Source organism: Periplaneta americana, chromosome 1 (assembly GCF_040183065.1).
Source record: "Periplaneta americana isolate PAMFEO1 chromosome 1, P.americana_PAMFEO1_priV1, whole genome shotgun sequence".
Lineage (NCBI taxonomy): Eukaryota > Metazoa > Arthropoda > Insecta > Blattodea > Blattidae > Periplaneta > Periplaneta americana.
Window position 1 is genome coordinate 52,054,022 of NC_091117.1, and position 60,948 is coordinate 52,114,969.

The 60,948-nt window shown below is 35.0% G+C and overlaps 2 protein-coding genes and 1 long non-coding RNA gene across 5 annotated transcripts in view; 1 reads left to right on the forward strand and 2 right to left on the reverse strand.

Annotated features, from left to right (window-relative positions):
• The window catches only part of LOC138695327 (proteasome subunit beta type-3-like), an 8,687-nt gene extending 2,179 nt beyond the window's left edge, over nucleotides 1-6,508 (forward strand). Inside the window, exons 2-5 of the mRNA XM_069819752.1 lie at nucleotides 2,712-2,828; nucleotides 3,053-3,228; nucleotides 4,597-4,869; nucleotides 6,390-6,508. Of these exons, the coding sequence (XP_069675853.1) occupies nucleotides 2,712-2,828; nucleotides 3,053-3,228; nucleotides 4,597-4,869; nucleotides 6,390-6,438 (615 nt within the window). The 3' untranslated portion in view covers nucleotides 6,439-6,508. The remainder of the gene's footprint in view (nucleotides 1-2,711; nucleotides 2,829-3,052; nucleotides 3,229-4,596; nucleotides 4,870-6,389) is intronic.
• Nucleotides 6,499-10,236, reverse strand: LOC138695338 (uncharacterized). Of its 2 annotated transcripts, XR_011331139.1 has the most exons (4): nucleotides 9,736-10,236; nucleotides 8,251-8,490; nucleotides 7,138-7,284; nucleotides 6,499-6,805 (listed from the first exon to the last, which is right to left on the reverse strand). It is a non-coding gene; the product is annotated as an uncharacterized lncRNA (long non-coding RNA). The 2 variants fall into 2 exon arrangements; XR_011331137.1 differs by having other exon boundaries at nucleotides 8,251-10,236.
• Nucleotides 10,237-15,170: 4,934 nt separating this feature from the next.
• LOC138695348 (polypeptide N-acetylgalactosaminyltransferase 1-like) lies at nucleotides 15,171-60,078 on the reverse strand. Of its 2 annotated transcripts, XM_069819778.1 has the most exons (12): nucleotides 59,720-60,078; nucleotides 59,330-59,611; nucleotides 58,980-59,146; nucleotides 56,259-56,433; nucleotides 51,668-51,791; nucleotides 46,252-46,343; nucleotides 44,935-45,052; nucleotides 44,256-44,441; nucleotides 37,238-37,372; nucleotides 37,042-37,146; nucleotides 33,313-33,453; nucleotides 15,171-33,210 (listed from the first exon to the last, which is right to left on the reverse strand). In XM_069819778.1, exons 1-12 carry the CDS (start codon nucleotides 59,758-59,760, stop codon nucleotides 33,076-33,078), a joined length of 1,701 nt encoding a protein of 566 aa, XP_069675879.1. In that variant the 5' UTR covers nucleotides 59,761-60,078; the 3' UTR covers nucleotides 15,171-33,075. The 2 variants fall into 2 exon arrangements, with proteins under 2 accessions (XP_069675879.1, XP_069675872.1); XM_069819771.1 differs by having other exon boundaries at nucleotides 59,330-60,077.
• Nucleotides 60,079-60,948: the final 870 nt, after the last annotated feature.

The window sequence follows — 60,948 nt, forward strand, 5'->3', positions numbered from 1 at the left end:
GGCCTTAACTACACCAGATTAAATCAATAAATGAATAAAAATAAATTAAAAAGATTTGAACGTAAGGCACAGGATGAAATGTTTTCTTTTTAGTGCCTGATCTACAGCTGTTTTAAATTGAGTTAAGGTGTTCATTAATTCATGTAAGTGACATTATGTAAAGATTCATCTTTATATACGACGAAAGCTTAGTAAAGACAATTCGTTTTGGTTGTCTATAGCTGAGTTTCCGAGATTTCCGGAAAGTAAAGAACCAGTTTAATTAAAAATAGAAGCAAAAAGGAAAACCTGAGCAACGCTCTATGCTTTCAGCTAGTTTTATATCAAATCTATGCCTGAACCTATAGCCTACTTATGAAGTTTAGCTGATGTATTTTGTTAAATTGAGGCTATCACGTGCAAAATTCGCGTTATCCAAAATTAAAAAAAAAAAAAAAAAAAAAAAGAATTACATATGGGATGTTGTACTTCTTGCAGCTCTCTATGTACTAATTAGTCGGTTTGTGCAAATCTTGTCTAATTCCTCTTCCATAGAGCTCAGAAAACTACTATCAAATGCAAAACTGTCCATTTCCATAACGGTTTTTCTGTTTTCTGACAAATCACTTTACCTGGATAAGGCGAGTTTTGCATTTAATAACCTCATTTATTACGAAAAACACCCGGTCCCTTGGCTTTTATACAGGGTGTTTCAAAAATACGGGGCATAATTTCAGGTATATATTTCCCACATGTAAACAATCAAAATAGTTCATTACAACATGTGTCCGGAAATGCTTTATTTCCGAGTTATGGCCTTCACAACATTGAAATTCACCGCAACGTTTTTCTTTCCGCAGGTCGTTGCCGTCAAAGGAGACATTAAGGGGGCACTCTGACAGTTCATTCCGAGGCGAAGGTTACATTCAGTGTTGTGTAGGCGTTAGACTGTGCGACATGTATTCAAATCAAGAGCTGGCAGAGATACACTTCATGTACGGTAAGGCGGACTGCAATGCTGCGCTGGCTCGTCGTTTGTACCAGGAGAGGTACCCACAGCGACAATGTCCAGATCGGAAGACATTTGTACGTCTCCATTACCGTCTGTGCGAGTATGGAAAATTTAACTCTCCTGGTTTGGGAAGGGGACGACCAAGATCTACAACTCCAGAAGTACAGGAGGAGATTCTGGAGGCTGTGAACATGACTCCTGTCAGCACACAAAGGGTAGCGTTGCAAGTCAATGTTCCTCATACGACTGTCTGGAGACTGTTCAAAGAGTATCAATTGTATCCTTATCATTTGCAACATTTACAGGCCCTGTCACCAGCAGATTACCCTTCCCGAGTTAGGTTCTGTCAGTGGTTGTTGCAGCAGTGTGGTGTAAATCCGAACTTTCCTGCCTTTGTATTATTTACAGATGAAGCACAGTTCACACGAGATGGCATAACAAATTTCCACAATCAGCATGTATGGGCGTATGAAAACCCACGAGCAACTGTTCCATCTCATCACCAGGTGCGGTTCTCCCTCAACATGTGGGCTGGTATCATTGGTGATCGATTAGTTGGACCCCATGTACTTGTAAACAGACTGACGGGGCAGGCGTACACAAACTTCCTGGAAAACACCATACCTCATGTTTTAGAAGACACTCCACTGATCAATCGTCAACACATTCACTTCTTGCATGATGGCGCTCCTGCATACTTCAGTCGTACGGCTTGCCGGTACTTGGATCGAAGGTTTCCTGATCGATGGATAGGTAGAGGTGGCCCAATTGCTTGGCCTCTACGCTCACCTGATCTGAACCCTCTCGATTTCTACTTGTGGGGCCATTTAAAATCATTGGTTTATTCGTCTCTGGTGCCTGATTTGGAATCCCTTCGGAATCGAATTGTGGCATGTTCTGAGGACATACGCAATACTCCTGGAGTTTGGGATCGTGTTCGCAGGTCAATGAGACATCGATGTGAGGTCTGTATTCAAGCAGGAGGTGGACATTTTGAACATCTTCTGTAATGACAACGACCTGCGGAAAGAAAAACGTTCCGGTGAATTTCAATGTTGTGAAGGTCATAACTCGGAAATGAAGCATTTCCGGACACATGTTGTAATGAACTATTTTGATTGTCTACATGTGGGAAATACATACCTGAAGTTATGCCCCGTATTTTTTAAACACCCTGTATAGCACACGACACTGAAACTTCCAACTTGAATTTTTCTAAATTCTCTAGTGCGGGAATCTGTAACAGGTTAGGTTAGAGATTAGCTTAGTTTAGCCTTTCGTATGCCTTGCATTTTATAAGAATCTGTTGGTAGATCAGGTTAGTTTAGGCTTTTTGTATGCCTCGCATGTACTAAGCGAAGTGAAATGTGCATTTTGCGTTGATTTTGAAGTATTCTACAGCTTCACTTCACGTGTTAAATAATCGCTTTTCCGTTATCTACACCGATCAATTCTTTCCAATTGTTATCTATTTTCTAATGTTTTCAAGTCAACTGACGTCCCTCTGAAAGTTAGGTCACTTTTACACTTTTTTTGTAAAAAAAAAAACCTTCATTGTAGTGTGCTATAGAAAACTCACTCCCTTTTTCAGAGACGGCACAGTATCGATATATCAAATACACCAAAATGCCATTACTTATATAATATTCTTAAAATGTAATGTCTCAGACTACTGTTTGATTTGTTGGCATTATTTATAGAGGGATTTATGCCTTTTCAGTCTTTTATGATTTATAATGGAGGTGCCCTTGTGGCAATGAAAGGAAAAAAGTGTGTGGCCATTGCTGCTGACAAGAGATTTGGTATCCAGAATCAGACTTTGGCATTTGATTTTCAGGTATGTTTATGTATGTATGATTGCAATCAATCGTGGAGTATTAGTCCATAGACATGACAAAATGAATCTGTAATCTGTATTGTAGCCTACTCATTTGCTTGCCATGAAAATGTGTGAATAAATTGTCCTAACATCTTTACGAAATATTATATGCACTTTTAGTGGTTTGAGCAGAGCTGTTTCATGGTCCATTTCTGTAATATACTTTATCTTCCTGCTTGCAGAAAATATTTGAAATGGGACCATATCTATTTATCGCCCTGCCAGGTCTAGCAACTGATACACAAACTGTCCATCAAAGGCTGAAGTTCCGATTGAACCTTTATGAACTCAACGAAAATCGTCGCATCCATCCTAAGACATTTGCGGGTATGGTGTCCAATCTGTTGTATGAGAGAAGGTAACAATCGCATTTTGCGGTATCCATTTACCTTAGGGTCTAATGTGTTCACAGATTTGGAAAACGCCTTCTCCATTGGTTATCAGTTAACTCTTTCTTGCATAAAAGTGCTCAGATTGAGTGGCGTGGACTGCTGAACACATTGGTGATCAGATGTACGATATTTGCAACACTGACATTGCGAAGAGAGGAAGAAAAGTTTACGTTTACGAAAAACTTAAAGTCGGCAAACACTGACTTATTGAAGAATCTAAGCAAATCTAATCTAGTAAAAGTATGACCATAAAATGAAGCGTGCATTTCCATAACGTTGTAAATGCCGAAACCGGGAGAATCTATTTTTTTCCCATATATCAGCCCTGTTTGACAATATTACGAAAGGTTATGAAGAAAGTGCTGCCCCAAGTAATAAAGTAATGCACTTTCAGGTTGTGCAAGTCACAACGTTGTATGCACTGTATAAAACTATTTTTGTTCCTAAACTTTACAAAATGGTACTTACAACGTTCTGGAAATGCACGCTTCAAATATTGTAATACTTTTCGATCTTATGATGCTGGAAGGCGCAAGTTGTTACTTCATAACTGTGGAAACTGAAATCTTAAACTAAAATTTATGTTGCAATATATTCGTGATTAGTCATAATTGAACCAACAAATCAATAAAACTTAAGTTAATGCTTTTGGAAGATATTAAATTGTTTGATATTGCAATATTTATCGTAGTATTTTGTATGTACAGTAGTGGCAAAAAAAAATCTGGATCGACCCTTGTAGCCGATTTCAGTCATAGATTCAAATTTTGCTAGTCACAAAACACATCCATCTTGTATAATTAATTGTAACAATGAAATTTATTGCATTTGTTCGATTCTTACTGTCTTTTGTTTCCTTCAGTGCCACAAACTTACAGGCGAAAAAAACTTTGAGAGTTTTATTTTCATTTGGCATCAATATTACATTTTTACCTCTATTCGGCAAGGATAACTGCGTATTTTTACATTAAATAGCAGTACATATGTCTGGCTTCACTATCCATATTGAAATTACCACAGTTTGACACAATACACAGCACAGGATTCTTTTGTATCAGCTACAAGGGTCGGTCCGGTTTTTTTGCCACTACTGTACTTGCAGAAATTTTATAAGATTTTGGCTCCTGCTTTTAGGAAATACTTAATTTAACAGCGTTTTGAATTACAAAGAGGATAAATATGTAGAATTAATTAGTAACTTAAGAGAGTTGTTCAATTTCTGTATTTATTTTGCAACTTGAAATTTATGACTGTCACTCTCTTTATTCCAAATGAAAAATTAAAAGAGCAGAACTCTGAAGCTTGGTAAACAAGAAAAAATCTTTGTGTTGTAGGTTTGGACCCTACTTTGTGAAACCTGTGATTGCGGGATTGGATCCCAAAACATTTGAACCCTATGTCTGCAATATGGATCTTATTGGCTCCCCTAATGAGCCAGAAGATTTCGTTGTTGGAGGCACTTGCAGTGAACAGCTATATGGGATGTGCGAAGTTCTCTGGAAGCCAGACCTGGAGCCTGATGACTTATTCGAGACTATCTCACAGGCTCTGGTTAATGCTGTTGACAGCGATGCCGTCTCTGGATGGGGAGCTGTTGTCCATGTTATGTAAGTATAGTTAATTCTAGTTTCTCCACACTTAATGCAGAAGTTAGCCAAGAAGATTTGCAGACAGGGTTAGAATACTTATCCTTAAAGATAAATTGTGGTGAGCAATTTTTGGGTTTTTCAGTATGAATTTTTTTTTTAATCCAATGGTGGGTACCTGACTTAACTTTATTCACCTAAGCATCTCTATTTATGAACGACGCACTGAAGCTGTAGTTTCGACGTAGAATACATCTTTCCCCCCATACTAAATATGGGCAGCCGTTACAGGATCCATGGTGAAACAAAAAATGACAGAATTTCAAATGTTTACTGTAACAAGACCATGAGCCACAGCCGAATGCTAATGTTTTTAGTAGTTAGGTCATGAACCATTGTAACTTGTGGTCCACATCTGTGGAGTAACGGTTAGCGCGTCTGGCCGCGAAACCAAGTGATCCGGGTTCGAATCCCAGTCGGGGCAAGTTACATGGTTGAGGTTTTTTCCAGCATTTTTACCTCAACCCAATTTGAGCAAATGCTGGGTAACTTTCGGTGCTGGACCCCGGCATTATCACCTTCATCTCATTCAGACATTAAATAACCTAAGATATTGATAAAGTGTCGTAAAAAATAACCTTGTGTCATGGATGTAGCACCACCCAGGGGACAAAATCCGGCAAAAAACCAACTCCCTTTGCTACAGGCATGAGGGCATCAAAGTTGCATATAAATTTAATAATGCTGCTAAATTTGCATGGTCTCTCTCAGTAATATCTCGGCACTGAGAACAGCTGCAGACATATGTGACCAATCGTTTGATTTGTAATTGTGTTTCTTCATAAGATGCTTTGTAAGGAAGCGTCTTATCTGATAAGATGCTGCCTCGTACAATACTGGACACATATCAACAGCAATATCAAATATAGTTCAGGTTGGGATACAGGAACAAGAATTAAGAAAAATGACAGGTTATGCCAATGCAGCATCATTGAAGCCCTATCTGCAGATAAGTAAACAACATCATTCATCGTTTGTAGAGAAATAACGAAATCCTACCCATCCCACTGCTACTCCCTCTACTTCCAGCTCAGTCCAGTCCACTTCAGTGTCAATCACAGAAAATCAAGAAATGCCAACAAAATTTAACTTTGAAAATTGCGTTTTCAATAACTGTAACTCCAAGCAAAAATAAATATCTGTAAAAACCTTTCGTGTTTTTATTCTGTTAACGAAACATTTCAGCTTATCTTACTTTTGAGGTTAAGTATTGTTGTTTTGTATTATTGCTTTGAGTAGTTAGCAATAGTACTGAACTTAGTATGCCGTGATAGTAGGCGTCTGACTTCCCAATATAAGCAACTGAAGTCAGTAACTGCCAGTAGCACCACCCTGGGGACAAAATCCGGCAAAAAACCAGTGTTGAAATGATAATCTAAGCTCCACTATGCTTTAAAGTCCAAAACATACTCATACAATACAGCATTCATCGAATTTTCTGAAATTACTCTAAAATATGTCTAATTTCTTTGTTTTTACAGTGAGAAGGATAAGATCACCACCAGATCTATAAAGACAAGGATGGATTGAACAAGAACCTCAGAAATAGGACATTTTTCTTTCCAAATTTGTCTACACCTATGAACAATGTATGTTAAAGTGGTTTAATAATTTCAATAAAGTATTCTCTTTGTGGTTTCAATGATTAAATATACAAACTATATTTTAGTCCTTTATGCAAATATTTTCTCTTCTCGACGTTTCTTTGTCACAACAGTGCCAGGTTTGTGTTGGGCATCTGGATGATTCAGAAGTTCAGGTGGACATGTTGACACTGGACTGGATAAGATTGTATGCTTCAAATCGTAGAAAAGTTCAGAATCGTCTTTGGTGCAGAATGAAATGGCCATACCATGCTTGCCAGCACGACCTGTTCGTCCAATACGATGAGTATATTCTAAAAAGAAACAATTTTATAGAAGGTTACTACGACTATACATATGTTGAACTTAACTACAATATACACAATGTAAAGATTTTCTATTCATAAAGTAAGTAAACTATTACTCTATAGTTTTGTGGAAAAGGCCACTGTAATATCCTCGGGACACGATACGTTTCAGTCAACATACACAAAGTTTGCTTACACAATCATAAAATCGTAGAATACATCTGTTTCACTTCTTTCAAGAAAAAAGGCTAGGATATAAAAGAATAAATAAAATGGCTATGTTAACAAGATCTGTTAAATGAAATAGTAAAGACGTGAAAATAAGCTATAAAATGTACCTTCTATGCTCTTTGCCATGTCATAGTTGACCATGGACACATCCTTGATGTCAATACCTCGTCCAGCAACGTTAATGGCCACGAGGATGTCTTTGGTGCCCGACTTGAGACTTGCAAGAGCATATTCACGCTAACACAAAACAGTGGCTGTAAACAAGACTTCCAGTCTTTAAGGAGTAAGACAAGATAATGGCATTTGGAGCTGAAATCCTGTATCAAGCAAAATTTGTCTGAAAAATACACTTTTGGAACAAGTAAATGAATTCGTTTGCCTTGGATATAAATTAACATTTGTTGAAATTGATATATACCAGAAAAAATTCTCAAGTTTACAAAATTAATGTGAATTTATTAGGATAATGAATCCCACCGCAGTACAAAGAAATACTAGCATACACCTTTACAAGATCTTGGCAAAACCTGAACTCTGCTATGGTACTGAGGCATGGACAATTGGAAATAAGGTAAAATTACTAGTATTATTCCAAATTTTCGATAATGTCAAAAACTAAATAAGTAAGCAAATCTTTGAGTATTATAGATATATTAATTTGTTCTACAGAATTTATCTGTAATATTTCTCCTAAAATATTAACTAAAAATCTTTGAGTGCTAAAATGAATTGGCAATTCCCAATTCAACTAGGATCCATTTTCGTAACAAAAGGTGATGAATTCCCAGAATAATTTTATATCACAAGAGTAGTAACGTGACTTCAGAAATTGCTCTCTCAAAGTAATTGTGTTTATTTGACAATACTTATGTGCGAGTGTTTTTATACTCTGAAATCAATCAAATCGAAAATGGGAAGTAATTTTGAATTTCAAACATAAATACCATATTCTATAATATGATTGAAAATTAACTTTGGGAAGTTATTTATTTATTTATTTTTTTGTTTTCAGAAAAAATAGTTTCAATCATTGCAACAGTGAAAAGTATCATATCAGTTATTTTCTGACATTATAAATGTACATTCGAAATATTATTATATCATCTTCATAAGGGCGTAATAAATTGAACAAATTTCAATGGTACATGTGTCTTTAAAAGGATTAGATTAAATTCAGTACAAACGCATAGTAATTATTTCGTTTATAACTGTAAACTTACACCAAGTTTTTCCAATCCTCTTGCCAGTACATCTGCGCCTTTCTTCTGGTTAACGAAGATGATAATCGGAGGTGTAACACCACGTCCAAGGATCTCGAGGAGTTTGCGTCTCTTGTCAGCTTCAGAAAGAATGTATACAATCTGTTCCACTCTCTCTGTTAGCTTGCCAACAGAATCAATATATACTACAGCTGGGCGCCGCAATTATGTTCGAGGCATAGTGGCTGTAAACATCACCGTCTGCAAAGGAATTATCATGCTATTGTGTAACATTGAAGTTACTGCTATTTATATACGAGGGGGATCCAGGAAATAACGACCGTTCGCGCATACCCGCTGCGCAGCTGACTCTCCTTCCTTGTTTGAAGGTCAACTGGCTTCCTTAACATGTGTTCTCATAATGTTGTGAGTACTGGTTGCAACAAGTCGCCATTGTGCATTTTGTGTTATTTCAAAATGAACGACGTGATTGATAATCCCGCCGACTGTGAAGTGAGGAGTGTGATTCAATTTTTGAATGCCCGACATTTGAAACCTGCAGAAATTTACCGGCAATTGAAAGAAGTGTATGGTGATACTGTAATGAATGAAAGAAATGTGAGAAAATGGTGCGAAATGTTCAACAATGGGCGAACAAATGTCCACGATGAAACTCGACCCGGACGCCCATCACTCATCACAGAAGACCTGAAGACTAAAGTGAACGACAGAATCTTGCAAGACAGGCGCACATCACTCGACGAATTGCATATTGCCTTTCCTGACATTTCTCGTTCTTTGCTTGGTGAAACTGTGTCGCAACATCTTGGCTACCACAAAATCTGTGCACGATGGGTTCCACGGCAACTGAGTGACCAACACAAAACTCAGAGAATGGCCTCAGCATTGACATTCTTGATGCGATATCACACAGATGGAGACGCCTTTCTTGATCAAATTGTGACTGGTGATGAGACCTGGGTGTCTCACAACACCCCAGAGACCAAGCGCCAATCACGTCAGTGGCATCATCCCTCATCACCCAAGAAACCGAGAAAATTCAAACAGACTCTCTCAACACAAAAAGTCATGGCTACTGTCTTTTGGGATCGTTTTGGAAGTGACGAAGAGTTGAAGAAGACAGTGAACACCTGGCTTAATGAACTGGCGGCAGAGGAGTATAACACGGGAATTCTAAAGCTAGTGAACAGATACGACAAATGTTTAAATGTAGGTGGTGATTATGTAGAGAAGTAAAGGAAGCTTCAGTTATGTAACAGACTTTGTTTTTTCAAATAAATATATTTTTTTTAATTATTACAATAAAACGGTCGATATTTCCTGGATCCCCCTCGTATCTTTGCAAAATCTCTTATACAGATTAAATAAATTCCAAAACGCTATCATATTGTCAGATCCAAGGGCAGCCATACAGGATATAATTTCACAACAGTATACAAAAGGGACTAAAATTCAAGATTTTAAGAAAGTGCTCTATTCCGTAACTGTTGTTGTTGTTGTCGTCTAGTGCCTTGCATCTGGCAATGAAGCCATTAGCAGTCGTGCTTTCCAATACTTTTGAACTGTAGTTTCTTCTGATCTTAATGCTTCACAGGTCTTCAAGTGATCTTCATTCATTTCTGTGGCTTTCATGTAACTGTTTTCTTAACGGGCACCAGTTTTTACAATGTGGCAGTTACATCACCCGACTTAAACCCCCATTATGCAAGGGGGACCACACCTGTTGGTCAACGGGTCCCTCGGACCTAGCTGGGAGGACTAACTAGATGTTATTTAGATCCACCGACCTCTCCCTCATGTGCCGCTGAGGGACGCTGTTGTGCTGTGATAGGCCAGCACATATGTAAATGGCATTTCCTCCATCTTAGATGAAACAGTTATACCGCTGTGACTCGGTCCCCAGATCCTTATCTGTTAAAAGCAGGGTGTACCACGGGCAGGTTGAGGTTGGGAATTGGGTAGGAGAGGCTATAAGAGGCGCATCACTACCCCTTACACCCCTCTATTCCGTAACTAAATTATAGAAAAAAAATTAGTTTACAATGGATTCCTCCCCATTATGATATAAAAGGAACTGAAAGGCAGACTTTTTGGCTAAGAAGGGCACTGAAATTTTACAACCATCTAATAACAGCTTTCCATTTGCAAAGCAAAGTCAAAAGACAAAGCAATAGCATTTGTGGAGGTGTATCAAATTCTACAATTTGGATTCCTCGTTAGAGGTCTTTCCTTCTCCACTCTGTCCTAGAGTAGTGATCGACAGATTTTTGTCATCACACTTCTCTAGCTGAAGAGGCGAATTGAAGCCGAAACAGAGAAAGACGCAAAACAACAATTAGAGTTTACACTCTTAAAATTACAAGTTTGTGTTTTCACGAGTCTTTTCCAAAGGTTTGATCCTTTGACCGCTTTTGGTATTATCCTTTTGCAGTCTTTGGATCTTCCAAAGGTTTTGACTGGTGATACACAAAATGGGACGATATTCTTTACCCCAGTTTGAGAAGTGTGATGACAAAAATCTATCGATCACTACTCTAGGACAGAGTGGAGAAGGAAAGACCTCTAACGAGGAATCCAAATTGTAGAACAGCTTTCCATTTTATTCTGTAAACAATCAAAAGTAAATTCAGATTTACAACAAAATTCGACTGGAGCAAAAGATAAAACCTGGGAAATTTTATTAACTAACCCCGACATAATTGCCAAACGCCATATAAATCTGCTGTTTCGTGTTCAAGTTGATAACAGGTCACAATTGTTTAGCAAGCCACCTATACAGGATAGGAATTTTCCTTAAATTCGTCTGTGTATTGTGTGATAAATAAAGAGATGAACATGGAACACCTCAAAAGATGCACAGCATTGCTATGAGATGATGGTATCATATACAGTAAAATTAATTAAGTAGAAAACGGCAAATGACTTGATTTTCAAGTGCCTATACATTGGAACAACACCACCATATTTTAGTTTTAAACATTAACATTCCTATCAAGAAAACTCTTTTTCTTCCACATTATAATTTCCAGTCACACATATTGATTTTTACCTTCACCAAATTTTTCACCATCTGCTGAACTTTGACTCAATGACATACATATCCTACAACTAAGAGAAAAATTGAAAAACGTGTCATGTTCGGGATGTCCCTTTTGCTTCTACCTCCATCTCAGCTCTGCTCTGTTTATGTATAGGAATAACGATCTTGAGCCACTGATTTACCGGAAACTGTCATCCTCCTTTTCATTCATAGCACAGTCTACTATATACAGTCACGAAGCTTGAGTTTTGAGGGTGCTAGAAACAATAGACTGTGACGGTACTATTTTGCATTGCCTGTAATGAGGCGATATTAGCAATCCTAGTGGTGAGCAACTATCTAATGTTTGCATATTTACTACGTATTGAGCTTCGCAACTAGACTGTGTACATAGTGTTCTGCCCGAGGGCAGGTCTTTTACTGCAAAACCAGCATTCTCCAGTCTTTCCTATTTTCTGCCTTCCTCTTTGTCTCCTCATATGATTCATATGTCTGATATCTTCTTCTGCCACGAACTCTTCTCCTGTTTTCCATTCCTTCCAGTGCATCCTTCAGTAAGCAGTTTCTTCTCAACTAGTGACCCAGCCAATTCCTTTGCCTCTTCCTAATAGTTTCAGCATCATTCTTTCTTACTCTGTCTGTCCATTTCACACGCTCTATTCTTCTCCATATCCACATTTCAAATGCTTCTATTCACTTCGTCGTAATGCCCATATTTTTTTGCCCCATACAATGCTACACTCCACGCAAAGCACATCACTAGTCTTTTCCTTAGTTCTTTCTCCAGAGGTCTGCAGAAGATGCTCCTTTTTCTATTAAAAGCTTCCTTGGTCATTGCTATTCTCCTTTTGACTTCTTGGCAGCAGCCTGTTACTGCTTATAGTACAACTCAAGTATTTGAAGCTGTCCACTTGCTCTACGGCCTCATTTAGAATTCGCAAATTTATCTTCTTTACTTTTCTTCCTATGATCATGCTCTTTGTCTTACTGGCATTATCTTCATTTCATACTGCTCACAGCTGTCAGTTAGCTCCTGTAGCATATCCTTTAGTATCATTTCCTCTTCTGCCAACACCTTATCATCAGCAAATCTTACACACTTTATTCTTGTTCCTCGTACTGTCACTCCTCCCATGCTCTGAAAACAGTTCTTCACTAAATCCTCCAAGTGGATGTTGAACAGGGTAGGTGATAAAGGACATCCTTGTCGTACTCATCTCCCTACTTCATTTCTTCTCCTATCCTGACTTTGACATGTTTCATATAAAGGTTATTGAACAGCTTCCTCTCTTTCCAATCCACGCCAATTTTCTTTAGGATCCCCATCAGTTTATTCCAATCCACGCCAATTTTCTTTAGGTTTCCCATCAGTTTATTCCAATCCACTCTATCAAATGCCTTTTCTAGGCCCACAAATACTATATACTCTTATTTATTCTTCTCTAGGTATCTTCCACCTATTGTTCGTAGCAGTCCATTTGCATCTCTCGCACCTTTTCACTTCGTGAAACCAAATTGCTCTTCTTCCAATTGTTCTCTCATCTTAGAATGTAAACGTCGATTCAGTATTTGCAGAAAAATCTTAACGTCTTTGACTCTCTTCAACCAATTAGTTACTTACTGCTTCAACAATGTAGAATAGGTACTTGTATTCGAGACTATTGTTATAAATCCGTTACAATAACACTCGCCTATTCCATATCAGGCCAGTTATATAAACAGTACTGACATGAGGTGACTGAATAGTGCGTAAATGCAAATAAATTGATATGTAAACTGGTTTATACCAGCAGTAGGCCTGCATAGAAGTATGTGGAGCAAGAAATGTATTAATTAAATTAACAAAATAAGAAGTTCGCCACTGTGAAGTTACAGTATGCCTCGATTGTGAAACAAGCGGCACAAATTCGAATCCTGGTTGAGTTTTTTCCGTGGTTTTCCTTCAAACAATTGAAGCAGAATTGCTGGTTAACTTTCGGCATTGGACGTTGGACACATTTCGCCATCATTTCTTCACATATCATCAGCGCCAATTTCCTTGAAATATTGGGGGGGGGGGGGACGCAAAAGTCTGAGAGTTCACCCACGGTGGAGTATGTTAGCATATCTGGCCATGAAATGAACAGTCCTGGGTTCAAATCCTGGTGGGGGGAAAAACAAGTTCTTTTTCTCTTGTACAGAGGAGGTACCTGAAGGCTTACATTGCAGCTTGAGGCTTATTGTGCTTACCACGCCTATTCTGTGAATGATTCGGTAGCCAACAGCCCCACTCGTGTACAAGTATAGCACACCATACCTTCAGATCTGTCTTCGCACAGTTGACTAAACAACAACCATCATGAACTTAACCCATTAACATTTAGGAACTCTAATATGAAGCCATATGAAAAGGATGTATATTTTTTACATTTAAAAAAATATAAAACATAATTGAACGTGTCGGGATTCGAACCATCGATCCCGTATGCGACACAAATGGTTTATCCACTTGACCACCTCGCTTGCCTTCAAGCATTAGAGGATTTCATAATATGGTAGAATGCCCCCGGCTCTTCTGCATATTTCAGGTTTGTTTTTTGTTTTTTTCTAAAAAAAAAACTCACAGCATTTTACGTAGGGTTACCATCCGTCTGGCAAAAGGAGGACATGTCCTCTTTTTTTAATCATTTTATCCTGTCCAACAGGCATTAAAAAAAATGGAAATGTCCAGCATTTCGCATTTCAACTGGAATTAATATGAATGTTGCATAACGTGCGATATTATGCACAGAATATCTAAACAAATGGTGAAAACCTGTGAAAGAATTTAACTGCTTTCAATAGTTAAAGCTGGAGCACATAAAAAAAAACATAAAATATGATGACCTATTGACATGCATTGAATTCTTACACTTTAAAAATGTCACTACTCATGATTCTAAGCTGTTTTATCAATTTTATTCTTCAATGTACACCTCAAAATCTGTGCTTCAGTGGCTGGTCATGATAATATCTTTGAAAAATATTGGAGTGCAAGAGGTCAAATGACTTTATTGTCAAACTCCTGGCATTAGAAAACAACAACATTCTTCAATGTACAAAGATATGCCAATTAAGCTAATTTGGACAAAGATTTAAGTTTATCTAAACAATGGTGCAAATTCTTCAATTCCACTAGTTCTGCGAGCACTGAAACTTTCTCAGAACTCTTAAAAATATGTCAAATCTATTTCTCTATACCAAGTCACAATGGAAGTGCTGAGACAGTATTTTCCCTAATATCTGCTCAATGGACAAAAGAACGAAATCGGATGCTAACGGAGACAGTCAGAGGTATCATCGTGGTGAAATATAATTTGAACGACATGTCCTGTGAACAGTTCCATAGTTATTTGGTACAAAATATAAGTTTGTCTCTATAGGCTCTTGTGCACAAAGTGGGCTCCACCGATAAGTAGGGTACAGATGTAGTACTGATCCAGCAACTAGTGAGAAAACTAAGGTGAGCCATTGTCTTTATCTTTAATTTTGTTCATACCAATTTTTAAAAAGTCCTCCTTTTTTCAGCAATGTCCTCTTATTTTAGATTCCATGTCCTCCTATAGAATCTCTTCTCATGGTAACCCTAATTTGATGTCCGTATATTTGTATACATATTTAAAATATAGTAACTCCCCCCATGTTTTAACATCTTCTCAGCATAGATATGTAGCTAAGATTTAAACAGAAAAGAGAAACGAATGTCTCTTCATGGTATGAACCAGGCTTTTGGCCCGGAGCATGTGCAGTGTGGCATTCTTTGACTCAGAAAATACTCCAGCTGCTCAACATTTCTGTCCCTCACTGTACATAAAAGCTACGGTTGAATGACTGCAGTACATGAAAATAGAGTAAGAACAACTTTATAAAATGGAATATTTAAAAATCAGTTTAATTTTCCAACAGTTTGTTACAAAATTGTACTTTTCACAAGTAATATTACTGATCACAGTTCATTACCAGTTACTGATGGTTTCTTCACACACAGTTGTTCACAATCCAGCAATTCCACCGTAACATGAATAAATGTAGACTTATGGAAGAGAATAGGAAGGGAGGAAGGACATATATAAAGCTATTCGTGACTGTGAAAATACCTAACGAAGTAAGGGGTATGTACTGGCTTTCTGAAAACCTGCACACACAAGTCATGCCGCATGGCTGCATAAAGCACATCCTTTTATTTAATTCTAAATGCTTATGTATTTGGAATGATACATGTGCCTAAGTTTAGAAAATGAAAGCAATCTGCTACAACAGTAAAAACTGTAATGGATTTAAAGAGAAAAGTTCAAGATAACATTGGACTATTGTTGAAGTTGGACGTTATGAACAATTAAATATATTTATAAAATCAGAATTAACAAGTGGCAGTTCATCATATAATTTATAACTGGGTGCAGTTAACTTATATCTATGAATATTACATTTTGAAAACAGCCTTCAAATCATGCAACATAGATTTAAACACAACAGAAAGAAATAAGTAATGAAATATAAGGAAAGAGCTTCTTTTTTTACAATGAAATTGCAAAACATAACCATGTACATGATTAGCTGTTATGTTGCATGCCAATCAGAGCTTAATTCTATGCTAGATGCGTGAAAATTCCAATCTTTAGCAGAGTGGTAGAACAACTGACACATTTTGCTGGACTGAATGGTAATGAATGTTCTGTTGAACGAATTGCTGCCAGAAACCACCTCTGGTATCAACACTAATATTTCTTTTCACTGCGCCTCCCCATTCAAACCTAAATATTTCGATGCTAAGTGCAATGCTTTTATCTATGCTGGGTTTTATCTTTATACAGGTAAGATGTATAAACATTTATCTCGACTATGCATTCAAATTTTTGTCGTGAGATACATTATGCAGACTAAGAAAGAGTAACTACAGTAGAGCATCAATTATCTGAATACCGATCAACCGAAAGTGTTCCCGTTGGCAAATTCAAATTTGGGCGAGATTTGGCGGCAAAAAAGCGAGTCACCTCTGAAGGGAAAACAAAAAAAATAAAAATGGACTTCTTTTTCTAAACTGTTGACTAACTTTAATGACCATTTTGAACTGTCAAACTAGGCTAGTCAGTTCTCTATTTTATTTTTGTAAGACATGTGATACAAAATGTAATATATGTACAGTTTTGTGTTTAATATCAGTGTATCTTGTTTCATACTGCTTCTATGACACCAGTACAATTTGTTTTCGGAATTGATCGGTTATCCGAACACCCCCTGTCCCCAATTGTTTCGGATAATCGATGCTCTACTGTAATTTTTTATTCATTTTATCTTGAATGAAAGTGACTTTATGATAATTTTTTACATTTGTTCTTAGTTTTCTCTTGTAATATAATTTACATACGTTTTAAATTTATGTCTCTTATAAGTTGCAAATTCAAAGAGTGGGACAAAAAATTCAAAGCTGGTTTTAAAATTCAAACAAGAAAAAAGACCATTTGGAAGACCATGAATGTGTTAAAATGCAGTAAATTAGACAAGACAAAGATAATAAAGGAGGAAATTGGGAAGTAAATGGGAAGATAGCTTTAGAAAGTGTTTTGTTTGACGATGATGATAATACATGACAATCTTAAAATATAGTACCAAGTTATTCAGCAGTATACCAAATATTTTTATACAATACTTATGATTAACCATATTCATTAGTTTATGTTAATAATGCAGCCTTTTTATCAATCATACGTTGCATTAATGATTCAGTAGTATGGGATGATTTATAGTGTAAGACACTCAACAACCATTATGCATAATCATGTGTGTCACTTCAAAAACAGCTTAAAGGTAAAAGGTAAAAGTATCCCCGTAACATGCCATGAAGGCACTTGGGGGGCATGGAGGTAGAGCACCATGCTTTCCATGACCTCGGCACTAGAATGAGGTGGTGTGGTCGGCACCACACTCTGACCGCCTTTTACCCCCTCAAAAACAGCTTAGTAACCAAAACTAGAGACTGTTATCCTTGCAAAGGCATCAATGAGCAAGTTGCATCAGTGGATAATATAACATTGCCCCTGACATCTACAAATAAAATTATACATATATTTTCCAACTCTTACAGTAAGAAAGTTTATTAAAAGCATCGATAAACAACTATATTTTGATTGTCAATTGTGTGATCTCATCAGTAAAAGGTACTGCATGATATATTGAATTACTTAAAATATTAATATATTGTATAACTTCACTTTGAGCAAATAACAATATTTATAAGACAAACAAATCACTAACCACTGCTGGGAAAAAAAGATGTGTACTAAAACTTTTAACCAGAGAGCTTAACTTAAAGAATAAATTCTTTTACATGAATTAATAACAGAAAGTGTCCACGAAGTCACCATACCTCTGATTACAATCCACCAATTTTCATCAAATGTGTACATAATACCTTTAGATATGTTCTCTGTAATAAAAATACATTGTCCATATACAGGAAATTAAGAAGTACAGAAAGCAGGGAGGTAAACCTCAGACATTTTCTGAACATAGGCATTAGAAGAAAGCGATGTGATCTGCATTATCTTCTGGCTGCCTTTTGGAAGTTACAGTGTAATAAATAATCCTGCCTCCACCTGGGATCAATCTCTATAATAACTCAACTCAATACATCTAATATAGTGCTGCAGAGAAAATTTGGGTCTTCCTATCCTCTTATACGAAGGTTTAATATAGCAATTTGTATCAGTATCATTAAAGTAATCCACAAATTTCTGTATGTCGAGGATAATATCACGAGTTACTGGTAAGTGCTATCTTAGTATTGATGGTGGTTATACTTATACTAAATTCATAATTCTGATATGGAGAAATTAAATATAAAATCAGAGGTACAGCAACTTCTCAATACTTTGTATATATATATATTTACTTTATATACGAGAGTATGAGAAAGTATTGCAGTTACATAATTCTAAAACATTAAATTTTTGTAATGAAAAATTTAGTTTTTTTTTTTTTTTCCTGACCAAAACTGAATGATTTCTGTGAAGTTATTTGTTTCCAAATTTTCTTACCTCAAAAACTTACAAATATTTTCTTGTTTGTTTTATAAGACTGTTAATATAACCCTCTCTGCACTTTATTTTATGGATGAATGTTTACAAAAACTATATAAACTTTTAATACATTAATAACAATACTTTCTCATGTTATAGCCATTTTAATTACTCATCTCATTTCTCCAAATATGTCTTAAAAAATAATAAAAATTTGGAGCTTAATATATACAACGCTCTATAAAAATGATTTGTCACAGGATACATTACTGTGGACGTAATATTTTTCAAATACTATAATAATACACAATGGCATTCGGAAGACATGTTCCAAATAATTTACCTTGTACGCCTTGTAACTAAGGTTTCGTTTTTTTTTATGAATTTGTCATGACATCAAGAGTTTCGTTAAACATTATTACAAGCCTAAAAGTATCTTTCCTAGTGCATTTTCTTACGTAATCAACATTTAAATTAAGCTGCCTTTTCACCACAATGTTTATATACATTTTGAAACTAACTTTTAGTATATTTTCTTCAAACAAAAGAATAAACACATGCTACATCCAAAGATTATATTTCAAGTTATGTTTTGATATTAAAATTGTACAAGTATATAAAATTTTAGAACCACAGTTTCCTTCTGTCTTAGCAATCCAGCTCCACAATTCTAATGAAGCAATAAAAATTATGAGAAAATTTTATTAATAACAAATGAGACAACTTTAACCTCAAAACTTTTGTGTTCAAGTACCAAGATCTAAACACTGACCTAACGAATGTAGGTGATTAACATAATGCAACATCTACAGAAAGCTATTCCCACTGAACATGTAAACGCTATATACATATACATATTATATCATTATGTTGTGAAAGTCCTAGTCAATTTAAATTTGATAGAACACGATAACATCAACTTAGTTTTGTAGTATCAAATTTTATTCCTTTTTATAGTTTCTGTGATGGACATTCAGTGTTGTGAATAATATCATTATTACGTGACAAAAAGGGATTGTTAGACTAGTATGAAATACAAGTTTAGGAACTAGCAAAGATGTCAGCTCACTACAGATTATCATGTTCAATAATATTCTCGTTGTTAGATATTGTTTTAGATCTCGCAGTGGGCAAAGATTTATCTTACACGATCTCACCAGAGCAAGAAATTTGAGTGGTTATAAATTATTAGTTAAAATCCTGCCATAAAGTAGACATTCCAACAAAAGCATGGAATAGTGCAACTGTTCTGTCATATTAAAAATATTCATTGAACTTTCTTCATTTGTTAACTCATTAAAAATGGCTGGAAAACATTTCTAGCATACGTTTCTGTTCTTATTCGCCATAATAAATACTGCTTATTGTACAGCATTCTTTTAGTGTAGCTGTAAACAGACCAATGGCGAAAGTTCACAGAAGTTTCTTGATCCATATAGAAGTGAAATGGAATAAGAAGCATTTTTTCAAGCACTAATTATGCAACAAATTCCCTTTAAAATCACTGAATGACACCTCGCAAGAGAGATGAGGGTTGTCTGTATTTTTTCAATATCATTTAATGTGTTTCATAGCTTCTAAGGAGGAACGACTCTTAGTCTGTGAAAAATATAATCTGGAGTCAAGGCTATGATTATGTATATGTAGAACAGATACGTAATTTTTTCACAGCCATTAAATTTTTAACAAATTTTAACTTGTGTTTAATTTTGTATAATGAAAAATGCTTGTGTCATTATTACACTTACACAAATTATATATAGATAGTCAACAATTATTTGTATATGAAGAGTACAGGGAAAAAACATGATAAGTCACATTTTACTGTTTTTACAGGAGAGCAAGTTAAAACTTTCAAGACTCATTCTATTGTTTTCAGGTTGTCATTCTTCAAATTTCTTTGGACTAATGAGGTTGTTATTCTGTACAGTTAAACTACAAAAATCTACACTACCTGAGCTCTATTACACGACATTTAAAATAAAAAAATAGATAATTTTGGACTTACCAAGTTTCTTCCCTGTGCTCTTCATACGATAGGTAAGACATTTTTCATAACAGAAAAATCAATGGCAACAATCAAATATATTGAAATATATGTAACTTTAAGTTCAAGGAGAGGGTTCAAACCCAGTAACCTCCTTCCCCCTTGCATATGCCTCTGAATTTCAACAAGACAGAAAATAGATTGACCACGAACTAATGGATGATGAGTACTGGGTGTTCAGTTCAAAATGTGTCTTGGATCGCTGTATGCCGTCATGTGGCTAGCTGATGAGCCTAGAGAATTCAATCTTCCTACACTTCCTCAGCTCAGGTGTATAACCTAAGAGGCAGAGAAGTTGGCTAGCAAGTACGGCGTTCATTCTGAAGAGTGCGTACCGATACGTACGGTAACGCCGGTAGTGGCAGGAATGTGAACTGTTTGGAAATACGTACTGTCGGGATATGGGGAGAGGGTTAAGACGATTACTTACGTATTTGTTGACATTAACTTCGACGGTCAACATGGACACGGAGCATTTGATTTGTGTTGTGGAATGTTACCGTAAGCAACCGATGATAACAAATACCCTGCGTACGACTTGCCGGCGCAAAATACAGTTCGAAAGAGGTTATGGTAGCACACAGACCGTACAGACCGCCACTGTTGCTACGACGTTCAAGTTATACTGTACACGTTCTCAAGTTCAGATTGAAGAACGCCTTAAATAATAGGCAACTTCTCTAACATATGAGCTGAAACTCGCTTCAAATCGGTGACCCAACAACAGTGACGTCATGACACACTTTGAAATGAACACCCAGTATTATTTTATAGGCTGTGAAGGAAAAAGAATTATCAAATAACCAGTGAAGAGATCGTGCAGAATTGTACTTCACTATTAGAAGGAACTGCCTTCAGTAGGATAGTTGGCAGTGAGGGCAGAGGTGAAATTTTACATCTAACTGTAAAGCAATGTGAAAGATTGCTAATTTGGATCTTGAATGTAAATTAATTACTGGTACTTGTAAAAACTGATTGCATTTACTATGAATTACGAATAATATGTATGCAAATGAATCTTCACTTAATGTTTAAAAAATTCATAGTTTTCATTACGTTATCAAACTACACACACTGACCAAAACTTAACCTTTACTTAACACACACTCTTGTCACTAACCTACAATTAAGAACAGGAACATAAATTCCTCTTTTATAATATTTTATAGTCTTCATATATAAATTTACGCTTATATCCAGTGCTAACAATTTTTACAAGGAGTGAAAAATGTAATATGCACTGAACATCATTCGATGATTTCAGCAAAAATGGACATGATTTATATAAAAAAAAAATATGTAACTTTCTTTACTTCATATGTGATGTAGAAAAAATCTTACATTTTGGCAAATCTATACACAATAAGAACAATGCCCAACATATAGAAAACATCGTATTTTCTCAAATTGCACATCCATCAATTATACAGGATAACATGGTCCACATCACAAAACTGTTCGTTACGTTTATAATAATCCAAAACAATATGAAGTGAGACATAAAAATGTTTAATTATTTTGCAAAAGTAAAGTGAACAATGTTAGGTTTTATTTTGTAATACTGATGATATCATGTGCATATGATACTGAACTATGATTTAAGTTTGTCAGAGTGCTCGAAAAGGCGAGAAATTTTTAGGTTTTTTTGTACCATGTTTCAGAGCAACATATCGGATCTTAATCAATGAAGCCTAAGAAAGAACTCATTTATTGGTTCTGTTACTAGGCTCTATTTTGCAGGACTAGAGCCAATGAACAGCAGACCAGACCGACAATTTATTGCCCTTCCTTGTCTTCACTGATGATGAAATCAATACGTAATTCCAAAAGATTGGATGTTTCTCCAAAAACCCATAAAAAATTCGCATTATGTGTGAGACTGTTGTATTGCATAAGGTCCTGTCTCCAATACCAAAATAAGGTACAGTATGGCATTGTATGTATGAAGTATGACCAAAAGAAACCAGTGCTAAACTGGAGAATTAGCACAATAGATTTGAACAGTGCCATTACGGTTATGACCAAATTTCACTAAATACACAATGTTGCCAACATAAGAACCTAACTTTGGTCTGTAGTGTCATTAGAAGGAGAAATTTGTTTCTTTTTCTTTCTACCTCCTTCGCTCTGAACATTACTGAGAGAGAGCACCACTGTCACTCTCATCTATTTCAATGATTTTTCCCTGTACCACCAATTTGTTTGGACATTTCTACAGAGAAGATTAAGACAGATCTTACAAGCGATCTCCAGTTACTAACAGTATGGTCATCAAAATTGTTAGTCCATTTTATCTCTCTCGCATTTTCTTTTGTTTCATTATGGCTGAATGGATTTATCTCTCCAGTATCGATGTTTCTAGTCGGTCCTGACCTTTATGACAGTTTTTGTTTCGTACTATTGATAAACAATAATATAATTAAAGCAGGGAATAATTTCATGACCCCTAAAAGTTTTTTTCGTAAAAGGCTAGGTATTTTCTCTAGGCCACAAATAAAACTTCAACGCGGTCATAATTATGTACTTAACTCTTTGGCGAACATTAACCAGAAATTTACTTTCCGTTATTTAAATGATATTCCGTGAAACACACCTTTTTTTCCCTTTATTTCATTGTTATCTTACTACATATGCATTTTCTTTCAGTTCATTCAAAACATCGTCGTTGTACTACATAAACCTTGCACTTGACTAATGGAGTGATTTATTTAATAATATAGTCGCGAATTTTACTACCACCCTTTCAATTGTCTTTTGTTTGACATGGCTCGGTACGGCCCGGTGACTAGTGGCAAGCGAGTACGTCAATTATCGATATTGCTCTACCGTGCATATTATCCAGTTGTTCTGAAACTAGTCTTCTCTGTCTCAAAATGTGAAGTATGATCATGTGGTACATCGTCTGATAAGTCATCTTGCATACAGCAATCGAGAACAGTGCCTAACCATGACTAACAGCATTCTAAATTTGTCTAAAGGTGATTAGAGAGCTGTTATTCGATTCCTAACAGCAGAAGGCTCTAGGCCACCAGCTTAGAGCCCCAATTTGTCACTATGTAGATTTCATTTGAGTACATCTAAAATTAAATTCATTTAGTCCATCTCGTAACAGACTTTGAAATGGATTCATACTCTCAGATAGATAGATAGATAGATAGATAGATTCGTTCTATAATATTCTTACATTTGCTTTATAGCATAAAATAAAGAACAGAAGAGTTCTACACTAGGCTTAAAACTTCTATTCACTTCAAACTCAATTATTTCCTTTCAAATGGAGTTTGTAGCTCGATGCAGGATATTTCAGAGTCTAAATCTGTTTCAAAATCAATTACGATTCGAAGTGGACTTAACAGATTCTGCTTTAGATGTATCTCCTCATTTGTTCAGACCCTTAAAGAAAGCTTTCAAGAGGCATAGATTCTACAAAGATGATGAAGTAAAGCCACAGTGTTGACATTATTTAAAGAGCTGCCAAGGTATTTTTTTCGCTAATACGTCCCCACACAACAGGATGACTGTGTGAATGCCTATGGAGGCGTCTTCTAAGTAAACCTACTGCATTCATGTGTCCAACTGATAGTATCTGATGCCACCCTACACAATGGAACGCCTAGGTAGACTACTTCTAAGGAAACCTACTTTATTCATGTATCCTTAAACAATTATATATTTCCATATGCATCATACCTTTTATGTACCTTAATAAATTTAGAAATCGACTCGAACCGGTTTCATTTGATCACACCTCATACATTGAAGAATTAAAGAATCCTGTACATCATTTCATAAAATATGGAGTACTGTAAAACGGGGTGACTTGATACACCTGGGAGGACTTGATACGTTTCGTAAGTTCATGTTTTGGAACCGAAACATCAACCTACAAAACGTATCAAGTCACCCCGTTTTACGGTACAGAGTGTAAAACAAAATGGAGACAGTACTCACTTGTGTACACATGACCACGTTAACAAAAAATTGCCTAAAATATGCAAACTAACCAAGAAGGGATGATAGGCTAAAGAGAAAGCGTGCCCAGTGTCATTTTATTCTTAAAGAGTTACTGAGATTAGTGTACAGTCTGTGCAGTCAATTTGCTTACAGTCTATGATTCTCGTGGAAGATTAAGTGATAACATTACATAGTACAAGAACTTAGTATTAGTTGTAGTAGTAATAATAGTAATTAGTAATATTACTGTGGAAGAATATGTTCGGAATTACAGGATGTGTTTGTACAACTGACACGCTATTTTATGGCTGACTATACAGTCACTTCCTCAGCAGCTTTGTTCAAGCTCTCTACCATCCCTCATGTGATGTAATGTTAAAGTGGCCAAGCAGTAAGATGAGTGAGGGACATTATAGACGTAAAATTAAAATTCAATGACCAGTATCAGTGCTTTTGTAGTAAATATCTTAACACTATTGAAAATATGACATTACAAAAAAATAACTGAAAAATATAGTGTATTCAACACAAGTACTGATCAAATCTATATTTCAAGATGCTTTTCTAGTTCTACAGTGTGTTTCAGTGGGATTTCTCACTTTTTAATTACCTACAAGATTGGAGAAAGCTGGGTTTGCTGTGGAAGACCTGCCCTCGGAGAGAACACTAAATGAATGAATGAACTTTGCGTCCATAGGTGACTCTTAACCTATAAATACTGTACACTGAAATGATACACGAAATCAGGAGTTTCAATGGATACTGATAGGTGGCACACTGCCCTCGATACATCCTTATAATGTTAATTGCTGTCACATAACCACTCACCTCTCAGACTATGTAAATTCTCAAATCACAAAGATATGGGTGTCAGAAAATCCTCATGCCAGTACCATGGGACATAACTTCATCCAGAATAAGTTGGAGTGTGGTGTGCAATATCCGGTCACAGGATCACTGGACCAATTTTCTTTAAAGAAACTGTAAATAGGCCTACTGATGTGTAAAGAACATTTTCACGGACTTCATGAAGCAGCTAAACGACATCAAAATTATGCAGAGATATTTTCAACAGAATGGCGCCACATGCCACGCCTCTAATAAATCCATGGCACACATCAGCAACTTTTTCAAGGACTGTTTTATCTCTAGAGGTTTGTGGCCTCCAAGGTCACCAGACTTGACGTCAGCATATTATTTTTTGTGGGGCCATCTTAAGGAAAGAATCTACCGAAACAGATCATGACCCATCCAGGATGTACGGACAAACATCGCAGCAGAAATAGACAACACCAACACAGACATGTTGTGGAATGTATCTGACATGGTGAAACGGACAATGTGTCTCTATGAGGAGGGGGACACTTCCAGCACATCTTGTTGTATCTAAATTATTTTCCCAGAGATAACCTCTCATTTACACTTGGTTATGTTAATGTTTTGTTATTTAGTCAAATAATAGACCTATTTAAAAAGTGGAATATCCCATTGAAACACTGTAGGCCTATCTCAGTGTAAGTCTTAAAAAAAAAAAAAAAAAAAAAAAACAAGAGACAGAAGTTGACAGTTTCTATATAACTATACTAAAAGAAAATTACAAACATAAGTCGTGCTGCAATCAGAATGCAAGTGCAAACATTTCTGTTTGTACATATAAAACAGTATTTTCGTCATTGTAACATTTATCAATCATATACATAGGTTGGATAAAAAGTAATGGCAACACTGTTGTCACGTGACGATGGTGCGTTCGAGAGTTGCCAGCTGTATGGACATGAACAAGGACTGTTAGATGAGTTAGTGCAGCCAGCGGCGACAGTACTCTGTCAATTTACTGCAGTATGTAGAACGTTGACTTTCATAGGAATAATGCGAGCGCCCTAACACCACGTTTACAAAACTAGAGCAACGTTCCTGGATCAAAATTGAAGTGACACGAGGTCGTAGTGCACAAGAATGTTTTCAGGGACTGTGTGAAGCATATGCCGATGCAGCGTTGCCATATCGCACAGTGGCACGCTGGGTTAAAGCATTCCGGGAAGGCAGGGATGTGAAAGTGATGTTCATTGTGGCATATGACATTGATGGGGTAATACTGCACCACGCTGTACCTCCAAGGCAGACGGAAAACGCGGACTACTGGAACATCCACCGTACTCACCTGATATATCCATGCGATTACGATCTTTTCACCAAAGTGAAAGAACCACTGCAAGGGACGCGGTACAATACCAGAGATGAACTTATCCGTGCTTTAGGGCGGTCAATACGGAACATCAATAAAGATGGACACGCTGATGGTGTACGACGCCTCCCAAACATTTGGCAAAAGGTAATAAATAAGGGGGGGCGACTATATAGAAGGTACGTAAATGTTGTACCCCGTGAATAAAGCCATGTCAGAAATATCGAACTGTTGCCATTACTTTTTATCCAACCTTAGTAACTGCTGATAGTATTTGACTGTGATGTGATGAGTATGAAGAGAGTGACAGCATCAAAGGAGAGACGTAATCAAGCTCTTACTTTGTTTCCTGTACTTTGATTCCAAGTTAAGAGTTTAGAAAGACATAACTTGCTTCAAAAATATTCATTGCTTATTATAACTATGAATTACATCACACAATAGAAACATATTGGCACACTTACGTCACACTAAGAAAATTTTTGGCTTGCACACTGCGAAATGCTGACTGTTGTAGCATAACAAGGATAATAAATCTTATGAAAAATGGATTTCTTTATGTTACTTGAAAAGTTTCGTCATTATAGCTCATGGAAGTACACTTTTTTCATAATTATGTACTAACATATGAGATAAACTTCTATTTCGCTGCTAACATATAAAAATAACGTGATTGTCAGATTGTGTACTGATAATCAGTAAACATTCTTTCAAGATCCACTAATGGTATACTACTGTATGTTTACTGGCATCTTTTAGTGACAAATATGTTTGTCTAGTTATTTGAAATTATAATTAATTTGAAATCATCTTCTGCAATTCAGTGATGTTTGAAATTGTTTGAAAGTTAAATAGGCCTAGAGAAGAATTATGAAAATGTTGTAAATGAGCTTTCTTTTACTAATGATAAATTTTATCGAAAAGCAAGAGAGCAAAAATATAGCTATGAAAAGTGAGAAAGATTAGTCTTGTTTACTTAATGATCTTTTCTTACCAGAATAAATAAATAAAATAAATTTTCGAAATGAGTCATGTTTGAATGTGGTTAAATGCTCATTTTAAACACAATACAAAATTCAGCTACATACTAAGAAAGGAAGCATTACTTTATGGCAACATACACTGTAAATTATTGTAGAAACAAATTTTCTTTGAACTACTGTCATTACAGTCTAGTTTTCAATGTTCGGATTTTGTCCCTTATTATAATGGGTTTTCGAAAAAGGATGACAACATTTCATGCTTTGATAACATTTGATTATAAATAATGGCATCTATACAAGAAAATGCTCAATATTTAAGTCTGTTGTCGCTGTTCAGCATAACTTCAAAAGTACGGTAGAGAAGCTCCAACATACAAGTTAATAACTGCATGGTTTCATAAGAAACGGGTAGCGTCACAAAGTAATAAAGCTGAGTGAAAAGAGAAAGCGTAAGAGAGATTGTTCAGTGCGTGAATGGATAAAGTGAAGAGAAATGCTTGCAGCCTCAAATACTCTTCTGAAAGAGTTAATTGTGAAAGATAGTTGCAGTTAACAATAATTACTGTACTTAATAACTCTCCAGTTTTCAACTATCGGAGACAGTTTTGCATCACTGGAATTCTTAAATAGAACTTCTCTGTTTTTATATTCCTTATTATTTATTTTCCATCTCCTATACTTCTCAACAAAACGCAGAGTGTATTCACGATTCCATCTATCCATATTTTAGCACATTCTAATGCAACTCCTGCAAGCAACTAACTAATTTACGTGCCAAATCAGTCATTAAACAGATGAAATCATGGGAAAAACGGTGCATCATTGCTCACTAAAGTTGGAAGGCAACCAACTAGTGATCTGCAAGTAGTGATATGCTAACGCAATAAGCACTTGCAGAGTGGTGTACAAGGTGCAGTTTAGTGATTCCTCAGTGACTATGCATCACTAAGTGATACCACAGTCTAGTATATACAGTCACGAAGCTCAATAAGTAGTAAATATGCATCCATAGATAGTTGCTAACCACTAGGATCGCTAATATCGCCTCATTACAGTCAATGCGAAATAGTACCTGCACAGTCTATTGTTCCTAGCACCTTCACAACTCAAGCTTCGTGACTGTATATACTAGACTGTGGTGATACCGTGTAAATTAGGCTTAAGGCACAAATGTATAGGGACCTGAAAATTTCGTATTTGCAAAATCAGCGAATTTTTTAATTGTGTGGTAGAAAGTATTTTCCTTGATCTGTAAGGTGATTTAGCATGATTTTCTAGCAGAACTGAAAGTGTTAAAAAATGCAAATTTCCTATAAAATTGCGAAATCACAAGAAAATGACTATTTAATAGTGATTTATCAGTAAAATGCTATTTTCAAGCAAAAAGCGCATTATATATACACAGGGTGTATCTAAATTGTTGTAACAAACTTCGGGAGGTAATTCCTACGATCATTTTGAGAAAGGCTAGCCCCAAATTGAGGGAAATAGCATATCTAACGTTAGTGTGACCGTTAATGGAATACGGAACTACATGTTGGGATCCCTATAGAATATATCAGATAAATTCCTTAGAAAGAATCCAGTATAGGGCAGCTAAATTTGTTAAAGGTAAAAGAGAAGATGGAAACGATACGATAAAAGAACTTAAATGGGAAACTTTGGAAAACAGACGTAGAAAAACTAGAATAACATCATTGTATAGAGCACATCTAGGTCAGAAAGCATGGGTAGACATAACGGCTCAGTTAGAAAAGCCAATGTACTATGGTAGGAACGATCATGATTTTAAAATCAAATGTAGGAAACAGAAAACGGATGTAGGTAAATTCTCATTTTTAAATAGAACTATAAATGATTGGAATGACTTACCTGCAGCGGTCTTTGAGGGCTGTCCTTCCTTAAGGAGATTCAAGAATAACTTAAGTGACATTCAACATTTAATTTTTTAAGGTGACATGTATTTATCTAGCCTGACGAGTTTACTTCCTTGGTTTGAATTGTAAATTATTTAAAAATAGCGTGTAAGAGGGCCTTAGACTAGAAATGTTTAGTTTAAATGTAGTTCTGTTTATAAGTATGCATAAGGGTGTAATTATTTGACTTATTTGAACTGTTGTATCAGTGAAGCGAGGTGAGTCAGTGAAGTTATGGTTTTACAGTGCAGTGAACAGTTCTGATCAGTGATAATTTATAGCGTCAATGAAATGTGTTCTATAGTGTCAGTGAAATGTGTTACAGAGTGTCAGTGAAATGTGTGCTAAAGTGTCAGTGAAATGCGTCATAATGCCACTACAGGGAATGAGATGAGAGTAAAGTGAAAGACTATTGAAACTTAAGTAGGACCTATACATAATTATGTAGGTTGTATTGTAAAATTAGGTATTTTATTTATGTTTTATTATCATTGTGTTAAATTGTATCGTGTATTCTTATTGTGTTGTGTATAAAATTGTATATGTGTTGTAAAATTGTATTGTGAATTGTAAATTTTATTGTGTATTGCTTATCATTTTATTGTGTATTGTTAATATTGTATATACCACTGCCACCGGGTGCTTGCCCACTTGCAGTGTAAATAAATACATACATACATACATAACGAATGAAAAATGTCCTTGGAACATATGTCATACAATGCATTGTTACGGAGTTACATGCTAAAGCGATATTAAGACGTACACTGGCCATAACACAACACATCACGGGAGGTGATGAAAATGTCTGCCATGAGCAGCAATGCATGCGTGGCAACACCTTAACATGTACCGGCGAATCCATGAACACCATGTCATCTTGTGCTTGAATGGAATAATGCACCATGTTTACACACAGCCAGCTACTAGCTCTGTTTACCTTTCATTACTCACTGCACATACAGAACTGACGGTACACAGGAAAAACAAACAATGTCACATTTCCATTAAGGGTGAGATAATAATCTATTTCAGTATAGTACTGTTAAATTTATTGATGTTTCTACTTCAAATGAAGGAAATGATGAGTGTATCCGTGGTTTTAATTCTCCTTTACCACTTTTGGTAAAAATAACACTAAAGTTTGCAGTAATACAGTGAATTAGATAATGACATCACCCTTAACAGCATTGTAACCTTGTTCGTTTTTCCCGTATACCCTTCAACTGTGTCATCCCTCCTGCACACCACATGATGTTGTTGACGTTTTTGACACTGGTGCCACCTGTGTACTGTAATACCATAGCATATGCTGCTTATGGTCACTGTATGTTCTGTATCGCTTTAACATGTAACTCAGATACAATGCATTGTATAACATAGGTTCATAGGACATTTTTAATTTGTTATGATCGTAGGAATCACCTCTCGAAGTTTGTTACAACAATTTAGATACACCCTGTATACAAAAATTGATGGTGCTTTTTAAATACTCAAAACATATCGCTCAATTATCTCTTTATTGATTATTGTCCACTCAATTCGATAAATTTCATATATTGATAATGAAGATCAGATGATTGATATACATATTTTAATATTGATTATCAAGTTCTATATTCGATATGGGCTTGGCTAAAATGTGTCACGTCGGTTTACTCAGCCATTTGCTTTTGAGATCGCAGCAGAGTTGGATAGTTACTCTCTAGTTTATTGGCAGAGTTGGTTGAATTTGTGAGACACATGCTTCTTCGTAAAATGAGCGAAGAACTATAACTGCTCATGAAAGAGCCCAGCAGTATGCCACTCATGCGCTCTATGCTTCAGACGCTAAGACAGTTTTCTGTAAATTCTGCAAGTGCTGCATTGGAGAATAAAGCATTTCCAGAATGTTGTTTGCAAGTATTGTGGACACCAACAAACAAGGTTGACAATGAATGTCTTTATCACAATGTAATCTGAAGGAGAAAAATGCTGAACTGTTCACAATGTTATCTTTTGAGAAATGAAAGATAGAATGCACAAAGTTTCCTTTGGAAAAAAGTAGATGCTAATTTGTTTTAAAAGGAGAGGATGGTATTTTTTAAAACTTTTTTCCTATTTGGTGTAAAATATTAATTTTTTGTATGTAGAGAGCTAATAGCTGTAGGAACTCAACCAAATATAAATATTTTGAAAAAAAAAATATTTGGGGGCCCAAATTTGAAAAAAAATATACCCAATGCAGGATTGTACTAAATCGATATATCTAAACCATTTTTAAAGATAGATTCAAACTTTTTTTTGCAATGTATTTGCAAAAGCAAGTTCTACAAACTGTCTGTAACAGAATGTTGATATTAGTCCCTACGTTTGTAAAACAAACAATTACAATTTAATAACAATTTTCTGATTTCCTTTCTTGCAAACAAACGGACGTATTTTTTAAATGAAATCAATTAACAAAATTCTGTTACAGAGAAAAGTTTCCTAATAGTCTAAAGAATTTGTGTTATAAATTTTATGCATGTATCTTTAATAGTTCAGAAATTATATCCAAAACCGATAAAAGTGGGCGTGTGATTTAAAAATCTATAGCGCAGGAAGTTTAAAAATGAGTCTCAACATCTGATAAGGGCACAAATACCCACAAAATGTTATGCAATGCATTCCATACATATCAAAGAGTATTTAAAGAAAAAAAAAATTTTTTAATGTAATATTTACCGGAAACAACAATAAAAGTGGGCGAGTGATTTAAAAATCCATAAATCAGGAAGTTTAAAAATGGAGATTCAACATCCGATAAGGGCACAAATACCCACAAAATGTTATGCTAAGCATTCCACACATATCACAGAGTATTTTAAAGATTTTTTTTTTTTAATTTACTCATTTTTCACCAAAAAATATCATCCTCTCCCCTTAAAAAGATGGAATACTTTCCAGACAGAAATCGTATATTCTCTTTTGGGTATTACTGCAGGACGCTAGCAGTCAGCATTCTCTGAATGAATAATACACACACATCTGTTTGCTGTGAATATAATTTAAATCAATAAAATAGCAAATAAATTCCAGCTAAAAATCATTCTGACTGATAACTTCAACAAAAAATTAAAATTGAGAATGGCACAGATTGGCAAGGACTATATGAGAAAGAATTACTTCCAGTTAATATGAAGAGTCCACTGCAAGAATGATGGATGTCATTTGGAATACATTTTGCAGGAGAAGCAATTGATAGTTTGAAATGCTTAGCGCTCAAAGCTTAACTGTGATTTTCCGATCATTACTGGACAATGACTATCAGTGTTAATGTCATGTAACTCACTATGTACATTCTATATGTCTTAAGCTATGCATTGACAGTCTTGGTTCATTTTCGACAAGAAAGTGACATCCATCATTCTTGCAGTGGACTCTTCATATGGTTGGTATTCTCTTATAAAAGTGGCTATCTAATTGGCAATAAATTCTGTACCAACTCAACAGCAACTTTCAAGGGTGAATTTGTGAATAGAGACAGAAGTGCTATTAGTCTCTTTGCTGCAATAGATGTAACTCAAAGAAAGTTTGTTTCTAATATGTTACCATTGCTCCCCCCTTTAAAACATGGTTTCTGTGTTCTCGATTGGACGTGGGACAGTCATGATTCGAAGTTTCCACCACTAGTGCCACGTATTAAGCTATTTTATTGCCCCATCTCCATATCTGCCATATACTACCGGAACACCGCACTGCTGCTACTTTGCTGCTCTGCTGTCCGTCAAATGCGTCCAAGCACAGTCCAGTTTGCACATGCATCAGTTGGCCATTCTGTAAAATAAAATTTTAAACTTTCTACCTCTGTGTTTTTTATGCTTCTAAGTAATTCTTGTCTTGTAAAAATGTAAGTTAATGAGACAAGTATGGACTTGCCTTCGTCCTCTTCCATTCCTGATTCCCCCTTTGGCCATGACAGTGGAACATGGTAACTCGAACTAGAGGGGATAGTTGGTTCTGTATTTCGGCACAGTGGTTCTCTCGCCTCAGCTCTCCCGTTGATGTCAGTGAAAAAAACTGCAACAACCACTAAACTTACAACACAATAAATGAAACACACCTATATAGTCTATCAGAAGATGGCTTTAGTTTTACACAGCTGAGTTTACTATTATGCTAAAAAATCTGATAGTGTAGTTCTAGCTGAACTGCTATTTGAATGTGCATTGAAATTGCTAAAATATTATAATTTTTTAAGTTATTTTCAAAATTTCTAAGCCTGAGTTGTTATTTGGAGATTGTATGTTAGTGTTATGTATTTGATGTATTCTTGCGCTTGTGTTCTGTTCCTTGTGATTATGTTCTGTATGTTGCGAGTCATTCCTTTTTTTTTTTAGTGGATTTTACGATGCTGTATTCACATCTCAAGTTATTTAGCATCTGAATGGAATGAAGGTGATAATGACTGTGAAATGAGTCTGGATCCAGCACTTGCTCACATTGGGTCGAGAGAAAATACTGGAAAAAACCTCAACGAGCCACCTGGTTTCATGGTCAGACATGCTAACTGTTACTCCAAAGGTGTGGACATGAGTCAATCTCAATGCAAAACCACCACTTCTACATTCAACATTAAAACTGGAGCTTAGCTGGAGCAAAGTGGGGTAGTAATCGGCAGACTTTGAACATCGCGTACAAAACATTCATCAAGCCAATACTTCCCTACAATGTGGAGGTATTAATTACAGCAAATAATTTCAAGCTGAATCGACTAAAAGTATGCCAAAATCAGGCCCTGCGACTAATAACTGGTGCAGCAAAATCAACCCCAATCATGGCAATGCAAGCTCTAACCCAGAACCCTCCAATATATCTCACTCTAGAGGAGCAGGCACTAACACATCATGAAAAAATGCTACGGTTAACAACAACAAAATGGGAAAAAAGACTGTTACAACCAACCAAGCTGAAAACACAAACAAGTTTCCTGTCCAAAGTCACGGAAATAAAAACAGAATTGAATCTCCCTAAATCTAAAGAAAACATTTTAAGCAGAGAAAACCTTCTAACCTTCGAACCAATTAACATTCAACTAGATTTAGAAGAACCAGTTACAAAATCTGAAACTTCCAAACCTGTACTAAAAGTGCTAGCATTAGAAGCTGTGAACAATAGATACCCACCAGAAGAATTGGTTACATATCTACACAAATGGGTCTACTGTCGATAACAACTCAGGATCAGGAATTACGTGTGCATTATTCTCATTTTATCAACCAGCAGGACATCATACAACAAATTTTGATGCGGAAATAATGGCTATTCATATCTCACTCCAACACCTACTATACAGAAGAGATAAATTTCAAAATGCTGTCATTCTCTCTGATTCTAAAGCAGCATTATATGCAATAAATTCATATAAAATGATGTCAATCCAAATTAAAGAATGTCACAAAATGATCCAACAACTTCAAAAACTACAGAAAAGAATTCAATTACAATGGATATCTGCACATTGCGGAATTGCTGGAAATGAAACTGCTGACTTTCTTGCCAAAAAAGGATCCAATTTAATTCAGAATACAAATACAAGCCTACCTTTTACATCCATCAAAAGACTAATTAAAAATAAATATAAAATCAAGCAAAACCAAGCACTATGTACCAAAGCCAAAGATAAAAAATGGAGCATTTTAATAAAAAAACCAGAAATGATTCCAGAAATCCCACGTAAATCTGCAGTAGCAAAATTCAGACTGCTTACAGAACACGATTATTTTGCCAAACACTTGAATAAAATAGGAATTTACACAAATCCAAATTGCCCTCTATGCAACAAAGAAGAAGAAATGACTGAAGATCATCTACAAACCTGTGAAGTTCTACCTGATGGATCCACCACAGAGAAATATTGGAGAGCAAGAACGCTAATGGCTTTGTTGCCAAAACCTGGCATTAGATAACAACAACAACAACAACAACATTAAAACCTGAAACCAATTCCATGTAAGATTTTAAAGGTCGAACAGGCCTAAACAAATTGAAATTCTACACTCAAATTAAATCTTAATCCAACATCGAGGTCGCAATATTAATAATTAGTGATGATGTTAATATAATAATAATCATAATTGTTATATGTGCTATGTATTTGATAGTGTGTAATTTGAAGTCTCATTGGTATGTTGATTAATCTGTGTACCTACATGAATCAAAATGTTGCACGTCTGTGTTGTGTTGGGTGATTACATGTGTTGTGTATGTTACTGTGGTTGTGGATATTTCATCAGTCACCTCACTTTGAAAAAAAAAAAAAAAAAAAAAGTAAATAAAATAGATAAACAAAATAAAATAAAAAATAAATAAATAAAAAATAAAATAAATAAAAATAAAAAAGAAGACTTTCAACAAATGTATTCACGACAAATTAAAAACAAACACAAATACAGTTCAGTTAACAATAAATTATATCTCGGAAAGGATCCTCCAGTCTCTGATGCAACTTTCACATACATCAAATTTACAGACTGTAGCACATTGTCCATGTTCCTCTGGATCTTTCATAATTTTAAGTTTTTCGTTGCAAGTAAAGGAACGCAATCTCATACCTTTTGTGGTACTCATTTTCAGAATTCAAAATATATACTTATCGCACTTGGACTTGATTCTGATATATGCAGACTTACTGCTAATCCAAACACTACTTAACAATGTTAACACAGCGAATAGGGATTATAAAGAATGGACACTGAGCGAATTTTCCTGTGTTTTGTTTCTCTGTGCGCAGCGTTTAGTTCCACTTTCAAGCGCTAGAGGTTAGTGTAATCGAGCATACACTAAGATAATAATTGAGAATAGAATTAAGACACAGGATCCAAACATCGCCTACCTTATTACATAATGCAGTAACGCTTTGCTTCAAATAAATTCAAGTTAACAGCTTTTCCTTATTTCTCAGTGACAAACTAGTTGTAATAATAATATTTTATATTTCAGATATAATAAATTATATTATAAAATAATATAATACATTATAAAATTAAGTATCGAATTCGTTTAATATTTGTATATAATATAATATAGGTATATGGTTTTACTTCTCGTAAGAGTTTTGTTTTTCCATTTTCAGCGCTATCAAATCATTACATATTTTAATTGTTGTTGGAGTCAACGTCTCAGCTCTCATTATAAAGGAACTCTAGCGTCTAGACATTACAGTTAATGACGGATTTATTATTTTATGGATCCAATTCATTTTGAGTACATAATGTACCTAGATGTATTAATTATATGTGTTATATTTCCGCTGTGTCGACTGCTAGCTGGTGTGATGTCAGCGCCAACTCTGGGGAGAAAGCAGAATCTCACGCTTTAGCTGGCTTGAAGGTCATTGAAATCAGCCCGGCTACATCAAAGGTACCGACGCGAAGTGTCCATTCTTTATAATCCCTATTCGCTGGTTAACAGTTGAAATACCCATGTGGGAAGATAATGGCATGTGCTACCACCTTAGGAGTTGCGCAGGAGGAAAATCGGGCAATGTTGCCAACTTCATTTTGAATAATCCACGCACCCATAATTTTTACTTGTATATTTCGGTAAAAAAATGCGCTGGATATGCGAGTAAATACAATATGTATTTAGTTAGCCAGCAGTACTAACCTGACTAGATGTGGGTGTGGGATGGCACTCATACAGCCCCAGTTCATATTGCTCGTCATTGCTGCCCTTCTGCAGGTTGTCCAGACATTTGTGCTCATTGCGAACCTGCACAGCAACACAAAACACAGAAAGACTAGATTTGTTTCCGACCAAATGACATGAAGACTTGCACGCAACGTGCTTCCAAACACCTTACCTGTCCAAAGGTTTCCACATTCTCTGTAGGAATGAACATTTTCGGATACACATTCTCCAGATACCACTTGAATGGTTTACATTTCAGTCTTTTTCTCAAAGCTTTCCGTTCTGTAAGGTCTCCAATGTCACGACCCTATACACATAAAAATAATTAATTTTTTAGTTGTTTTACAGTCAAGTTTGTATGTAAAATAAGGACAAGACAAGACACGACAGGACAGGCAAAGATAGAGTAAGATAAAAATAAATTTATTGCTACTAGCAAAAAAAACTATATAAATATTAGTGCTGTTGATCAATCAAAATATTTAATCGATTAACTATTTGAAAAAATGTTTTAATATACTGTAATACACAATTACTGTTAAATTTAAATTGTGTTTGGTGATAAGCATAAGTGTTAAATGTTGTATATCTGTATATGTTGTACCGTTATATTACAAAACAACTATTTTAATTACTTACTAACATATTTATTATGAGGCTTATAATTTATTGTGTCTATTTCTCCAGGAATTTTTGAGACAAACATAAATAACAAAAAGTGTGAAGATTCACCTAGTTAATACTGCTTCATCCATGATTTTAAACATGTGAGTGTGTTCACATGCTCCGAATTAAACGCCGCTATACATTTAGTAACAATGTTTCCTGCATCACTAAACACAAAAAAACTTTTTTTCTGTCAAGCATTTCTCCACGATCGTTCAATTTAAATCCAAACATTTCACAGAGTTTACCTCTCAAATTCTCATATGCCATAATGGAGTTTACATTTTTCACAAACCACAGAAAACTGATTTTTTTCTTTATCAAACTAAACACACAACCTTCATATACAAACTCAGTACAGAAACTGCAACTGCGAAACTACAGCGGTCGAATAAGAAGACTGGCCCCCTATTGTAATCGAATTACCAGATTTTAGGAAGAGAAGAAGGTAGTTATGCTCTCACTTGCACACAGTATAGACATGGCTATTTTATAAGGGATGAGAGGGACGAATCCCAGAAAAGTATGTATTTCATATGCTAGGAAGATGACCTGACAAGGAGAAGTTTCTTGGAAAACCATAAAACTTAATAACTTTCGCATTGTGTTTCAACTTTCAATAGAAGTAGACTAGGTCAATGTCCTCATATCTCCATCTATTTCTGAAGTGTTTGTGCAAATTTTTCCTACGCTACCTGGTTTACAGTTAAAAAATAACAGTACTATTGTGTTTTTAAGCAATTTCCGAGAGAGAAATATTGTCGAAATTTTTAGTATGAGTTTGTATTAACAAAATAATAATTAATATCAACTACAAGGGATTAATTTTAAATGACTCGATTATTTGATTAAATATTTTTGATCGATTAATCTTACAACAGAAATTGATCGATTAATCGATTAAATCCCACAACACTAATAAATATAAATAAGAATCCAGGTTCTGGAGCATCCCTGAAAGAGTAAAACACGTGCTCAGGAACACTCCTCACACATTTAACAAAGATAGACAAGAAACAAAGAGGGCTTAAAACTTAAAATTCACATAGAGATAGGCCTAATACAACTTTAAAATTTACAATTTCACTTACACAAACACAGAAAAACACATTAAGAAAATACATATTCCCTAAAAATAATATTCCCAACAGCATTTCTGAATTTCGTCGTTGATTTCATGAAACCTCACACGTGACTTAACAGAAAATAACTTTTCACTAGGAAAGAAAAAAGTAGGCTAATTGAAAATCAATAGGCCTACCCTGATCCTCAATGATGTAATTTATTTTCATCATATTCACCAGCATTTTCTACCAAATTACTTCATATTCTTATGTAGGCCCATTGAGTTTTAATTAATTTTTTCTTCCTCCTGAAAAATTATTTTCTGTAGTCACATAGGAGGTTTCATATAATCAACGATTTACTGACACTGACATTTTGTAAACTTAGATTTTTTTTATACAACGTTGGAGCAAAGCAGGTACCATGTTTAAGAGCTGTGCTTGTGAAACACTTTGATTCCTTCTGTTGTATAAAGTTCGATCTTTTAGTTCTGTACTTATGTGATACAATTTTAATTTCTTACGATTTCTGTGTATAAAGTTAAATAAAGCAGTAACTTATAATATTTTTTTCTAATTTTAATAACACTGAAATCAGTAAACAAAAGTTCCAATGGGTAATCAAGAGGTTTAGACATATTTTAATTATTCTTTTCTGAATTAGTATTAGTGGAGTGAAGAACAGAATTACAAGCACTTCCCCATCCTAAAATTCCATACTGGAGAACAGACTGAAATAAAACTGAATAAATTGTACATAAAATATAAACTGGTAAATATGAGTGAAGTCTAATAAAAAAAAAAATTATTTTACGTAGTCTAGTAGAATCCCTCTTAACCGGCACCAAAGGGACTAGACTAGTTCAGATATGAGATTTTGCCGGATAATTGAATAAATACTGGTATATAAAAAAAAATTCGTATTCCACGGTGCCAAATGTTGAAACTGAGCCATATGAAGCTTATTTCTCTATCACTTGCTCATAACTGAATAAACTTAAAAAACTGTGTGGATTTTCCTTATTAAAACACATCACACAACACAAATAACAGTACACTAATTTTAGGTTCGAATATTTACTGAAAATGAAAGTTCGTGCGAACTTTCTAATGTGGCAACACTGACGGCCTGAACATAACTAAACATAAAAACTGTGTGGATTTTCTTTATGGGTATTAAAACAATTACACAACACAAATACTACACTAATTTTAGGTTAGAATATTCACTGAAAACGAAAGTTCGTGTAAACTACCTAATGTGGCAACACTAACAGCCCAAACATAACTAAATAAACCGTTGCTTACGGGATTACACAAGCTGACGCATAGCACGATCGAGAGTAGGTCTCTGTGAGTCATGACAATTTCTGCCGCTAGGTTCGCCTCTCTGCCCTATGAAATGATGAATAGTACCATTACAAAGCATTGTGCATCGTGAAAATTGTTCGATTAATTGTGCATTACTGATTGAGTACGAATATTATAAATATGCCAAGCATATTACAGTGTTATTTGAAGTTTGTTCAGCTAAGTTATATTCGAAAATTGTCTGTGTTTTGCTATGTGAAGAACTCGGTACCAACAGGTCGTATCTTTATAGGTTAAGGTAAATGTCAAAGTTCTCTCATATAACAAGCAATGCTATGTTAAAAGTGGCGAATTGCATTTTCCGACTCTCGAATGATGTGACCCGAAATGTAAAATAATTTCATGCATTGTTTCACTTACCAAGCATTACTGATATAGGCCTAATGAAAATGTGAACGACGTGATGTAAACATTGAAGATAATGTTGTTACTGTTTTCCCTTTCTCTTTTAGAAAATACCGACAAAAGTAATGAATTATCTTCATGCTGTACTTATTAGGTAATTAATGTGTATTTGTCTGTATTTTAGACCTGTGTATTGTTACGTAATTATCAGTGAATTAGGTTAGAGAACTTAACAAGGTTAGTATGAGATTAGGTATGCACCTCAAACTGTAACTAATAATGGCTGCTGCCGAAATAGGCTGAGGTGGTTATCGTGTGAAACAAATTATATCTGGAATATCTAGTTTTATTATATACGGATACGTAAAGTTTTTTTTTTTTTTTGTTTTGTTTTAGCATGTGTTTGTAATTTTGTGAGGTTATGTCTAGCCTAATTTCTTTTTATTCTTGTATCATTACCAATACATTAATTTATTTTATAATATTCATTTCAGGTGTTACATCTATGGTGGCAACTCTACTTATGTTAGGATATGAAGTAACAGTATATATTCAACTTCATCATTTGCTAAAAATTAAAGAAAACTGTATGTGTTAGACTCATTCCATCGTCATTTCTTCTTATGTATGTGAACCACGTTCGTTCTAAAAGTGCTACAATAAATGAACACTATAGACAACGTGATGGAACAATTTACAAGTTACTGTTAAAATGCTCAACATTTTCAAGTGGTGCTATACCCATTGTTTCAAAATGTACATACATATTTTTACATTTCTATAAGAGGTGTCATAAATTATTTCAGCATATTTGTAAATTCTTCAAAATTAATTCTTCTAATTAATACCATAAAGTAATGAAATAATATAGCCTAGGCCTATATGTGATTTTATACTACCGGTATTGATGTTGATCTTGGTAAATTAATCCAATTTCACAGTGTTGTCTTTTGTATTGTGGTTCATAACAATTATAACAGTATGTATGTGGAAATGTTTTTAAAATAATAAATTCTAGCTCATGATTTTAAGTGGTCGTTTCAATGGGAGGTTATATTGGAAAGATGATCACAAATGGATAATTTACTGCAAGATACAAGAACTGAATATAAGTGAGTGTTCCGTTGAAAGTGAAAGTGAAAATTTTACAAGAGCTGAGTAGGCATACACGCACTAAAATATTACAGCGTTTACTATTACTATGCTCAATAGATTAATCAGTAGGCCTATAGAAATGTTTTCACCACTGCAAGAAAAAATCGCGCAATAATTATACTTCTCAGTTATTGTGACGTCCGTATTTTTTTAAAAAGAGAGGGAAAAGTTAGGCCTTCTTGCAAATGCGTAATTATGAATTCAAGGAAATTAAAGATAATGCAGTACCTTAATTAGTTGCAATATCTTATTTAATAACAATATTAATAATATTAGGTGAAAAGGATAGGCTATAGTGCGTATATGTAAGATGTCAAGTTAATTTATTTCCGGAAATGTTTGGTGTATGAACTGAAGTACAGAGCAGACAGTCCCTCAGTTTATATGTAATATGTTTTAATATCAAGAATGACAGCCTTTTATTGTAATATAATTGAGGAGTAGAAGTTTGCAAATTACGTCTATTGTCCATAAAATATTGTACGAAGCATTTAATAAGCAATGATGAGTCCTTTAAATGTCCCAAATGTCAATGTCTTTTAAATGTTCTGCTATGAATATATAGGGCAGAACAGCGCTCCGAGCGGCGGAATTGGCATTACGAGGGAACCACTTCAGACTCGTTTTTCAAGCTCTATGCGCCAGCTTGTATAATCTCGTAAGCAACGAAATAAACATAAAAACTCTAATGTGGCAAAACTGTGGCAATCTGGCAGATTTGAACGTTTTTTTTTTTGTCCAGCCAAAAATGCCGTTATTTTGGTATTGCCAGTTATTTGGGTGCTGGTTACGAGGGATTTTACTGTAGATATAAAGAAACAAAGAAAGTAGAAAGGAAAGGAAACAAACAAACATATAAAGAAACGAAGATATAAACAAACATACAAACTAACCAATAAACTAACGGACAAAATAACAAAAACAAATAAATAAATAAATAAAATAAATAGACAGCATTTTACAGGGTATATGAGTATGTCTCGTGATCAGAATATTGTACGATAAAAGTTGGAGATTTATCCTTCGAAGAGGTGGAAAAATTCAAATATCTTGGAGCAACAGTAACAAATATAAATGACACTCGGGAGGAAATTAAACGCAGAATAAATATGGGAAATGTCTGTTATTATTCGATTGAGAAGCTTTTGTCATCTAGTCTGCTGTCAAAAAATCTGAACGTCAGAATTTATAAAACAGCTATATTACCGGTTGTTCTGTATGGCTGTGAAACTTTGACTCTCACTTTGAGAGAGGAACAGAGATTGAAGGTTTTTGAGAATAAGGTTCTTAGGAAAATATTTGGGGCTAAAAGGGATGAAGTTACAGGAGAATGGAGAAAGTTACACAACGCCTGACATAATTAGGAACATTAAATTCATACGTTTGAGATGGGCAGGGCATGTAGCACGTACAGTATGGGCGAATCCAGAAATGCATATAGAGTGTTAGTTGGGAGTCCAGAGGGAAAAGACCTTTGGGGAGGCCGAGACGTAGATGGGAAGATAATATTAAAATGGATTTGAGGGAGGTGGGATATGATGATAGAGACTGGATTAATCTTGCTCAGGAGAGGGACCAATGGCGGGCTTATGTGAGGGCGGCAATGAACCTCCGGGTTCCTTAAAAGCCAGTAAGTAAGTAAGTAAGTAAGTAAGTAAGTAAGTAAGCAAGCATTTTACAGGTCCCTAATCTGTTTCACATTAGTAATGCACCAGTATTCAAAGACTTCTCCTCTCTAAAGTTTGGTACTAAAACAGAATTTTATTCTGGTATATTATCCATTAAAATACACACATTTATAAAAAATATAAGCCTGCACATTATACAGGAGAAGTTCGATGAGTGTTGTTAATTTATTCCACAAATTTGCTATTGTCATCAAAACAACAAAAAATTGAATCATTTAAATCTATGTTATAGCAACAATTCGTTCTGAAAATAAAATCTAGTAACATGTGAATATCATGCTTTGAGTTTACCATTCTGAACAAAATTGTGTGTTCAGAAATATTATTCCATATGACTTTTATACTGATTTAATTTAATAAAAAAATATTAAATCCACATTACACTTCTTATAGGACTTCACCCAGAAAAGTCAAACTTAGTAAACCAAGTTGCATGTTTCGATAGGACGCAATATTTGTTCACCAATTTTGATGGAGAAGTTAACAACAGCTGGTATGCTCGTAGATGCCAACACAACAACAGTGAGCCTAGGAAATGGGAACTCAGATGCATGACTGAATTCTCGAGATTGTGGGAATATCTGTTATTCAGGAGAAATGTTCCAGTACATACATGATCCAATAAAAATTATGACTATTAGAATTTTGATGATAAATTTAACTGGCCAGCTAATAGGAAGGAATATAATCGAAGTTTCCCAGTACATTTAAAAGAAAATCCCCTAGCAATTTTATATACAATTTTTCAAATTATGTGAAAATGAAAAAAAATGTAGATTGACATCAATACTGAATTTACTGTACAAGACAAATTTTCACAGCTTTTACGGTTTGTTCTACAATCTTTATACAAGCAGAAACATGTTAATATCACACACAACTAATTAATGTATGCACTTACCTTAAGGTCAGGACGGTTTAAGTAAAATAGGCTCTTGTATTCGTCCATCCAAACTTCGACCATGCGAGCTGTGTTTATTCCGTGTGTATCTTTACCTCCTGGAAATGTATAAGGGTGAAAACTGCGGAAAATATGACCCACACGAGAGCATGGAATTGTCTCCAAAGATCCACCACACTGCCACACCTGTAAATGTTTGGTAACAAGACGTACCCTTAAGCTTAGCATTAGAAGTGAGCAAAATGCACTAAAAATAATCGTAAACAATTAACAAACTACATCAAAACATTTAAAATACGTACAGGAAGTTATGTGAGCTAAAATCATATATTTTTTTTCGCATGAATTTAAAAATGTATTCTATAAATGCCTAGTAAACTAATGAATTCGAGAATATAATATTTCTGGCCGAGTGCCAATAGATAGTTCACACTCATAGTGGTGCTTCACTTGGCAATGCTATTCTCCTCTGATCTGCTAGGAGCAGTGAAGTCTATACAGGAAAGTTGAAGCAAAGTCACAGGTGTCAAAACTGTTTATATCAAAGGAAGGAGGGATCATTATGCAGACTTGAAAAGCCACCCTTCTAATGTTAAAGACGTGGATACAACATGTCTATTTTAGCAGAAGCACTCAGGGTTAAGCTAACCGATTCTAGTTGTATTCTATTCTAACTTACCCTAAAAGACATTTCCAGATTTTCACCACCCCAGACATCCATTTCTGGGTCATATGAACCGACCTCCCAGAAGTAATTACGTTCTATTGCAAAGAGACCACCTGCCATTGTAGGAGACCTGTGGCAGAAAAGAATGTCAGGTAATATAATATTATTTTTATTATTTATTTATTTAACCTGGTAGAGATAAGGCCATCAGGCCTTCTCTTCCCATCTACCAGGGGATTACAACTACAATATTAAGAATACAATTACAATTATAATTACAATTAATATTAAATTTAAAAATACAATAAAAATCGAAGTACTAAAAGATTAACTGATTAATAAAAGCTAGACAGTTTATTGTAAAAGTTAAGCAGAGAGAAGCATTTCTTTTATTGAGTAAGTAAAAATTAAACCTACTCTACGCAGTAAGAAAATGCTTAATAAGCTTGCTTTTGAACGCTACTAAGTTCCGACAGTCTGTGATGTCACTGGGTAGGGTATTCCAAAGTTCGAGAGCGAGATTGTGTATGATGATGAATACGATGAGTCTTATGTGTTGGTATGGCTAGTATGCGGCTATTTTCCGTGCGTGTGAAGAGATTATGATATGATGACAGGTAACTGAAACGGGAGGAAAGGTAGGTAGGTGTAGAGGTGTGAAGGACTTGGAAAAGGAGAACAAGAGAATGAAAATTTCTACGTTCGTTAAGCCGTAGCCAGTTTAGAGTTTGGAAAGATGGGGTAATGTGGTCAGCGCGACGGACATCGCAGACGAAGCGAACACAAGAATTATGAACACGTTGTAATTTTTGCGACTGGTTGACATTGAGGTCAGTCAGTAGAAAATCACAATAATCGAAGTGGGGCATTATTAGTGTTTCCACTAGTATTTTCTTGAGCGATAGCGGAAGGAATTTTCGAATGCTGTTTAAGGAATGTAGTATGGAAGGCACTTTTTTGGTAGTATGGGTTACTTGGTTATTCCAGTTTAAATGCTTATCAAAGTAAATTCTAAGGTTTTTAACACAGGAAGCAAAAGGGAATATCAGTGCAGAGAAAAAAAATCATACTTCAAGAAGACCTAGCTGTTAAGAACATTGTTTGCATACGTCTTTAAATTTAATAAAATTTTAAGTAACAAAGGAACTATTAATGAATTCATTAGCAATATTCGAAACAAGTTTTCACCCCTTGATAATTTTTTTTTATATTTGTCTATCTGCTGGGCAGATCTAGCCTTAGAAATGTTGCATGTTCTATTTCATTAGAAATAAAATGAGAGTAATACAAATTTTTACTGAAAAATCCACCTGTTCCATGGATACTTACCTAGTTGGGGATACTGGGGAGCCACGCCTTGCTTGCTCTGACTCGGGAACAGATACCCATGTGAAATGTCCACTCCATGTGAAGCCTCCAACCTACAACAACAGTGTATTAGTGTAAAGCTATAACAAAACATATTTATTATATTGCGTTTCGACTGATTATAAGGAAGAAAATGACAAACAGTGCATTCTCTATCTTCATTATATATATATTTGATAATTTTTGTACTTTGGTACTTCAATTTGCTTAAACAATTAACTTTACAATGACATGAAACTTGTGTAGAGGATGACGTCCATTAACGTTCAAAGCATCAATAAATCAGTGTGTCTTTTCCTCTTGAGGCGACAATCAGGTCGTGCAGGGGGTAGGTTCCGAGGAATCTGGTTGATTAAGCTATTAGAATGTGTTGGCAATGTTGCATATAACCATGTGTAGGAAGAATGAATTACAGTCTCTACTTTGGCTATATCCAGATCTGAATTGTTTCATTTCTCATGTACACCATGGTGCTCCAGTGATTATTCTTAGTGTCCGATTTTGGAATGTTTGAATATGCTTGATTTGGCTTGTAGTAGCCAATCTCCATAATGAACATCTATAGGGCCAAATAGGTTTAAGAAGCATTACATATATTAATTTTTTGTTGGAAAGGGAAAGACAAGAGTGGAAAGTATTGCTTTCAATCAATGAAGTCTGAATCTTAATCTCTGAAGGGTGTGAGTGAGATGTTTATTCCAGGTCAAGCGACTGTCTAGGACGAGTCCAAGATATCATACTTCTTCACGCTTTGGTACTGGTGAACAGTTAAGGTATAATGAAAGTACTTTTTGTTTTTTTTAAAGTATGTGAATGTTACTGCTGATGACTTATTCATGTTCACGGCTGTTCTTAATTTTTTATTCAATATTTCAATTTCTTCATTATGTTTCTTCAGAAAATAATTAATTAGAACACATTTTTTAATAATGTGTACCTATTACCTAAACTGTTAGGTATTTACTCCTATAAAAAATTTTATGATCTATACAGTACAGTGCAAAACACTTTGTCGGAATCATTAATATTCGTGGTGTGATGTTTCTCTATTATGTACATTTTTGAGATGATTTCTTGTTGATGTGTCGTGTTTCCAATATTTTTTACAAATTTTCTTAGCAATTGTTACATTTACACCACACAATACTGCAGTCAATCCCTGGTCTTCATTAAATGAATCTATTTCCTGCGCAAGTTCAGCGATATTAAAAAAAATAATAATTTTATTGTAAACTTTGTGTATTATTAATTTATTTATTCTGATACCTAATGGCATCGAAACTGCCGAGAATGTTTGTGCATTCTTTTCATACTAACAGTAAATAGGCAATGTGTAATGTAATATATATATATATATATATATATATATATATATATATATATATATATATATATATATATATATATATATATATATATATATATATATATATATATACAGGATTCTACAGCTACTGCCGTCTTCCTGTGCCAATCCTCCAAAGCCTTCTGTCTTGTGCATCTTCAGTCCTCAACCCCCTCTTGTGCATGACCTCCATTACTTCGTTGTCCCAAGTTCTTTTTGGTCTACCTCTTCCTCTTCTTCCTGGAGGTTTCTACTGGTAAATTTGTTTAGGCCATCTATCTTCGCCCATTCTCATCAGATGACCAAACCACTTCAAACTCTTATTATGTGTAATATATAATTATTATTATTATAACCAATTACAGTAAAACCTCTTTTTAATGAATCTCTGGGGACTAATTTTTTTTTCTTTAAAAAGAGGTTTTTCTTAAAAAGGATTTTCAATTAATATGTGCAAGGAAAAGAAATTAGAACACCATTAGGCCAAATCGCTACATAACAAGTTTAGTCCAACAAGCAATTCAGAACATGTTGCGAATTAATACTGAACTTCTTTTGATGCATCCGCCAATTGTGTATGGTCTCATAACTAGTTCGGATTTTACATTGTTGGAACGTTTTTTGAATTGTTCTTTCACGACCTTCGGAGTTTCTTCTAATATTAAAATTATATATTCATCTGCCAAACTTAATTCGTCATAAAATACTGTATATATCACTATCACCTTCCAAATCACTCATGATTGACTATTTTTTTTATTTTAACTTGCCTAGACACGAAGCATTTTAATCATAACTTCAGATTAAACCATCTGGGCATGCGTCAACTGTTCAGAATTCCCAGTTCCTGCTCTTAATCGAAAACCAATTTCACTCATTCTGAACGAGTTCTATTGTATTGTATTGATTAACATTCCATGGTATTCATACATTGCTTCACAGCTAGAATATGGAACAAGTCAAAAAACTTAATACTATTATAAAGTCTTAATTTATAGTCACAGTCTAGATGAAATATATACAGAAGAGGTTTACAATATAGTCTACTAGTACAATGGAACAGGTAACTAGGAGTTCAGAAACGGTTTGGAATCAGTTCTAGTCTTGTTGGAATGCACATTAAGCTACTGTGCATGAGCAGGCAGTTCAGAATCAATTCTGAACCATGCTGGAACAAACCTTACAATTACATATTCTTGACAATCTAAGTTATTATTAGTAAATACATAATGTAATATTTTCACACAACCACAATAACATAAATACTTTACAGAGAGTTGCTATGCATGATGTACTGCTGCTAACACCACATTGGGATGACTGTATCTTGTACAGAAATTAATCACAAATATTTGGAATAGGATCGAAATTTCGGTAAAAACAATGCGTATTTATAAATACATTCAAATATATTCACTAGAAGCAGGATTTCCTTTAAAATTAGATCCCTTAAAAACAGAAATAAAAAAATTATATATTTTTTTATGGTGGTTCTGACAGGACTTTCGAAACCATTCTTTTAAAAATGGGAATTTCTCAAAGGGAGAGATGTTAAAACGAGATAGAGATACACGTATAACTTAGTAAAAACAACATATGAATATTCAGACAGTGCTGAATGGTGAAAAATTCTTTAGCAAATGTTTTTACAGCTGCTAATAAAGTAAACATAACTCTCTACTATGGATGACACCTGGAATAACAAACTCAATCACTCGCATCAATAATACACTATTTAGCAAATGTTTTTACAGCTGTCTGTTAAGTACATAACATGATACCACTGATACTGCAATAAAACTTCTTTTATGTTCGCACTTACACGTTTTTCATAGTTATTATTTTTTTCTGAAGTCCCGACAAAATTCCTATTCTTTCCATGTTAATTTATTTTGGTTATACACTTTTTACACTTACACGATCATATTTTAAACCCTGGCTTTACAATACGTCATTTATACGTTCTAAAACAGTTTTGTTCGAAATTAGATTTGCCCTGAAAATGTAAGAATGCCAAAACAAAGCATGTGTTCATTGCTAAGATGCGACTCACTTTGAAATTCGTGGAAATCCAAAGCTGTCCATGCTTGCCTCCAAATCTCGTGTCCTTTAATGACGTTGTTACTGATTTAGAAACAGTGAAACATTTTGTAACACACCATGATGTAACAGAATAAATTATGGAAGAATTATCACAATTTAAGAGCACAACTTATTCCTTAGGAGCAAGGAGTCCAAAATAATTGACTTTTTTTTTTTGTAAAATAATCACGTTATTAAATTAATATCACACGGGAAATACAAGGTAAGTCAGTGTAGTAAAATTCTCTGGACTGGATTTGAAATGTATCTCTAAGCAACTAAGATTTTCTATAAGTAATCTTACATTCTTTAAGTAAAATGGAACTCTCTGCATCATAATCCACAGTTAATTCCCGATTTACCACGAAAATCGTCTGTAGCTGCATTCAGATTGGCAACAGGCCATGATTGTTTGGGCAAGCACCTGCATAGAATTGGAATATATAGTCCCCTAACTGCCCATTGTGCAACTAAAACCAAGAAATGGATTCGGAACACCTCAAAATCTGTGCTTCAGTGGCTGGCCATGATAATATCTTTGAAAAATATTGGAGTGCAAGAGGTCAAATGACTTTATTGTCAAATGCCTGGCATTAGAAAACAACAACATTCTTTAAGTACATTCGTTATAAATTTGAGTACCATATTATGCACTCAGAGGTAGCTTAACTATGAAGTTATATAATAATAATAATAATAATAATTGTGAAACTCTTAGGACATTTGTGGACCTTCCATCAAAATATTGGGAAGCAAGAAGGATGATGACTTCATTGTTAAATCCAGAGCATTACACACACACACACATAATAATAATAATAATAATAATAATAATAATAATAATAATAATAATAATAATAATAATAATAATAATAATAATAATAAAATAATGATAATGATAATGATAATAATAATTTCTTTATTTATTTAATCTGGCACATTTCTCTTGCGAAAATTTTACTAAACTGACTTAACTCATTCTCCCCAAATGATCTTCTAGACAGTGCTATTTCAGATGCTATTAAATGTAATTTCGGTTATACGTTTCTCTCATGCATTTTTTTCTTCATATCCCCATAAAAACATATACAGACATTCTGGGGGTTGTGTGTGAATGAAGTAGCCACCAAAACGTTAAAATATGGTGTTCACTTAAATCGGCTACAACTTGCCATTTTCAAATATTGGAGTGCAAGAGGTCAAATGACTTTATTGTCAAACGCCTGGCATTAGAAAACAACAACAACATATACATAAGTTAAATGAAGTTTTACTGAATGTATGCATGACACCTGGAACAAATTCAATGGTTGAACGTAACAATGCGCTCAAAATACAGTCTGGGAAGGGGAGATAAAGAGCTGTTATCTGAAATATGTCCTTGAAGTATGCAGTGCATATACAAATCACTGTTTGTTAACAGGAAACCACAAATTTAAGTCAAACAGCATGGTGTGCTAAGTCTCTGACATCTTGTCAACCCACTTGAGATATATGGATATAAAGGGATTGAGGAGGTCAGAAGCAAAGGAGTGCAAGTGGCATTTCTAGTAACATGAGTTAAGTGCATCCAGAGTAAGCTAAAGCATCTCAAATTTAGTGGCAAAGAGATATATATTTTAACCACATCACACATTAACATTTAAATTTAAAATTTCACAGAATTTACAAAAGCTTAAATATGTTCAACCCCATTTTCTCAAAAGTAACTTAAGTACACTTATACCCCTTTGCTTCCGACAGCCTGGGTTTGGTAGAGTTCCTGAGTAGCTCAGTTGGTAGAGTTGGCGCGCTCAGCCAAAGGTCCAGGGTTCGATGCCTGGCCTCGGAACAATTTTTCCCTTGAAATTATTCAAATCAGCTTTACAGTAAGCTATACCTAACAGCCAGATTTGTATAAGTTAATACATACTTTAAAATGAATAAGACCTGGTTAAGGTAAAATTTTACCTGAAAGAAGTCTAGTGATGACTTGCTGTACATGTACTCAAAAGTCTTGTCATCAATTACATCAATAATAGGAACCAAAACAGCAGTGCGATCTTCTTTTATCCTCTGCAACAACGGCTCCAACCTGGAAGAAGAGAAATGGAAATTTGCTGTATGCTGCAAGAACATACGTACAAATGGCTTTTTAATGAACCCAGAGGTTCATTGTCATCCCCACATAAGCACACAATCAGTCCCTATCTTGAGCAAGATTAATCCAGTCCCTAGCATCATATCCCACCCCCCTTAAATCCATTTTAATATTATCCTCTCATCTACGTCTTTTCCCCCCCCATGTCTTCCAACTGACACCATATGTGCTATATACCCTGCCCATCTCAAACGTCTGGATTTAATGTTCCTAATTATGTTGAGTGAAGAATACATATATGGCTACTGAAATTGATATTTCAAACTCCAATCCCAGTGGTTCAAGAATCATAGAGATGGTATCAGGGATGAATGCGATCAAAATTTTAAGTTTTCTAAGGGTTAACCATATAAGGATACATTCTAGCAAAGCACGGATTTAAGTTTATAATCTTCTATTTTTAGAATCCTGTCTACCGAATGTAAATATCGCAAGATTTGTTGCAACATTTTTCGAACTATCCTCCCTTCTTCTATTTCAGTGGCAGGATATATAAAAAATGTATAAACCTCTTCCACCTTTTTTCGAAGAAAGTTCTTATCTTACATGTCCTCTCCTATTTTTCTATCCACTCTGCCAATTAAATATTTCATTCTTTTCTTAGCGGACAATCTTATAATGGCAAAATTATTTTCTGATAGATTAATTTATCATTCAGTGTCGTGTAAGGGACCCCCATATTCTTCCAAATCCTTCCTAATGCTTAATTTTCCTAATTTTAAAGCTTTCACCAAATTACAAAGATACATTACGTAGCAATTGCATTTTCTTGTTGGTCCTAGCTTCTTGCATATACCCACATTATTGAATATAATCTACAACATAACGAAAATTAAGTAAAGGAGCATAACTTAGTAACAAAATTAATCCCAATCATGAATTATCAGCTTCTTCCTTATACAGGGTGGAAATGAAATAATCTTGCATATTTTCAGAGCGAATAGCTCATGTTGTATGTAACAAAAAACTATAATATCATTTGGGTGGAAAGTTAATAGTTTTTTCAGAAAATTTTTTTTTCCTCAAATGTTTAACAACCTCTTATTCGGTAACTATTGCGAGTAGGATCGTGATTTTTGTCCATATCGATAGGAAAACAAATAAAGAATAATTTATCCCTCTGGCGTATTTCAATAGTGTGGACGGTTTTCGCGTAAATTTAATTTTGAAAACCTCTAATTTGAAGCCACTGCATGATGTAATTTGGTTGCAACACAGCGCCAGAGAACAGCTCAAGACACACCGAGTTCGTTGACCTCTTACATCTGTATCACGAGTAGTGTGTGTTAGCGGCGATGTTGCCAGACTGCTGAAACTTCAAACTTAATTTTCTAATTAACAGCGCATTTAATCACAAAATGTAATATAGGTTTTCTATTCACTTCAGTGTATCCTATTGTCCCTTTCAATCTGCAGGGTTATTTCACTTTCACCCTGTATACGTACGTGATTGGAGTCACCTTTCAAAACAACAACACTACATTAAAAACGGCATAGAATAAAAACGAAAATAATTTTGACCTAATACTTTACAGTAACACTTAAGAGACTCCTATGAAATTCAATTCTGTGTTACTTACTCTATTGACAAAATATTTTTTTAAAATTTCAGTTGGTTATTTAATGACACTGTATCAACTACTAGGTTATTTAGCATCGATGAGATTGGTGATAGCGAGATTGTTTTTTTAGTTGGTTATTTAACGACGCTGTATTAACTACTAGGGTATTTAGCATCGATGAGATTGGTGATAGCAAGATTTTTTTTAGTTGGTTATTTAACGATGCTGTATTAACTACTAGGATATTTAGCATCGATGAGATTGGTGATAGCGAGATTTTTTTTTAGTTGGTTATTTAACGACGCTGTATTAACTACTAGGGTATTTAGCATCGATGAGATTGGTGATAGTGAGATTTTTTTTAGTTGGTTATTTAACGACGCTGTATTAACTACTAGGGTATTTAGCATCGATGAGGTTGGTGATAGCGAGATTTTTTTAGTTGATTATTTAACGACGCTGTATTAACTACTAGGTTATTTAGCGTCGATGAGACTGGTGATAGCGAGATTGTTTTTTAGTTTGTTATTTAACGACGCTGTATTAACTACTAGGGTATTTAGCACCGATGAGATTGGTGATAGCGAGATTTTTTTAGCTGGTTATTTAACGACGTTGTATTAACTATGTACTAGGGTATTTAGCATCGATGAGATTGGTGATAGCGAGATTTTTTTAGTTGGTTATTTAACGACGCTGTATTAACTACTAGGGTATTTAATATAGATGAGATTGGTGATAGCGAGATTTTTTTTAGTTGGTTATTTAACGACGCTGTATTAACTACTAGATTATTTAGCGTCGATGAGATTGGTAATAGCGAGATTTTTTTAGTTGGTTATTTAACGACGCTGTATTAACTACTAGGGTATTTAGCATCGATGAGATTGGTGATAGCGAGATTTTTTTTAGTTGGTTATTTAACGAAACTGTATTAACTACTAGGGTATTTAGCATCGATGAGACTGGTGATAGAGAGATTTTTTTTAGTTGGTTATTTAACGACACTGTATTAACTACTAGGGTATTTAGCATCGATGAGATTGGTGATAGCGAGATTTTTTTAGTTGGTTATTTAACGACGCTGTATTAACTACTAAGGTATTTAGCATCAATGAGATTGGTGATAGCGAGATTTTTTTTAGTTGGTTATTTAACGACGCTCTATTAACTACTAGGGTATTTAGCATCGATGAGATTGGTGATAGCGAGATTTTTTTAGTTGGTTATTTAACGACGCTGTATTAACTACTAGGGTATTTAGCATCGATGAGATTGGTGATAGCGAGATTTTTTTTAGTTGGTTATTTAACGACGCTGTATTAACTACTAGGGTATTTAGCATTGATGAGATTGGTGATAGCGAGAATTTTTTTAGTTGGTTATTTAACGACGTTGTATTAACTACTAGGGTATTTAGCATCGATGAGATTGGTGATAGCGAGAATTTTTTTAGTTGGTTATTTAACGACGCTGTATTAACTACTAGGGTATTTAGCATCGATGAGATTGGTGATAGCGAGATTTTTTTAGCTGGTTATTTAACGACGTTGTATTAACTATGTACTAGGGTATTTAGCATCGATGAGATTGGTGATAGCAAGATTTTTTTAGTTGGTTATTTAACGACGCTGTATTAACTACTAGGGTATTTAATATCGATGAGATTGGTGATAGCGAGATTTTTTTTTTAGTTGGTTATTTAACGACGCTGTATTAACTACTAGATTATTTAGTGTCGAAGAGATTGGTGATAGCGAGATTTATTTTAGTTGGTTATTTAACGACGCTGTATTAACTACTAGATTATTTAGCGTCGATGAGATTGGTGATAGCGAGATTTTTTTTAGTTGGTTATTTAACGACGCTGTATTAACTACTAGGTTATTTAGCGTCGATGAGATTGGTGATAGCGAGATTTTTTTTAGTTGGTTATTTAACGACGCTGTATTAACTACTAGGGTATTTAGTATCGATGAGATTGGTGATAGCGAGATTTTTTTAGTTGGTTATTTAACGACGCTGTATTAACTACTAGGGTATTTAGCATCGATGAGATTGGTGATAGCGAGATTTTTTTTAGTTGGTTATTTAACGACGTTGTATTAACTACTAGGGTATTTAGCATCGATGAGATTGGTGATAGCGAGAATTTTTTTAGTTGGTTATTTAACGACGCTCTATTAACTACTAGGGTATTTAGCATCGATGAGATTGGTGATAGCGAGAATTTTTTTAGTTGGTTATTTAACGACGCTGTATTAACTATGTACTAGGGTATTTAGCATCGATGAGATTGGTGATAGCGAGATTTTTTTTAGTTGGTTATTTAACGACGCTGTATTAACTACTAGGGTATTTAATATCGATGAGATTGGTGATAGCGAGATGAGGCCGAGGATTCGCCATAGATTACCTTGCATTGACATTACGGTTGGGAAAAGCCTCGGAAGCGGGGATCGAACCTGAGCCCGAACGCAACTTCAGACTGGTGGGCAAGTGCCTTAACTGACTGAGCCACGCCGGTGGCTTTAACAAAATATGTAGTGAAGTACAGTACAAGTTTTCTACAACAATTTCCCAACACAAAAATGTAGCACACCTCAGAATCCTCCTCGCTATTGAACACAGTGAGTTGCACATTATTTAAATATTAATAGCTGCTAGAAACACGAGTGTCAACAATGTTTTCAAATTACCAGCAACATCTGTGCACCATTCTTTGTTCACAAAAACGTAACTGATCGGTTTCACAGTATTATATCGGATTCATTCTGTTTTACAGTACACTCTTGTAATGACAGGGAGTCACAGTGTCATTTCAGTGAACATCACTTACCAGGTCTCCACCACTTCGCAGTGAGCATCCAAGAATATGAGCACATCACCCACAGCTTCCTTTGCACCAGCCAATCGGGCTCGTATTAGCCCAGACCTCTCCTTGAGACGTATGAGGCGAACATTAGATGGAAGACGCGTCTTGAGGTAGTAGTCTAGCCTACCCTGCAGCTCCACTGTGGAACATGTAGACTGTGTAGATATTCATGGTGTAGACTGTATAGAGACATACATGGTATGCTGTGTCATAACAAACAACTCTATACAGTGACATATGTAATACAAGCTTATACATTAAATTTAGCACGTAGGTGACATTTATGGTGAACAAAGACAGTGCTGGAGCAGATACTCTTCAAATATCAGATTACCGTATTTCTTTACAATTATGTTACCAATTAAGATTAGGATGTATTTACATACTTGGCTTCTATACTGCTTTTCACGAGATTTAGTATTAGTATTAGTAGTATTTATTTATTTAACCTGGTAGAGATAAGGCCGTCAGGCCTTCTCTGCCCCTCTACCAGGGGATTACAACTATAACACGAACAATTAACATTAAATTTACAATTACAATTACAATTACAATAAAAATTAAAGTACAACAAGAATACCTGATTAATGAAAGCTAGACATTTTATCATAGAAGTTAAGAACAAAGAATATTTTTGTATTTACTAAATTACAAATTAAACCTACAATAACAAAATTCTATAGTGATGAAATTACCGGATATTGAAATATTTTGTGATAGATTAAGAGAACTATTTACAAGAAACCATGTCTGAACGAGTGTCAATTACTGACCAAGTGCCTAGTAAGTTTGCGTTTGAATTGAATTTTATTTCGACAGTCCCTGATGCTAGCAGGTAACGAATTCCAGAGTCTTGGCAGGGCTATTGTGAAAGAGGATGAGTATGAGGAGGTGCGATGGGATGGTATTGTTAGTATTGTTTCATGGTGAGAGCGTGTGTTCAGATTGTGGTGGGAAGAAAGGTAAGTGAAGCGAGACGACAGGTACGAAGGAATAGAAGAGTTCAAGATTTCGAAGAGAAGGAGAAGTGAATGTAAATTTCTTTTCTTATCTAGTTTAAGCCAACCTGTTGTTTCCAGGGATGGGATAATGTGATCATATTTACGAACATTGCTTACAAAACGTACACACAAATTACGAGCACATTGAAGTTTCGTTTTGTTGTCGCTGGAAAGGTCAGTCAGTAAAATGTCAGCATAGTCAAAATAGGGAAATACAAGCGTCTGCACAAGGGACTTTTTTAAGCAAGATTTAGTTCATAAGTTCCATCTTCGTGGCTACAATATTTTGTCTTGCCAAATGTAATATTTGAATTATCACCACTAACAGCGACTGAGTCTTAACAATACAACTAGGCAACAAATATTGCTTAAGCACGAATGGCTCGTGTTGTTCTGAGCAACTAAAAAGCCGCGATCTCCAGGAACTAAGTCGCAAGAAAGGAGATATAGTAGAGTCATATGTACTGTAAACAAAAGAAAAATTGAGTGGTGATGCCAATTCCGCATTGGAATAGGGGTGAAAAGTTGCTGTTAAGTGGTGGGATCGAATGCCTTGCATGTAAGCTTTTTGGTAGGTAAAAAGAGACTTTTTGTAATGTCGGGTATTAAATTAGAAAGATTAAGTTTGGTTAATTCAGATTTTTGGTAGAGTTTTGCATATAAACATTTGTCAGTAGGTGGGTATTAATAGATATCTGCCTTCCTTTGGTAATGCAATTGTAAAGAATTACTCTGATTGCTACTCACTTACTTATGGCTTTTAAGGAAACCGGAGGTTCATTGTCACCCTCACATAAGCCCGCCATCGGTTCCTATCCTGTGCAAGATTAATCCAGTCCCTATCATCATATCCCATCTTCCTCAAATCCATTTCAGTATTATCCTCCCATCTACGTATCGACCTCCCCTAAGATCTTTTTCTCTCCGGCCTTGCAACTAACACTCTACATGTATTTATGGATTCGCCCATAACTTACATGTCGTTGTCATCATCATCATCGCGTAAGATAAAGGAGAGGCATTGGATGTGGCCTGACCAGTTTGAATTAATAAAGAAAATTAATAAGCTGGTGCGGCATGTATGAACTTAGGACATATATTATGTTGAGACTGCGAAGAATTTGATTAGTGAATTAAATTTAACTTATATGAAACATATAGGCCTATGTATGTAATAAAAACATAAAAATTGTGTTTATATTTTCTGTTCTAGTACTAGTATTTTTTATTGTTACAGTTTAATGTTCTACGTTTTCAATGAACTTCTTTTTGTGACCTCATAAGAAATAAAATTTAATGTATTTTCTTATTGTATGGTCAAACGTTACCTTGAGTTTGAAGGGGAATATAAATAATTGAGTTTAATAGTAAAAGACACATGTTGTACAAAGATTCCCCAATTAACCGTGTAACTTTGTACCACCATTAAATGTCAAATTTCACCTATTTAAAACATGATTTTGGATGTTTATTATGTCTCAACCCATAAAATAATTTGCTTTTAAACACCAATTTCAATAGACACTATTTTAGGTAAGTATAAAAATATAATAAAAGTGGTACGAAGTTACCCAAATGCAGCATTTTAAAAGAAAATTAATCTAACATTTACTTCTAGCCTACTCATAATTTGTTTAATTGATTTTAATGTAACTAAATTATTGACAATGTTACCGGAACTCACCTCTGTCACTGCAATCATCCACCAAAACAATCTCCTTAAGCAGATGAGCGGGTGAGCCATTCAGAACACTATGAACAGTTCGGATGAGGGAGCTCCATGCTTCGTTGGTGAATATGATCACCACACTTGCAGTAGGCAGGTCTGTGTCGTATTTCAATTCCTTACACCTGTACAAATAGTAACAATACCGGATTCAAGGTTGATATCTTATGGGGTGGAAAGTACGTAAATCTCGAGAGTGTCAGTAGCGTGTATTTCGCTAGAGGTAAGCCTATTTAATATGAAATGCTTGGATTAACTAGCCTGATTTATTAATATAGACTAGTAGACTACAAAAAACATTTACCTACCTTGGATTTCGTGCATCTGGTAACGTTCTTGTATAAGGAATTTTATCACTAAGAATGATGTTAAAAGCCTCCTTCTTCATGCGCTCCTCGGCAATTTTTGCTTCCTCCCCCTGCAAATGAACTGCCACTCCCCCATCACCGAGACCTGTAATTTTCTTAGCTTCATCTTCCTTGACTTCAGCTTCATAAAGTTTTTCTTCCTGCAGAGTAAATTTTCGTATATCTGGCCTCGGAACCACATTATCTTCCCGTCGTAATTCCTGTTTCAGTCTTTGCACCCTTCTGTCAATAATAAGGGATTCCAACTCATCGTCTGTCAAATGATTCCCGAGTCGTTTAGCTGACCATATTACGAGCACCATACACAGGCAGAAAATTATAAGCACTAACCTTCTATTTCCAAACGATCTCAACGTCCTTTTCAATTGCATTGTTGTACACTGACAGTTCAACAAATACTTACACGTTTGTCCTCCATAACCTCACACAAATATTAGTTTCTTCGCTTATATGCAACTTATGCTTCCCCACATACGATAACTTGGACATTATACATGAGCACTATCTCCTACGGTTATGCGTTTCAGATAACAGAATTAATTAACCTGTGCCACCTATATCAGCATTGTAATGTGGCATTTCGGATAATACAACTGCAGAAATACCGCCACGAACGCCACTGATCAGAACAGCGACCGCCTGCGACCCTTCGACCGAACGGAATCGACTGTATGTAGGACTCGTGGTACAATACGAGTAATACGACTGGCATTCCAATTGACTCGCTTCAACAAACGTGTATAGCCTACGTTGTTGTTAACTGTCGGAAGAGAGGTCTGAACCTCGTAAGTGTATACGTTACGTTGAAGGCTACACAAGAGCAAGCCCATGCTAATATAATAATCCCTTCAATATAATAACAATTATTTATAACGGCAGGAATAAGGCGATATTCGACACGCCGATATACTGTATTAAATTTGTTTGCGTATTAGCTCTATTCATATTAGCTTATCCTCTGAATGACATTCTGGCTAATATGTAATATACCTATTATTAACAGTACATCTCACTTGATATGTCAGAGGAAGAGCAATTGCCCTCTTAATATGTAGTTAGTCGGGGATGTATGCTATGGAGGGGGGAAAGGAATTGGCCATCCTACTCCATTATCTCCTGGTCTAGTAGCCTCATAAGTGGTGCCTTCTTGGCATCACTAGTGAGGTTCAGATCTGTCTTCGGACAGCTGACTAAACAATAACATGTTAACTTTGTTTTATTCTCGAAAATAATATATTTCATGAAGGGCAAATTTGGTTATTCTTTCAGCACATTTTAAAGAAACAATGCTAAGACTGATAACCTATTCTTTAGTCTTTACGCAGTTACATAATTTTATTTGCGTTGCCATTATTATGTGGAAAAACTAGATAAAATATAATACGCGCACTGTCCAATTTGTGCTACTTGAAAATTCCACCATACCTGACAAACTAATTAATGCTAAAGAAAATATGACTTAGATGACAAAATAAAACATCACATCTGTGGCGAAGTATTAATATAAAATAAACGTCTTACAAAAATGTGCTACAGAAAATAGCACAGGAGAAAATTAT

Coding starts and splice junctions, on each gene's coding strand:
- LOC138695348 (XM_069819771.1), bottom strand. CDS start 59,760: ATGCAATTGAAAAGGACGTTGAGATCGTTTGGAAATAGAAGGTTAGTG. Junction 56,434..58,979: donor GGATGATTGCAGTGACAGAG/GTGAGTTCCGGT, acceptor CATGTTCCACAG/TGGAGCTGCAGGGTAGGCTA. Junction 51,792..56,258: donor TGCGAAGTGGTGGAGACCTG/GTAAGTGATGTT, acceptor CTCTTCTTCCAG/GTTGGAGCCGTTGTTGCAGA.